We start from the raw sequence: 72,089 nt of genomic DNA on the forward strand, positions 1-72,089 counted from the left end.
GAATCTATTATAGTCATAGCATAATACTCTGTAGGGATTATGCAACTCATAGTTAGATCAACATTGATTTAAAATTAGGGGTGCGTAATTTCTAGTGAATCTGCTTGAAACGGAGAAGTTTAAAACCAAGTCGGGACTATTAACTTCACCACGAATAAGATTGAAAATAAAGACTGTTCCAAGCATCGTTCTACGGTTAGCTAAGAAGGGGAAGTTAATTAACATTAGTCTACTGGAATAGACGTAAGGCAAAAAGTAAGAAATTCTTTTGAACTGATTCAATGCGATCCGAGTAAACTTCGTATTGTGGACTTCAAACAGGTGATCCATACTCAAGAATCGGACGGACTATAGATATGAATAAGGTTTTGGTCATGTAAGGATCATCAAATTTCTTTGACCACTGTTTTATAAAACTGGGCACACCCATGGCCTTATTGACAATAGACGAAATATGGTCTGAAAATTTAAGTTTAGGGTCCAGAAGAACACCAAGATCATCAACATGTGATCTGTCCAAAGAGCACCCACTTAATGTGTAAGTCGCGTGCAATTAGTTGGCACGACAAAAGGTATAACTTTACACTAAGAGCCATTTAAGTTTAAGTTTGAAAGCTATCTAGATCGGATTGTAAGTCCAAATGGCGAGAAGTGTCCTTATACTGGAGACATAATTTTACATCATCAGCATACATAAGTACACGCGAATGCTTTATTAATAAGGGAGGGTCGTTAATGAATAAGGTAAAAAGGAGCGGACCTAGGAGACACCCTTGTGGGACACCGAATGTGACTCGGAGAATACAAGAAATATAATTTTTAAAGAGGACTCGTTGCGTCTTGCTATTCAAATAATTTAGGAGATCTTCTTGAAGCCCTGTACTACGAAGGAGGTTAACTCCAGAAGGTTAGTAGTTGGTCTGCGTTTCATAAACCCATGCTGATTGGTGATAATATAACATAATAATAATAATAAAGATGCAGCAAATGAGGAGTGATAACGTTTTCAAAAGGCTTAGGGATAACAGACAATTTGGAGATTCCTCTGTAATTGCTCGCATCCGATTTGCTACCTTTTTTATGGAGTGGGATCACAAAGGACTCCTTCCATATATGGGGGAACTGTGAAGATTCCAGAGATAAGTTAAATTTCAGTAGAGATTCCGTCGGGACCTGGCGAATAGACAGGCTTAACTCGCTGAAGATCATAAAACAGTGAGCTTTCGTTTAGAGTGGGATAGAATATTAAATTCGACTTTGATACGGCGTAAGAGTAAGGCCGTTCGGAATGAGGTAACGTAGAATATGTGGTTTAAAAAACTTTCCAAATAGATCGGCTCTTGCCTGATCCGCCGTTACCGTAGTATTTTTAAAAAATACCGGGGATGGGTAAGTTGTTATTTTGCGCATAGTGTTAACGAAATTATAAAACTGTTTGGAATCCTGTGCGAACTGGAACTTACAACGGTTTAAATAATTCTCATAACACTGAGCACTTATTCTTATTATTTATCATAAACTTATTTTGGCGCCCGATTCTGTAACGTTTCAGATCAATCCGGCAAGGCAAGACCAAAAATAAAAGTTTTTTCAAACCGTCAATAACATCAACGTACGTCTCTAAGATGTCCACAAGTACAAGTTCATCAACAAAAGTGTATGGATAATTATATTAAATGGTCCTATTGCAACGCGGAAACAAATGAATCGAGGAATTCCACCGGGTAATTGCAACTCTTGCGGATAGATTATCGCAGCCAGAATCAGAGTTAGCGGTCATGAAAAAGCAGTTTGATAAGGATGAGTCAAGGAAGATCATCATGCATACTGCCCAGGATGGCGTCCAGAGGCAGTATTTGAGAAGCCGAGATAAATTGTATAGACATGAAGTGTACCGCCGGAACCTCTAGAACAGCAATTTTTGCAAAGGTCTGAGTTTAAAACTGGCCTCGGTCTTTATACAATCGAGAGTTCGAAAGAAGCTAGGAGCGGCGTATTACAAGATCGAGGATCCCCAGGGAAAAGTTGTAGGTAGATATCACTCTAAAGACCTAAGAATTAGCAAGGCAATATCTTACTCCAAGTAAGATTTTCATAGGCGGGAATTGTAAGGTAGCTTGTCGTCGATCTCGGCCGGAAAGTAGGCAATTATTTCACCGTTCTTAAGGTCGAGAATAATGTTGATTAGGCCATCATGTACGACATTTCTCCAACTGGATTTTGGTAGTTCAGACTCGGGGTCCAGACCCGAAGCGGTAGCCACTGGGCATCAAATCAGATTCAGCCAGCGAGCAGTAAAGTGCGGGGAAGTTCAGTCCGTCAAAAATTCACTGATTTCCCAAAATACAAAAAAGGGGAAAAATAAGAATTCCATCAACACTCGCGCTGAGACTCAGCATCCGCAGTGAATCATCAGTGAATTATTTATATTTTTATAACCTTAGTGCCAACCCCTAGAGGGTAAGTTTTGTGCGTGTGCTGTGGCTCAGAAAATTTTTAAAGGCCGTAAAATTACAGGTGGCACCTAGAATAATATAATAATTGCAAAATTGCAAAGTGAGGCCAGTGAGACTAGTAAGGTGTACATTGCCCGACCAGGAGGTCTGCATGAGGGTCAAAGTTCATCCTTATTTCATCAGTCATCAGCAACGCCACCGTTAAGCGCCGAGATATTATTTTATTGAATATTTCCCATCATTACATTATCTACGTTTACATATTTTACTGCTTGTTAAGCAGATAAACAGACAAGCAGATCAGCAGAAAGTTTAGTCCGATCGGAAAATAAATTCCGTCCTAGTATGTTAGAATATTAGATTAAGTTATTTTTTAAGAGAAATATTTAGTCATATAGGGAATTCCCTTTTTTCCTTCCTTCTCCTTTTATCCCATATTTTCTTTCCTCTTCCCGCAATAAGCGAGAGCCTGCCTTAACTTGGCGTGAGAGAGAAAAAAATTAAGTAGAAAAAGAAAAAAAACCGCAGTAAAGGAGGAGAGCGGCTCAAAAGATCAGAACCGAAAAAGAAATAGCTCTCTTTTTTAACAGTTTAAATTTATATGTTTAAATTCTAGCAAAAGCACTTACATATTTAAAAAAAAATATAGACTGTTATTCGGTATTTTTAAATTTTGTATAAAGTCTGGACATAACATTTCTTAGATGTGTCAAGTCTTTATTAAATCAGGGAGGTTTGTTAGAGATGGAGGGATAGTATATCAAAACACAAAAGATGAAAAATGATTAAATGATTTATTAATCGCATCTGCCTTCATGAATATTTAACGTTCTACTGTGGACCATTTAGTGCCTGGTATATGAATGTCACCTAAAACAACCAGTTGGTTCCTATCGGACAGTCTATTTGAAACGGATTGGGTAGCAGATTTTTTATTTATTATAATAGATAGAGCAGTTTACAAAACTAAACTAACTTAAGTAATATAGCACTGGCTGCAGGGCCTATGGCTATGTTGGTTTACAATTTTTATTTATTAATTTATTTTTTAAATCTAATTAATGGCTAGTTTGTTAAATGATTACTGTGTTTGTTGTTGTACATTTGTTTTTTTTTTTTTTAATTTGGTGGTATAATTCTGTTTTTTTAGGAAACGTATGATTTCTTGTATGTTTTCTGGGTTGGGCTTGCTAAGAAGGTCTAGGGGGTTAGTGTTGCTAAATATGGCTTGCTTGGTTTGTATAAGGGATGGACATGAGTTCATTATGTGGCTTATTGAAAGATCTCCTTGGCAAAAAGGGCAAACTGTTATAGGATTTGGATTTAGGTAGTGTTGGTGGGTTATGTTTGTGTGTCCTAGTCGAAGTCGTATTATTTTTATTTGGTCGAGTCTGGTCCAATTTTGGCGAGTTTGTTTAAGGTAATCGCAGGTGTGTGTGTTATTTATGTTAAGTGATTGGTACCATTGATTGCAGTTTAAGATGTCTTTTTATATCTGTGTTGTTTATGTTTGGGGTGACAATTAGTGGCATATTGCTTGCTGATTTTGCAGCTTGATCGGCAAGTTCATTTCCTATTATTCCTGAATGGCCAGAAATCCACATTATTTTAATTTTAGGGGCATGTTGTGTTATTAGGAATCTGATTCGATTTGGGTAAAAGCTGTTGTTATTCGGGTTTTTGATTGAGTCTATTGCAGATAGGGAGTCGGAACAGATAACAAATTTACCTCTTCGGGTTTTATTTAGTTCTATTGCTTCTAGTATGGCAATTGTTTCGGAGGTGAGGACGGATGAGTATGGAGGCAGTATGCCCTGTTTCAAGATGTTTGTGTCAGTTGTTATGGCGAATGTTATAATGCAGTTAATTTTTGAACCGTCGGTGAATATGAAACTATGTGGCTTTAGTTTATTTTTTGTGTGTTCGAATAATTTTCTGTATGATTCTGGGGATGTTTCTTGTGGCCTCTGAGTGATGTGTCTATTAGGTTGGGGAGGTCCCATGATGGCTTGTATTTATGGAGTTTTATTGGTTTGTAGGGTAGGTTAAGTTTTAGGCTGAGTTTTATTGTGTGGTCTATTATTGATAGTGTTTTCTTTTTAGATTTTTTGTGCTTAACAAATTTGTGAATTGGCGTGTTTTTCGAAAAGATTAGGTTTTGGGATAGCTTGGCTATTTGAAGGTCTCGTTTCATTTCTAAAGAGGGAATATTTGACTCGTAGAGTAAATTATTTATTGGGGTAGAGCGATAGGCTCCGAGGGCTAGGCGGATTGCGGAGTTAAATGGTGTTTATACCCGTTACTCGTAGAGTAAAAGGGTATACTAGATTCGTTGAAAAGTATGTAACAGGCAGAAGGAAGCATTTCCGACCATATAAAGTATATATATTCTTGATCAGGATCAATAGCCGAGTCGATTTGGCCATGTCCGTCTGTCCGTCCGTCTGTCCGTCTGTCTGTCCGTATGAACGTCGAGATCTCAGGAACTACAAAAGCTAGAAAGTTGAGATTAGGCATACAGACTCCAGGGACATAGACGCAGCGCAAGTTTATCGATTCATGTTGCCACGCCCACTCTAACGCCCACAAACCGCCCAATACTGCCACGCCCACACTTTTGAAAAATGTTTTGATATTTTTTCATTTTTGTATTAGTCTTGTAAATTTCTATCTAATCGCCAAAAAACTTTTGGCCACGCCCACTCTAACGCCCACAAACCGCCAAAAACTGTCCTTCGCACTTACACTTGCTGAGTAACGGGTATCAGATAGTCGGGGAACTCGACTATAGCGTCCTCTCTTGTTTTAATTTGTTTAGAATACTTTTGGGAGCGTGGCCGTATAGAAACAGGCCATATTCTAATTTGGCGATGACCGTTGCTTTTGCTACATTAAGTAGTGTATACGTGTTGCAATTGAATTTGAGACTGGATAGACATTTTATTATGTTTAGCTTATTGTAGAGTTTGGGTAAGAGTGTGTGTGTTCCATTTATATTTGTTGTTTATAGTTATACCTAGAATTTTTAGGGAAGTAACGGTAGGAATTTGGATGTTGTTGCAGCTTACCTTGCAAGTACAGTGATGTTTTTTACATATGTGGAGGTGTTGGCATTTTGATAGGGATAGCGATGCCCCTGAGTAGGAGCCCCAATTCCCTATATCATTTAAAGGCTGATGTTTGTGTTTTTTTTGAAATTTATTATAAGGAAGAAGTCGTCGGCGTATGCGTTAAATTTTATTTCTTTGTATAGGGATATGATATTAGATAATTTATTAAAAGCTATGAGAAAGAGTATTACGGATATGGGTGAACCTTGGGGGATTCCATTGAATAGGGGTAGTGGGCTTGATGTATGCGGACCGACACGGACAATTATTTTTCTGTTAATCATAAAGTTTTTTATGTAGTTTATAATTTTTGGGCCTGTTTTCCATTCCTGCAGCTGGTGGATTATGGAGTGCACACCTACTCGATCGAAGGCTCTTGAAAAATCAAGAGTGACGAGGGAGGTGTGCATTTTTGACTTCGTTATGAGATAGTCTACATAGAGTAGACAGTCCGAAGTCGATTTGCCTTTTTTAAATCCAAATTGGTTTTCGTTAAGTAGGTCTCTATGTGTCACCAACCACCAGAGTCTTTTAGCTATTATTTTATCTAGTCTTTTTGCTATACAGCAGTTGAGAGAAATGGGTCGGTAAGACGTAGTTTTAGTTTTGTCGGTGTTAGGCTTGAGGATTGGGATGATTAGGCTTGTTTTGTAGGCTTGAGGTATGTGGCTATTAAATATTTCATTAAATAGTTTTGTTATTCTGTGTTTTGTTGTGGGGGAGCTATTTTTTATCATTTGATATAAAATTCTATTGAGTCCTGGAGCTGATCCTTTTAATGTTTGTAGCGCTGAGATGAGTTCGAGATATGTTATGTTTTTTTCAATGGTTTGGGCTATTGGAGAGGGGGTATAGCTCTGTAGGTTTTTTCTGTATTTATTGTTTCGGAACTCCTCTGAAAAGTTCCAGTCGCCGGAGAGTTCAGAAAAGTGTTGTGCGAATATGTTAGCAATTTCGTTGCTAGATAGTGTCGTTTCGTTGTTTTCTGGGCTGGATATGGCATGAATTTGTTTTATTGGGTTAAGTCCGCAGAAACGTCTTATATTGGTCCATATTTTGGATGAGGGGGTAGTGGGATGGATGGTTGAGGTGAAAGAGCTCGAAGCTTCTTTTTTTCTTTTTTTTAATTCGTACCTAAATTTTGCGTTTTTACGTCTATAGTCAATAATGTTTTCTAGGGTGATTGTACGGTTTAATTTTTTCCAAGCAACTTGCTTTTGCTTTCGCAGTTGGTCGAGGTTGGAACCCTGTAGGGATGTGCGTTTGGTGAGGTTTGTGGGATTGAGAGGTTTGCGCTATATAAAATAATTCTATTGATTTGGGCGGCTTCTTTGTTTACGTTTTGGGAGGTAGGGTATTTCTCGTTTATTTGTTGTGTATGTGCGCTGTACTGGTCCCAGTTGGCTTCTTTTAGTTTAAAAAAGGGTCTGTTGAATTTTTGTGTATTAGTCGTTGGGAATAGGGTCGTGATGATAGGAAAATGGTCGCTGCCATGAAGATCGTTTAGAATTTTCCAGTTTGCGTGAGGGGCTAGGATTGGAGAGCAGAGTGTGAGGTCGATATGTGAGTAAGTATTGTGTGTTGAAAAGTGTGTGGGAGATTTATCGTTTAGTAGAATAAGGTGTGTATTGTCGATGAATCTTTGAGTTATTTGTTTCTTGGAGGGAAATTATGTGTGGGGAGTATTTCTTAATGAGAATAAGGAGTTGGCTGTAGTTGTTTACATATCCTTTTAAGTTCCATTGGATTACAGTAAGGGACATTTGGGAGGAGATAAAAGCTTATAACTTAGTTTAAGGGTGGTGTTGACGTTTTAGTTTAAGCTCTGTGTAGGGCTTAAGATTCTATATGGATTCGCTATCGCTGTTGTTAGTGTGTTTCTTTTTGTTTAGAGTTTTGGCCTTTATTTTGGATGCTTTGAGGTTAGTAGATAGGTTATTAGACTTATCTTTTGAGAACATTTTTATTTTTAGGTCCTCTGTGTGTTGTGATGAGTATGGCGTAGATGTGGGGTGGTCAGTGGGGTGGTAAGTATCCATGTCTTCTGGTTTGTCGTAGCAGTGATGGTGGTGGTGTTGAAGCGGTTGGTTTGATAGAGGAGTTATTTTGGCTGGTCCAGTTGTTGTTGTCTTCGATGAAGAGATATGTGCTGTTGATGTGGGTGTGATGTACGAATTTTGCGATTGGATTGTGTGTGTATTTGCGTCGATATTAGGTGCTTGAGTGTTTGTTTTCATCTGTGTTGTGCCGTTTGTGAGTGTTTTGGCATAGGAGTCTCGCAATTGGAAGCCGTGTCGTTCAAAATAAATACGTTGAGCAGTTTTATGGTCTACTTTTTGTGTGGTTTTAATGGCTGTTAATTCCTGGTTTTTTATAAAAGTGGGGCATTGGCGATCAAGTGGGCTGTATTGATGGTTGATTTCTGGGTTGTTTCTGCAGTTTAAGCAGTTTTTTTCGTTTGTGCATGTTTCTCCGTCGTTTGTGTGTTTTATTTCTGAGCAATTGGTGCAGGTTTCTAGGCTTTTGCATATTGGTGATGGGTGGCCGAAGCGAAGGCATTTTTTGCATCGGAGTGGAAGTGGAATATAGTCTCGTACTCGGACTGTTTCGTAGCCGATTCGTAATATTTCAGGGAGTTTGTGTGATTCAAATGTTATAATGATCAGGCCGGTTTCAATTAAGGTGGTGTTGTTGCTATCAGAGTTAGAGTTGGGGTTTTGTCGTTTCCTTACTTTTTTACTTCAGTTACTTTTTGTGGTTTTAACTCTTGTAGAATTGTGTCTTCGTCGATATATCTAAGGTCGTTGCAATAGATAAGTTTAGTGTTTTATGTTCAGTTGCTGTTACTTCACATCTGCGATTGTTGTTAGTTTAAGGAGTTTTCTGGCTTGTAGTTCATTTTTATTAATAGGCTGCCGTCTCTTGTACGTTTGCATACCTCAACTTCTCCTCCACAGGCAAAGTCCACAGATTTTTTAATGATGAAAGGGTATATTATTTCAAACGAGTTGTAATCTTTCCTTTTAATGACAATACATTTTGGGTTTCCTAATTGGGATTGGTAAGATTTTGCGGTGAAATTATGAATGTCTGGTGGGTCTGTCATGATTGTTAGTTAAGGCCTTCAGTCCGAGCTATAGGTTTTGGGTTTTTTGTTGTTGTGTTTTTTTGTTTATCTTTGTGGTTTATATTTGTTTGTGCAAAGTTTTTCTGATAAGAGTTTAGGGCTTGCGCGAAGCGAGGCTTTAAACTATAGTGGCACGACTTATCTCTTCGGAGGTTGAAGTTGTACTGTTAGGTAGCAGATAAATGGTTTATATATTCAAGAAATTCAGAAGACGGCGGAATGTAAGAGCACGTAATATAAACATAGCAATCAGAAAATGCCTTACGAATACGAATTCTACGTTGCGGAACTCGTCTAAAAGTACATCCTCTGACCTAAGGGTAGACCTAACAGCAATTAGGACTCCACCTCCCCGCCTGGACGATCATACCTGTAGGTATACTGTGTACATACCTGGGAATACTTATCTACGTATCTCCGGTTCTAACCAAGTCTCTGTAAACACAATAATATGGGATGCAAAGGAAAGGCCATCAGAATTCAAATAAGTTAGCTTACTACATTGTGATAACAGATAGTAAAACTAGATATTAGTTTTTTGAAGAGGAAGAAGTAGAAGTAGAAGAGGAGGATGGGGCAGTGATCTGGCCACGTGTGGGAAGTTAAAATCCCACGGACCCTTTTTTCCTACTTTTAATCTTAGCTTCGAACTCATTCACCACCGTATTATCCGGCCAAAAATCAATAAAAAATATGGACAAAAATAGCACATTGGGGCTTTTATTTTTTCTTGTATATAAGACAATACATCATACGATGTTTGATCAGGGGAACTGCTGATTAATCCTTTCAAGCCACCTTTAGTTTGGCGCATACCAACAGTATTTTAGATTTGGGCGCATTCTATCCCATAGCCAAAAGGTAATTTTTTGACAGCTCTGCCTTTATTTATGACGGCATTTTTTTTTGAAGCAGACAACATTGGTTTCCATATTTAATTGGATTCTGACCACTGTACCAAAACACAAAATCAAAACTTGTAAACGAGTTGTGAAATGTACCGCAAAAGCGCAGTCTGCACGCTTAGAACTTTGGATTTTGTGTGGGAGAGCAAGAGAGCGGGTACAAAGTGCAGTTTAAGTATAAAAACCACACCAAACAGAACTACCGACAACGCACGAAAGAGAGAGTAAACAAAAGACAAAGACAGAAAGAGAACAGAATGAATTTATTCATTTAAATAATGCACAAATCACAAGAGATTCACTCGCGAAGCGAAAGGAACTTTAACTAGTACTGAGTACAAAATGATTATTAAATTATTCAAGAATTTATTAAAAACCACCGATGATTTTGGCAAAAACAAAAATTAATTCGGAGCGCAGAAAAAAACACCACCGTTCGCTTTGAAGCTAAAAGACAAAGATGCTCTGATTTATTTGGAAATGCAGTCTAATCAAGCAGAAGCTTGGCTTTTAAATATAAACCAATAGGCACAAAAAGTTTCTTAGATGAAGAAAGAGGGAGACTCGAAGGCCTTTATAATTCCAAGATTATAAATTTCCGCAACGCATTTATTGGCAGAGCTAATTGTAAACGCCAAGGAATCCATAGATTTCGATTGCGCTAGTCATTGCTGGTCAGACTCGTACTTTGTGTTGGCGTGGATTCGGCAACCTCCGACGGAGTTCAACGTATTCGTATCAACAGAATAGCTACACTTCAGGAGATAACGACTGACATGACATGACGTTCAGACAAAAATTGCTGGAACATTTCCTTTGGACTAACGGGACTCTATTCCTTTCGCAAAGCTTCTTAAATTGGACGTCCCGGTTGCATGCAGTAAAGGATTTGTCGTGCTGCGGCTCTAATTGGAAACGTTTGCATTGGCAATGCATTGAACTTCCAATTCCTTAACTCTTTCGATACGTTGCTATACGCGCTATGTTCATACATTCATCGTTTTATTTGAAGACCCAAATCTATGCCAATAAAAAGTCGTTTTTTAGTTTAGGCGAAAGAGTATGGATTTCTTAGCCAGGACGAGCTATTTTCACAGAAAAGCAAGGTGTTTTCATTTAGGCCTGTACTTAGTTCGATGGGAGCTTCAGAGCGCAAACTTGGACTACGATACAGGGCATCCGATACTTTTATCAAAATATCATCCAATCACCAAGGCACTTACTAGCTCACGAGAGCTTATTTTTACCGAACCGCACACGGAATCGATATCTTCCGCCTACGTAGTTGATGGGATCTATTGAAAATTCATCCCTCCTTGCGCCCTGCACTTCAGTGGTTTAGTCGCCTAAATTTCACTTTTACAGAGAATGCTGAAGGTCTTGAGGTGCTAACGCCGGCGCATTTCCTAAATGGTTTCCATTACACAAAGTTTCCTGAGCCTAACAACGATTAAGCCAATCGGATCATAAAATTTGGCTATTGTGGATAATTCAATCCGCTTGGTGGGTTAATTCCTTGACGGTATTTGAGAAAAATGAAATAGAAGCTGATCTGATGCTGAATCCCACGCTAATTTCAATGCTTTGGCGATATCCGATCCATTTTGAAATTCAATGAACTGCTCCTTGTCGCAGTCAGACTCTCCTTCCAGTGCTGCTGACTTATTCCAACACCATTTACGGATTCGAAATTGTCCTCACCTCCTCAACTGAGTCCCCTCGAGAGATTAAATCATCCACACAGAAATCTCTACGAACAATTTTTGCCCCAACTGGAAATAATTTCTCCTCATCAGAAGAGAGCTGATGCATGGCTCTTATAGCCAAGAGGGTAGATGGCTTGAATCTATTAGTCATAGTGTTTAATTTAAAAACACTCAACTTATCCGTGGAGATCTCTCGCCAAACAATACACTGCAAAAAGTCATACGGGTGCGAAACACTCACGAAACGGTTCATCTAGCAGATATCTCCACAACGGGCCACTTTAAAAAATCGAAAGCAAAGCAGTATATTCAAGATTTATTGCTGAACTGTTAACCCTGCAAGAAGTAAGTCGTTTAGAGAGCTACCAGAAGTCTTGTTATCAAATCCATCAAACACGATACAAAGCTCTGTGCTCATGCTCTTGTGCTTACGCAATTGTAAGACAAAAATAATTGTGTTACCGATGGTTCCTTTTTACAAGAGACATGTGGCCTAGATAGATATACCCCTGAGCTTTTACGGCTGTGTTTTTTCCAGCTTAGCTTCCAAACTAATAGAGATTCGAATCCTGAATTAAAACTATTAGAATTATTAACCATTCCCGTGTCGAGTGCAATTTTCATTGAATTGTTGCTTCCTGCAACAGAGATGGCTTTGACAAAGACTCAACGTCTTTAATTTCCCAAAACCGCTTTACTATTGCAACCTTGATGATGGCTGCTAAAATCGATTTATGATTTGGCATAGTCGACATCCCTCCAAATACTATCTTATCATGAATTCGTCGCAGAGAAACTATTGTGACGATCTGTCAGTGCTCGGATGGCCAAGGATGGCCAGAAGTCGTCTCAGATATTTATTTGATTCAGGTGGGGTTGCTGGAAGAGAATCCGACCCGGGTCCCAGAGGAAAAGACGAGAGAATGATACGTTAATTGGGTCTTTATTCGTGAATAAAACAAAGTGTTCACAGTCGCTTCAGATGGGCTGCAGTCCTTGTGGCGAGATCGGTGGCTGGTTGGCTCGGGCGCGCCTGGTCTCGTCCCTGAAGAGGTTGTATAGCTCTGCGATGGATACGGGTGGGTGCCGGACTCCCGAGATGGCCGCTTACTCGGTCGTGAGTTTCCCCACTGCCTGTGAACGAGAGATAGTTGGAAGAGACCGCTCCGGTCTGCCAGCTAACAGTTTAGAGGCCGGTTAGGTCTGCCAAAGGTGAGAACAGTTTTGAGACCGATTAGGTCTGCTAATGGTGAGAATAGTTTAGAGGCCGATCAGGTCTGCTATTGATGAGAACAGTTTAGAGGCCGATTAGGTCTGCTATTTGAGAGAACAGTTTAGAGGCCGATTAGGTGTGCTATTTAAGAGAAGAGTTGTAGAGGCCAATTAGGTCTACTAAGTATGAGAAGAGTTGTAGAGGGCGATAAGGTCTGCTAAGTATGAGAGGAGCTGTAGAGGCCAGTTAGGTCTGCTAAGTATGAGACGAGTTGTAGAGGCCAGTTAGGTCTGCTAAGTATGAGACGAGTTGTAGAGGCCGATTAGGTCCGCTAAGTATGAGAAGAGTTGTAGAAGCTGATTAGGTCTGCTAAGTATGAGACGAGTTGTAGAGGTCGATTAGGTCTGCTAAGTATGAGAACAGTTTTAGAGGCCGATTAGGTCTGCTACGGATAGGAACAGTTTAGAGGCCAATTAGGTCTGCTAAGGATGAGGAGCTTAGAGGCCGATGAGGTCTGCTAAGGATAGGAACAGTTTAGAGGCCGATGAGGTCTGCTAGGGATGAGGAGTTTATAGGCCCATGAGGTCCGCTAAGGATGAGAAGAGTTTAGAGGCCGATAAGGTCTGCTATGTATGAGAAGAGGTTAGGGGCCGATAAGGTCTGCTATATATGAGAAGACCTTAGAGGCCGATAAGGTCTGCTAATGGTACACGCGGGTCGGTGAACCGAGCCGGAGAATGACACGTAATATGCAAAGACTACTATGGTTAGTTAGTTACCACCTCCTTGCCCACCTCCTGTGGCTTTGTCGATTCCTTACCGCTGATCCTGCTCCTGGTAGCTCCTCCTCCTGTAGGTCTTGTTGCCGATCGCCGGCCGAACTGAATGACTTCTAGAGGGCTGGGGTGCGCCTTCTATAGCGGTTTTGCAGTGGATAGTGTGCCCGCATATCCCAACCGATTTAATGATGTATTTGTGTGGCCGATCTATGTCGGACCAGTGTGACCCTTCGCGTGTGACCTTGGCGCGCGCGCGCATTGTGTTTGAATTCGAATGCAAGTTGTGCGTTTTACTTCATTGATTGATTCGATGTTTATATGTTTTAACTAAATATATTTACTTCATGTTTTTCCGTTCAAATATAAAATAGGTTTTAACTTAATGTGTTTACTTCATGTTTTTCTCTTATGCTACATGGGGCTGATAATGCGTGATACTGAAGTGATGAAGTAAATGGCAATGGCTGTGAACTCAAGTTTAGGTCACATGCCGGAGTTGAAAATAAAGTGGATGGTGCGGATGGGTTATGATTCATATGCAATAATGAGTAGTGCTTCATGCGACAATTTCTACAGTGAGTTGTCTTGCATTGCTGCAAACTTTGACCCTTGCGCAAACAGTTAAGGCAAAGATGCAACTTCTCAGTATCGAAGATTCGGAATAAAATGTAAAAATCGAGAGCATGACTTGATCCCATTTTTTTTATTATCTTGCACCCTTCCTCCAAAACCAACTCCATAGTATCCCAGCTAGACAGTTCATTGATTGATAAATCCTCTACCCATTTTCTCCCTTCTAGACACCTTCTAAGCAAAATATTACCTGAACGTGTGCCTGAAAGTGTTAAACTTTATTATCAAATCGATTAAACAGCAATTTTATAGCCTTTTATAATTGGCATTCGAGGGTTTGAGCGAGCGTAAAGATTTCTAGTGCTACGCCTCCTACACTCGACCGTATATATTCTAATTTTCCAAGATCACAGCTCATTATCATTTGGCCAATCAGAATATAATCCATAAAAATGTGCAATTTCCAGATTTGGCAACGAGGCTACGTAGTGCGAAAAATGCATTGTTAGTAGTGTCTATAGATGTTGAATTGGCAGCGGTTGAAGCCCGCAATTGCGACTTGCGATGAACAGCTATTCCTCGGCTAACTTTTCACACAGGAGAAGCAGTTCGTAACAAATTTTTGTTGGGCGGTTTGCGGTCGTTTGAGTGGACGTGCGATTGAGCTACGTGTGTCTGATGCGTTGAAAATGAAGACACAGGGTTACTGTAGAGCGTGCCAGCCGGAGAAAGGATCTGGTGCAATGTTTTAATTGTCAAGACTTTGGACACACCCGAAATTACTGTCCTAAAAATCCAGTCTGTGGCAAGTGTTCACAGGATCACCATACCAACTCCAACTTATGCCTGGTAGGTCTACCAGAGAAGTACATATTTTAAAAATTTCTTTTCTTACGCTGACATGGCACGTCAAAATACGAGATTGAAGAACAATCCTAATGACTTCTTCAAATATAAAATTCGGATTATGGAACGCACGGGGACTTCTCAGAAACAACGTTGAGCTTAAAGTTTTCCTTGGTACCAACTCACTGGATATAATGCTGGTTACAGAGACCCACTGCAATTCTTGTCAGAATTTGTACTTTCCAGGATATGACATTTACCATGTTAATCATCCTAGCGGTAACTGCACAGGTTGAGCAGCTAGTAAAATCTGGTATCAAACATAGTCCAAAGGCCCCCACGGTGTCCTGAAAGATGCAAATAGCGAGTATAATTGTGCAAACTAACAGCGGTAATGTAGTAATCGCCTCGACCTATCTCCCCCCAATGAATCCTGGGCCAGGGCTGACTTCGACCAACTGATTAGTTCGTTTGGCAACAAATTTATATTAGGAGGCGACTTCAATGCCAAACACCAATGGTGGGGTGGTACCAGATCGTGCTCACGTGGCAGGCAACTTCAGGAAGCTATTGCCAACAGTTCAAGCCAGATCCTAGCCACAGGCGAACCAACCTTTTACTCATAAAATTCCCAGCTCAATTCGTCTGCGCTAGATTTCTTCATCGTCAATGCTATTCCAGACAATAAGCTCTCTCTAGACAAGTGCTACGACCTGTCCTCTGATCATTTGCCTATAATTGCTGTCCTTCATCATGAACCACAACTATATACACGCAGACAACAATTACTTCCACCTGGCTCCTCTGTTGAAATCTTTAAAGCTGAATTGGAAAGGAGGATCAGTTTAAGCATGTACCTAAATAGCGCTGAGGAAATCGAAGATGCAATCTCAAGATTTATGAGCAAAGTACAAATAACTGCTGCCTACGGCAGCCCTAATCCCTTTCAACACCCTGGTCAACATCAAAGGGGGCAATTGCCTCCAAATGCTGCTGCACTCTTGTGTCTGAAAAGAAGAGTACGAAGGGAATACGCTAGAACTGATGTTGCGCGGGTAAATTCAATATATAAAAGGTTAACAAACCGTCTCCAAAAAGTTCTCAACAGGTCACAGATCGGTGCTGTTCATAGTTCTCATTTTCAACACAATTCTGAGAGTGGGGTACTTTCCCAAGCTGTGGAAATCGGGTCTTATTACAATGATTCCCAAACCAAAGAAGCAGCCCACTGAAGTTAACTCGTTCAGGCCGATCAGCTTACTTCCAGCATTAGGAAAAATGCTCGAAAGAGTTATCTTAAAGCGGATTCTCAATCTGGATAGTGTGGCAATATCGATTCCTCAGTGACAGTTTGGAAGAAAAGGAATACGCTGTGTCGGTTTTCATGGATATTCAGCAAGCCTTCGACAGGGTGTGGCACACCCTTGCACACACCTTGCTTAATCCGCAACTACATCAACTTGTGACCAGCTTTCTAGAGGATAGGACGTTCTGTGCAACTATAAACGGAATCAAATCTTCGAAAAGGCCAATTTCTGCAGGAGTTCCCTAAGGCAGCGTCCTCGGCCGTACATTGTACTCTCTGTACACTGCTGATATGCCAACTCCAAGATCGATCCGAACTGTAGACACAGATGACGTTGCAGCATACACTAATGATACCGCGGTTTAGTCAGAAACCCCTCCTTGGTCATTGCCGCAGAAGCCTCACAGGAGTACGTTTGTTCCTTTGAAAAATGTGCGCAGGATTGGAACATAGGAATAAATAGTAGCAAACGCGCAAATGTTACGTTTGTTGGGTCCGTGCTGGAACATAAGCCGTATTATAACTATCTTGGGGTTATCCTGGACAGGAAACTTAACTTTGGACGTAATGCTACATTGGTAAAGCAAACTATGTTGTCTGTTGGGTTGTAGGGGGCTGCTGTCCCGGAATTTTCCAAATATGCTGAAATAGAAACACTCGAAGAAAAGCAAACACTAGACTTTTCGTAATTGCGCAGGCGCGCCCTGGCGTGTGTTTAATCGTTCGTAATAGTTTTTACACTGGTGCTTATTCGAATTAGTTAGGCTCTCCCAAGCGCAGCGGAGACTCCTTGGAGACTCTGTGATGAAGAGCGGGAGAGCGTAAGAGGGAGCGTAGAGCGGGTGACAGTCCCCCGTAACTTGGACATTCCGCCCCCCTTGCAATCACTGGGGTTGCAACATAGCCATCCTACGGCAGGCTGCAGGCACTCAATTCTGCCGAGCCGCCACTTATTAGAGGGTAAGTTGTCGTCCTTGATGACGACCATGTCATCGATGCGGAGATTTTTGGACGGGGCCTGCCATTTAGTGCGCTGTTGGGGAGTTCTTTGAGGAACTCTTCTTTCCATCGCACACGGAACTGCTGATGGAGAGCTTTCAAATGCTGCCACCGATTAAGAATGGATTTCGTTTCTCCCTTTACTTCGGGTTCCACCGTGGACATAAGGGGTCCCCCGACAAGGAAATGACCTGGCGTCAGAGCCAGCAAATCTGGCGGATCCTCAGACGTAGGAGGGAGCGGCCTGGAGTTAAGGCACGCTTCTATTTTTGCCAAGAACGTGGAGAGCTCTTCGAACGTGTATTTTCGTGTGGCAGTGCATTTGTAAAATAGCGTCTTAAAACTTTTTACGCCTGCTTCCCAAGGGCTCCCATATGGGGTGCCCCCGGAGGAATAAATTGCCATTGCATCTCTTGATGACTATAGGCATTCGTCACCGACTCTTTTACGGCTTGAAGGAAATCGCGGGAAAGCAGGGTGGCAGCGCCAACAAAGGTTTTGCCATTGTTTGACTGGACTTGACGTGGTCACCTTCTTCTGGATACGAAACGAGCGAAAGCGGCAGGAAACTTTTCGGTCGTTATGTCAGATGTAGGCTCTAAATGGATGGCCTTGGTGGAGAAACAAACAAAAACTAACACATACCCCTTTGTAATAAGACATGCTCTTCCCGTATAGTTCTTTATATCGAACGGACCTGCGTAATCCAAGCCAGTATACGTGAATGGTCGGGAGAACGATGCTCTTTCTTTGGACAGGACACCAATTGGTTTTGCAACCGCTTTTTGTGGATCACACATACTTTGCACGAATTTACTACTGCTTTCATCAGGTTCTAAATTCTCGGAATCCAGTATTTCGACCGGATGAGGCGCACCATTAACTGGTTACCACCATGGAGAGTTATGCGATGAGTGAAATTCGCAAGGAGGCGAGAAAGCAGGCAGTTATACGGAAGAATCACTGGATGCCGTTCATTGTATTGAAGGCTTTCGGAAGCCGCAACACGGCCGCAGGCCCTGATCAGTCCTTGCGGATCTAGAAACGGGTTCATGCGTAGAATGGCACTTGAACTTGGCACTGGACGCTTTTCACTTAGGCAGTGATATTCCACAGCAAATTCACATCAGATGGAGCTGTATGCTTCCTGCACCGCTGAATAAAGCGATGAACATAAACAAGGACCCGTAGAGCTTTCTCAAGCTTGGAGAAACGTGCCAACAACTCTTCAGAAGGAGCCACGCTTTTCCAGGTCGGTCACCGGAGCGTTGTCGACCTAAGCTGCCCATTGGTTGCGTGAATTTTGCAACCAAGTCGGTCCGTGCCACCATAACTGGCTATCGGCTAGATCTTGGAGGGAAACTCCTCTACTTGCCAGGTCTGCGGGGTTATGCTCAGATTGAACATGAGACCAATTCTCTGTTTTTGTGGCCTAAGCGATCTTCGTCACCCTATTGGCTACAAATGTGGTCCACTAGCACGCTGGCTTGCTTAACCATGCAATCACTATCGTGGAGTCCGTCCAACAGTAAAGTTCGGAGTTAATCGTAGGCATCTGCGGAATGATGGCTGCAGCCATTTCGGAAAGCAATAACGCTCCGCACAGCTCCAGTCTTGGGGGCGAAACCGTTTTGCTGCCCCCTTCTACGCGGACATATATGGCCGCCCCATAAGCCTTTTGCGATGCAACGCAAAAGCCATGATGCTCGACCTTGAAATCCGGATGAAACGATAGCCAGCGTGGAATGCGTATCTGCTCTAAAACCGAATAACTGTGGAGAAAATTAAGCCATCGCTGAAAAAGCTCATTTGGAATGTTTTCGTCCCACCCAAGCTCTTGCAGCCAAATCTCCTGCATGAAAATTTTAGCTCGAATGATAAACGGCGCTAACCAGCCTGCAGGGTCGAACAATGTGGGACAGGACTTGGCGTTTTGTAAAGGACGTTTCAATAGACAACTCTGGCGGGACGAAGAAGAATTCGTCGGAGGTTGCCTTCCAGCGAATACCGAGGGTTTTGGCAGAGCTTTCTGCATCGATCTCGAGAAAATTTAGTATTTAATAGATGGTTGCTCTGAATGGCCGCTAAAACTTCCTTTTGGAAGGTCCATTTCCTCAATGGAAATCCGGCGGAATTCAGAGCGTCTCGGAGCTCTTGCACCATGAGCTGAGCTTCTTTCGTGGAGTCCGCTCCGGCTAGAACATCATCCACATACATGAAATTTCGAATGATATTGCTAGCTTTTGGATGGCTGAGTTCTACGTCAGCTGCTAGCTGCTGCAGTACTCGGATGGCCAGGAAAGGCGCGCAATTGACTCCAAAGGTAACTGTTTTCAATTCGAAATCTCTGATTTCCCCTCTATTGTTACGGAAAAGTATTCGCAGGAATGGAGTGTGTTTCGGATCTACCCAGATCTGCCGATACATTTTTTTGATATCGGCGCTAAACACGTATCGGAAATAGCGCCACTCTAGAATTTAAATGGTCAAGTCGGACTGTAAGACAGGGCCAGCATGAAGGATATCATTTAAACTGGTACCATTCGATGAAGGGGTGGAGGCATTGAATACTACACGGAGTTTAGTAGTTACGCTTTCCGGTTTTAAGACGGCGTGATGTGGCATATAATAGGCGTTGCAATCATGGGTAGGAAGAACTTGTCGCATGTGCTTTAAGTCGAGATATTCTTGGATCACCGAATCGTATCTCGCTTTTAAGGCCTCATCTCTTTTTAGACGCTGCTCATTTCTTAAAAACTGAGCCAACGCGAAAGACCTAGAATGCCCTAGCCCTGAACCGATATGTTCTGGGTCGCGAAAAGGCAGAGAGTATTTGCCGCACTCGTTTCTCGTGGTCGTTTGAAGGAAAGTCTTCTCGCACATGGAATCGGATTCTTTTACCAACTTTGTTGGTATATTCTCCACCTCCCAAAATTTTGTGAGTAGTTTGTCCAGTGAATTATCGTACGCGTGGGAGATCTGCGTCGAAAAGGAGGATATTCTGCTTTGGGCTGAGGCTGACACTGGCCCAGTTAGTACCCAGCCGAAAATGGTCTCTTGCCCCAAGAGAGAGCCACAGATGTTGGTTTTTGCTCCACTCAGAAGCACCGAAGGCAGAATGTCGGCTCCGATAAGGACATCTATTTGTGCGCTCTTGTAGAATTTTGGATCCGCCAGTGGAAAATCGGGAAGATCCCGAAAAAAATTTTACGGAATTGGGTACAAAGGCAGATTTCCGGCTAGTTGAGGTAGGATATAGGCCGTCGTCTCCAACTGCAACGCGGGCCTAGTCGGAGATCGAATGGTGAAACTGCAGAGCTTCTTGGACTGAGCGGCTACTGTTTGGTTTAAGCCTGAGACTTGGGCTAGAACTACCTGGAATGGCAATCTAATTAGATTGAACAGTTGATCGGTTATGAATTTTGCCTCTGATCCGCAGTCGATCAGGGCGCGTGCCTTAAAGTTAGTGCCAAGATGGGAAATATAGATTACGGCAGTGCCAAGAAGGATAGCTCTTGAGCCCTTGGCGTAATAATTTTGAACACCGGCTTGCCCATTTGGAACGAAATTGGCCTGATTAGCGGAAATTGGCCTCGCAGGATTTGAAGGGCTTGAATTGCTGGAAAAGGGGTTGTTTCGGTGCAACAACGTGTGATGCCGGCCACGGCAAGTAAAACAATTGTGCGTGCTTTTGCACTCACGAAGCTGATGTCCCTTTGCAAAGCAGTTTAAGCATAACTGCTTCTTATGGAGTGACTGCTCCCATAAGGAGAGAGTTATCTTCGGGAGCTTGGATGAACACAGATATACCAGCAGGCAGTCCCAGTTCTCAGTGTTGATGCCTGACAGTTCTAAGGCAGTCAAGCAACCTTGAACAGTACTTTGCAGTACCTTCAAGGCCGCCCCAGATTCCTGTGGTATCGACTGCACATAAAACAGTATTTTCAATTGACTGTTTACCAACAATCGTTTCTTTTCGAAGCGCTCTATTAGGTTTTTCCACGCAGAGCGGAAACCCTCGTTGGTGAGAGGCGAAATCGAAACGATGGCATGCGCGTCGCCACTTGTTTTGGCATTTAAATGGAATAGCTTTTCAACCGAAGGCAGCCGTGGATTATTGACATAAATGGCTGTGAAAAGATCCCAGAAAGTCGGCCAGCGAAGATAGTCGCCTGCGAAAACTTCTGTATCGCATGGAGGCAACCGACAGCCAGAGGAAATGTAGGCCTGGGGCGCAGCGTTCGCGGCTGGAATGGACTGAGACGTGCCCTGCTCGATTTTATCAACGAGCTGCGCAACACACCTTTCATAGACTGAATAGCAATAACTGTATTAAGCCCTGAGAATAGGCCTGCTGACACAAGGCACTCTGAGCAGAGGTCGAATTCCTTTTCAACCTTGTCCCTTGGGGTTCGGACTTGGTCGCGACGGACGCTGAGCATCGTGACGGTTGGAGCTGCGAATTTCGGAATGTTAATCTGAGCCTCAAATTCGCTTAAGCGGTCAGAAACCGAAATGAATTTGGCTAGCGCTAGATCGGAAGCAGCCATATTTTTAGCTGTGCACTGTACTGTGGCTTTGGATGGAGTAGCACAGTCGTCGGAAATCTGCGCACTCGTTTTTACCGAAATGCTTGGGATTCTTGAACTCTTGGGCCCTTGTGGTGAAAAAATAGACCTGGGTTTGTCAGCGGACAATTTCTTCTTATCGTCCCCGATGGGCATAATAGAAGAAATGCGAAATGGAAGGGAAGCGGTTTTGGAGCCCGGTCACACTTTTGAAAATGTAGACAGATTCCTTAGACTGCACTTAATAAATTTAAGCTTGCCGCCGTGAACGGTATAAAGCAGCGGAAAAAGACCGTATAGGATGTAATAGGTGAGAAAGTGGTGTAAAATTTACGAAGTGGAAACGCCGTAGTTTCGACTAATTGGACAGGTGACTCGGAGTGAACAGCGAATTGTATAAATTACCTGTGATTTATGGTAATTAGGTCCACCTGATTTACGGTTGGAACACTTGGAATTTGGAACACGGTGAAATAAAATGTTTATTAGAACGTACAAAATTGTATTTTTTGTTTACAACTGGAAACGGAGAAAATGGAATGGTGGAATTGGAATCTTTTCTCCGCATTGTAAGTACTTCTAAAAAAAAACACAAATTAATTTCCAAGCAATACAGGAAAAAATATTTGTCGGGTGAACGACTTATATTTGGCGGTCGTATTATTTATTTATGGATGAAAAAAAAATTATTGTCTTGTAGTTTTTTAAAATTTTTTTTTTTTAAATTTAAAAAAATAATTTAATAAATATTGAAAAATTTATTTGTTATAAAAAAGAGAAAAACCGCTTTTAATTTATTGCTCGGAAATTAATTTGGAAATTTACGGAAAAAATTGATGGAAAACAAAACGCCTTTTCCGCGTCGGCACTTAGAATAAATTTTATTTGTGGTTTGGATTTTCCGACGGGAAACAATTTACACTGTGGTATATGTTTAAAAGGAATGCAGATAATATGCGCAATGTATGTCGGTAATATATGTGGATATAATATATGTTGATGTAATATATGTAATATATATGGATGTAGTATATGTTGATGTAATATATGGAACTGGCGGGTAAATGTTTAATTAATATTTTATTTGGAATAGCCAGAGGGTATGTGTTGTTTGTTTCGTTATTGTATTTCTCGATAGCAAAGCAAATTGTATTAAGTGGACTGCTGAGTTAAAGCAAAAAAGTGTTGCGAAAAGAATTTGGCTTGCGTTGGACACAGTGAAACGAGAACAGAATTTGTGCCACTTTTGGCAGAGCTTTGGACTTAGAAATTTTCACTGAACTTGGCACAAATTATTTTTACTTTTTCACATTTGGAATTTTGCACTTTTCGGACTGGATGAATATTTAAATATATTCGGAAATTTAAACAAAGAAATTTTCACGAATGAGTGTGCAAGTAGAACGGTGGGTAATATGGCGGCGCCCGTGGGAATGAAGAAGTACTTTTTATTAATTGCCTTTTGTCGGAGAAATCCGTTAGATTTGACAATAAATCTTACAGCAAATTAAACGAAATTGGATTTTCGAACCTTTTGCTGCAGACCGGCAATTAAAAGGAATGAAAGTTTCGTACTTATCTTGTAATTTGTTCGCTGGTGGACAAACTTGAAAATCCAGGCGATCAAGCTCGAAGGACCAAAAATGTTGGGTTTTCTGCTGTCCTGGAATTTTCCAAATATGCTGAAATAGAAACATTCGAAGAAAAGCGAGCACTAGACTTTTCGTAATTGCGCGGTCGCGACCGGGCGTGTGGGTTAATCGTTCGTAATAATTTTTACACTGGGACTTATTCTAATTAGCTAGGCTCTCCCAAGCGCAGCGGAGACTCCTTGGAGACTCTGTGGTGAAGAGCGGGAGAGCGTAAGAGGGAGCGGAGAGCGGGTGACAGTCCAAGCCCCGTAACTTGGACATTGTCAAAAGCTGCAAAAATATCTTGGTTCATGTCTCCTAGGAACAAGCTCTTCTTAAAAAACAAGGTGGCCATATATAAAACAGTCCTCAGCCCGATTTGGAGATATGGTCTACAAGTTTATGGAATTGCTGCTGAATTACACATAAACAAAATCCGTACAGCTCAGAGTAAAGTACTGAGAACAATGTGCAATGCTCCCTGGTACATGCGTACTAGGTATAGAAAGAATTCTGGCAATAGAGAAGGTTGGTGCCGTTATTCAAACACAAGCTCAGAAGTATGAAGACAGGCTGAACCGGCATAAAAATATAAAACGTGTATCATCGAATGTAATTAAAAATTGTTATCTTTATGTCTTATACAATAGTATTACTATGTTCTATTCATTAAACATATAATTGTTCAGGCTGCCGGAAGGTAGCATTACAATACATGTAAACAAACTTTTTAATAAAAAAACCACCGATTAAGAATGGATTTCGTTTCTCCCTTTACTTCGGGTTCCACCGTGGACATAAGGAATCCCCCGACAAGGAAATGACCTGGCGTCAGAGCCAGCAAATCTGGCGGATCCTCAGACGTAGGAGGGAGCGGCCTGGAGTTAAGGCACGCTTCTATTTTTGCCAAGAACGTGGAGAGCTCTTCGAACGTGTATTTTCGTGTGGCAGTGCATTTGTAAAATAGCGTCTTAAAACTTTTTACGCCTGCTTCCCAAGGGCTCCCATATGGGGTGCCCCCGGAGGAATAAATTGCCATTGCATCTCTTGATGACTATAGGCATTCGTCACCGACTCTTTTACGGCTTGAAGGAAATCGCGGGAAAGCAGGGTGGCAGCGCCAACAAAGGTTTTGCCATTGTCTGACTGGACTTGACGTGGTCACCTTCTTCTGGATACGAAACGAGCGAAAGCGGCAGGAAACTTTTCGGTCGTTATGTCAGATGTAGGCTCTAAATGGATGGCCTTGGTGGAGAAACAAACAAAAACTAACACATACCCCTTTGTAATAAGACATGCTCTTCCCGTATAGTTCTTTATATCGAACGGACCTGCGTAATCCAAGCCAGTATACGTGAATGGTCGGGAGAACGATGCTCTTTCTTTGGACAGGACACCAATTGGTTTTGCAACCGCTTTTTGTGGATCACACATACTTTGCACGAATTTACTACTGCTTTCATCAGGTTCTAAATTCTCGGAATCCAGTATTTCGACCGGATGAGGCGCACCATTAACTGGTTACCACCATGGAGAGTTATGCGATGAGTGAAATTCGCAAGGAGGCGAGAAAGCAGGCAGTTATACGGAAGAATCACTGGATGCCGTTCATTGTATTGAAGGCTTTCGGAAGCCGCAACACGGCCGCAGGCCCTGATCAGTCCTTGCGGATCTAGAAACGGGTTCATGCGTAGAATGGCACTTGAACTTGGCACTGGACGCTTTTCACTTAGGCAGTGATATTCCACAGCAAATTCACATCAGATGGAGCTGTATGCTTCCTGCACCGCTGAATAAAGCGATGAACATAAACAAGGACCCGTAGAGCTTTCTCAAGCTTGGAGAAACGTGCCAACAACTCTTCAGAAGGAGCCACGCTTTTCCAGGTCGGTCACCGGAGCGTTGTCGACCTAAGCTGCCCATTGGTTGCGTGAATTTTGCAACCAAGTCGGTCCGTGCCACCATAACTGGCTATCGGCTAGATCTTGGAGGGAAACTCCTCTACTTGCCAGGTCTGCGGGATTATGCTCAGATTGAACATGAGACCAATTCTCTGTTTTTGTGGCCTAAGCGATCTTCGTCACCCTATTGGCTACAAATGTGGTCCACTAGCACGCTGGCTTGCTTAACCATGCAAGCACTATCGTGGAGTCCGTCCAACAGTAAAGTTCGGAGTTAATCGTAGGCATCTGCGGAATGATGGCTGCAGCCATTTCGGAAAGCAATAACGCTCCGCACAGCTCCAGTCTTGGGGGCGAAACCGTTTTGCTGCCCCCTTCTACGCGGACATATATGGCCGCCCCATAAGCCTTTTGCGATGCAACGCAAAAGCAATGATGCTCGACCTTGAAATCCGGATGAAACGATAGCCAGCGTGGAATGCGTATCTGCTCTAAAACCGAATAACTGTGGAGAAAATTAAGCCATCGCTGAAAAAGCTCATTTGGAATGTTTTCGTCCCACCCAAGCTCTTGCAGCCAAATCTCCTGCATGAAAATTTTAGCTCGAATGATAAACGGCGCTAACCAGCCTGCAGGGTCGAACAATTTGGGACAGGACTTGGCGTTTTGTAAAGGACGTTTCAATAGACAACTCTGGCGGGACGAAGAAGAATTCGTCGGAGGTTGCCTTCCAGCGAATACCGAGGGTTTTGGCAGAGCTGTCTGCATCGATCTCGAGAAAATTTAGTATTTAATAGATGGTTGCTCTGAATGGCCGCTAAAACTTCCTTTTGGAAGGTCCATTTCCTCAATGGAAATCCGGCGGAATTCAGAGCGTCTCGGAGCTCTTGCACCATGAGCTGAGCTTCTTTCGTGGAGTCCGCTCCGGCTAGAACATCATCCACATACATGAAATTTCGAATGATATTGCTAGCTTTTGGATGGCTGAGTTCTACGTCAGCTGCTAGCTGCTGCAGTACTCGGATGGCCAGGAAAGGCGCGCAATTGACTCCAAAGGTAACTGTTTTCAATTCGAAATCTCTGATTTCCCCTCTATTGTTACGGAAAAGTATTCGCAGGAATGGAGTGTGTTTCGGATCTACCCAGATCTGCCGATACATTTTTTTGATATCGGCGCTAAACACGTATCGGAAATAGCGCCACTCTAGAATTTAAATGGTCAAGTCGGACTGTAAGACAGGGCCAGCATGAAGGATATCATTTAAACTGGTACCATTCGATGAAGGGGTGGAGGCATTGAATACTACACGGAGTTTAGTAGTTACGCTTTCCGGTTTTAAGACGGCGTGATGTGGCATATAATAGGCGTTGCAATCATGGGAAGGAAGAACTTGTCGCATGTGCTTTAAGTCGAGATATTCTTGGATCACCGAATCGTATCTCGCTTTTAAGGCCTCATCTCTTTTTAGACGCTGCTCATTTCTTAAAAGCTGAGCCAACGCGAAAGACCTAGAATGCCCTAGCCCTGAACCGATATGTTCTGGGTCGCGAAAAGGCAGAGAGTATTTGCCGCACTCGTTTCTCGTGGTCGTTTGAAGGAAATTCTTCTCGCACATGGAATCGGATTCTTTTACCAACTTTGTTGGTATATTCTCCACCTCCCAAAATTTTGTGAGTAGTTTGTCCAGTGAATTATCGTACGCGTGGGAGATCTGCGTCGAAAAGGAGGATATTCTGCTTTGGGCTGAGGCTGACACTGGCCCAGTTAGTAGCCAGCCGAAAATGGTCTCTTGCCCCAAGAGAGAGCCACAGATGTTGGTTTTTGCTCCACTCTGAAGCACCGAAGGCAGAATGTCGGCTCCGATAAGGACATCTATTTGTGCGCTCTTGTAGAATTTTGGATCCGCCAGTGGAAAATCGGGAAGATCCCGAAAAAAATTTTACGGAATTGGGTACAAAGGCAGATTTCCGGCTAGTTGAGGTAGGATATAGGCCGTCGTCTCCAACTGCAACGCGGGCCTAGTCGGAGATCGAATGGTGAAACTGCAGAGCTTCTTGGACTGAGCGGCTACTGTTTGGTTTAAGCCTGAGACTTGGGCTAGAACCACCTGGAATGGCAATCTAATTAGATTGAACAGTTGATCGGTTATGAATTTTGCCTCTGATCCGCAGTCGATCAGGGCGCGTGCCTTAAAGTTAGTGCCAAGATGGGAAATATAGATTACGGCAGTGCCAAGAAGGATAGCTCTTGAGCCCTTGGCGTAATAATTTTGAACACCGGCTTGCCCATTTGGAACGAAATTGGCCTGATTAGCGGAAATTGGCCTCGCAGGATTTGAAGGGCTTGAATTGCTGGAAAAGGGGTTGTTTCGGTGCAACAACGTGTGATGCCGGCCACGGCAAGTAAAACAATTGTGCGTGCTTTTGCACTCACGAAGCTGATGTCCCTTTGCAAAGCAGTTTAAGCATAACTGCTTCTTATGGAGTGACTGCTCCCATAAGGAGAGAGTTATCTTCGGGAGCTTGGATGAACACAGATATACCAGCAGGCAGTCCCAGTTCTCAGTGTTGATGCCTGACAGTTCTAAGGCAGTCAAGCAACCTTGAACAGTACTTTGCAGTACCTTCAAGGCCGCCCCAGATTCCTGTGGTATCGACTGCACATAAAACAGTATTTTCAATTGACTGTTTACCAACAATCGTTTCTTTTCGAAGCGCTCTATTAGGTTTTTCCACGCAGAGCGGAAACCCTCGTTGGTGAGAGGCGAAATCGAAACGATGGCATGCGCGTCGCCACTTGTTTTGGCATTTAAATGGAATAGCTTTTCAACCGAAGGCAGCCGTGGATTATTGATATAAATGGCTGTGAAAAGATCCCAGAAAGTCGGCCAGCGAAGATAGTCGCCTGCGAAAACTTCTGTATCGCATGGAGGCAACCGACAGCCAGAGGAAATGTAGGCCTGGGGCGCAGCGTTCGCGGCTGGAATGGACTGAGACGTGCCCTGCTCGATTTTATCAACGAGCTGCGCAACACACCTTTCATAGACTGAATAGCAATAACTGTATTTAGCCCTGAGAATAGGCCTGCTGACACAAGGCACTCTGAGCAGAGGTCGAATTCCTTTTCAACCTTGTCCCTTGGGGTTCGGACTTGGTCGCGACGGACGCTGAGCATCGTGACGGTTGGAGCTGCGAATTTCGGAATGTTAATCTGAGCCTCAAATTCGCTTAAGCGGTCAGAAACCGAAATGAATTTGGCTAGCGCTAGATCGGAAGCAGCCATATTTTTAGCTGTGCACTGTACTGTGACTTTGGATGGAGTAGCACAGTCGTCGGAAATTTTGTTTGTTCGTTATTGTATTTCTCGATAGCAAAGCAAATTGTATTAAGTGGACTGCTGAGTTAAAGCAAAAAAGTGTTGCGAAAAGAATTTGGCTTGCGTTGGACACAGTGAAACGAGAACAGAATTTGTGCCACTTTTGGCAGAGCTTTGGACTTAGAAATTTTCACTGAACTTGGCACAAATTATTTTTACTTTTTCACATTTGGAATTTTGCACTTTTCGGACTAGATGAATATTTAAATATATTCGGAAATTTAAACAAAGAAATTTTCACGAATGAGTGTGCAAGTAGAACGGTGGGTAATATGGCGGCGCCCGTGGGAATGAATAAGTACTTTTTATTAATTGCCTTTTGTCGGAGAAATCCGTTAGATTTGACAATAAATCTTACAGCAAATTAAACGAAATTGGATTTTCGAACCTTTTGCTGCAGACCGGCAATTAAAAGGAATGGAAGTTTCGTACTTATCTTGTAATTTGTTCGCTGGTGGACAAACTTGAAAATCCAGGCGATCAAGCTCGAAGGACCAAAAATGTTGGGTTTTCTGCTGTCCTGGAATTTTCCAAATATGCTGAAATAGAAACATTCGAAGAAAAGCGAGCACTAGACTTTTCGTAATTGCGCGGTCGCGACCGGGCGTGTGGGTTAATCGTTCGTAATAATTTTTACACTGGGACTTATTCTAATTAGCTAGGCTCTCCCAAGCGCAGCGGAGACTCCTTGGAGACTCTGTGGTGAAGAGCGGGAGAGCGTAAGAGGGAGCGGAGAGCGGGTGACAGTCCAAGCCCCGTAACTTGGACATTGTCAAAAGCTGCAAAAATATCTTGCTCGAATATAGCTCTTCTTAAAAAACAAGGTGGCCATATATAAAACAGTCCTCAGCCCGATTTGGAGATATGGTCTACAAGTTTATGGAATTGCTGCTGAATTACACATAAACAAAATCCGTACAGCTCAGAGTAAAGTACTGAGAACAATGTGCAATGCTCCCTGGTACATGCGTACTAGGTATAGAAAGAATTCTGGCAATAGAGAAGGTTGGTGCCGTTATTCAAACACAAGCTCAGAAGTATGAAGACAGGCTGAACCGGCATAAAAATATAAAACGTGTATCATCGAATGTAATTAAAAATTGTTATCTTTATGTCTTATACAATAGTATTACTATGTTCTATTCATTAAACATATAATTGTTCAGGCTGCCGGAAGGTAGCATTACAATACATGTAAACAAACTTTTTAATAAAAAAAAGGCATTTTATTTTATTTATATTTTTTTTTAAATGTAATTTAATATATTTATGATATATGATTTGGGCCATATGACCGCCACGGATGGCTCGGATTTAGTTTAGCGGTGTTAATCACAAAATTTGAGAATCCAATTCACAGGTCCAAAACGTGAAATTAGGTGGTCACCAAACGTGCTTCCAATAGTTTTGTGTGACATGTTGCGCCGTCTTGTTTGAACCACAGCTCCTGGACTTCATAGTTATTAAATTCATTAATGAAAAAGTTAGTAATCATGGCTGTATACCATTTACCATTGACTGCAACGTTCTGGCCTATATGTATGTATATATAATAAATATAATTGATAAATATTAACAACTTACCTCAATGTTATTATTAATTTTTGGCCAGGTGTTTAACAAAATTTGGCCAATTCTTCGTCAAACGGCTACTAATTTTATTTAATATATACTCAAAAGTCGAAATACGCGGATGCGCATAGTTAAATAACTTATCTGGGTGGCTTCGTATCACTATTGTTCAGACGAACATGAATATATAAAAGGATTTACATAAGAAATGTATGTATAGCTAGTGAAACGCTGTAGCAATGCCTTATCTAAAAATAAACAACGCCTGAGCGTTAGGATATAGATATCTGGGATAAACAACGAACTCCTGCGTGGGTTTCATCCCTTAAATAAAGAGGCAAGCGATCACGTAGCATTTCCTTGAAGATAAGGTATATCTTGCAATGGAAAATTCCTGCACTTGATACAGGTTTCCACATCTGGGAAACCGATTGCCACTGCGTTGGTCTAGTTAGAGATAAGATTAGAATATGTAAGTTTCATGTTAGCTACCTAAGCTAGGACTTAGAAAATAAAGATTCAGTTTGAAATTATCAACTCACAAGTAAAGTCTTCGTATTTGGAACCTTTACAACTATCATTATTATTTAATTCTCCTTTTACATTTCTCGCAAAGCTCTCACAATTCCGTCTTCTCGCTTTGCTCTAGCTTCTCGCGCGCACTCTGCCGTCAGCCTAAGTTGCAACCAAACAGAATCTTCTATACAGAAAGTGCAAGCTGGGGTACCTTAGGGCAGTGTATTGGGTCCGACATTGTACTCCATGTACACTGCTGATATGCCGATGTTTGATTCAAAGTAGAAATATAATTTCCACCAAAACAAGCTCCTTTTTTTTTAACGCGCGAGTCCCACGGCCACACCTCCCACCCAACCGAGCGAGGGGCGCTGCCGAATGGCGGGAAGATAGACGCGATATAGATAACAGTAAAGAAAGAGGAAATATATATATAATTAAATAATCGCAATACTCATATGTAAAAAAAAATATAATCTGGTATCTGGTATCTGTTGGGTACATCACGAGTAGTTTAGGGTGTGTGCTTGTGTTTGGGTGTACATGTTGTATGTCCATTATTGTGTAGGCATGTGCCTAAGTCTTAGGAACTTATGGATATGTCACTCCCCCAATCATTGGCTTTGGCCTGTCCTCAGGTCGTTAAATTTGGATATATCGAAATATTGTTTTCTGGTTGAATGTTTTCATTGACATTAGTTTCTATGTGCGGATGTTCTTCTTTTTGTTTACAATATTTCTTAGGTATATTTTTAAAATTACAAAGTCAAACTAATTATCATGATGACAAAAGTTGTAATGCATATAATTTGAAAAGAGCTATAGTGTTTTACATGGAATTTTATCATTTCTCTTGTTTGCAAGTGATCTATTGGTTCTAAGCGTGTAACATTGTTGGTGATATAAATCGCTTGTGTAAAATTTGCCACATTATTCGAAATTAGGAGTTTATTTATTTGATGATGTTGTTTCCTGATATTAATATTTTGTTGTTTGTACAATCTTGGTTGACAACTGTTTCAGGAATATTCCATGTTAAAAGTATATTTGGTTCTATATAATTTATTTGGAAATTTCTATGGGTTTTTGTATTTGCACTGAGTTTGCTCTTGTTTAATATGTCTGTTGGGTCACGCAGCCGCCAAAACTGTGCAGTAGACTAATTTCCTACTCTTTAATATTGTAAGCCGAAGTAGTCAGTGGTAGCAGTTGCGATGCCCATAGTGCAAACCGCTGTTCTCGCACGCATTTATCTGTACGACGCTCATTCCTTGTTCTCTTCGTTATCTCTTTGTTATCTACTTTAAGCTTGGGCGCTGCATTTCGGCTGTCTGTCCCGCCAATTGTCACTTCTTCGTTTTTCGGCAAAGACTCAACTTGTGCATTCGATATAGCTCTTTGTCAGCCCTAGCTGCCGTAAACAAATCGCAAAAGAAACTGTATCGGAAAATAAACAAACTTTCTTCGATTTATTATTATTAGCAACAGCTATTGAAAAAGCTCAATAGCTAAACAATGTCCAACAATGTCGAATAATAATTTATCTGTACCTTTACGGAATACTTGGTTATTGAATATATAGAATTTATCGAATATATGCTCGGTTAGAATATAGTTATGTTTATCTGGGTACGGAACTATTTAAAATATCGGAACTTTAGTGACCTCGCTAGGAACGTGGGCTATAGTCAAAATTTCGTTCGTGTCTGTCATAAGCCAAGTTAATGTTTTTATCTTAAGCAGTATCACTCCAAGCTTCGAGAAGAAAAGACGTGCGACTAATTCACAGCGGACCAATACGCCTTATCAGTTAAAAACCAACAACAACACTAACCATATAAAAATTTTTTTTTGGACAAACAAACGACATAAAAAGAGAAACAAAAAGAGACAAAGCAAAAAGGGCTAGTGGCCAATAAACAACAACAACAATGCCTCCCGATATAAATAGATTATTTAAATCATCCGACACTGGACCCAAATTCATAATCATAAAAAAAACAGACAATGAAACATTTAAAACGTAAGCCCATTCTTAAGGGAAAAAGTTATTGACTACGCATGCAACGGTTAAGTGGAAACAGCCAAGGTCACAAAATAAGGATCGATGCTAATCAAATCTAAAGACACCCTACAAGCACAAAAACTTCTAAAAATGTCCAACTTTCACAACTTCGCCGTAGAAGTAAGTGAGCTGAAGACCCTCAACTTCTCCAAAGGAGTTATATACTCCAATGATCTCCGTAACATCGACGACGAAACAATTGTAAATGAACTAAAACCACAAAACGTGACAGAAATACGGAAAATTAAAAAAATTGAAAACAACGAACCTAAAGAAACTGGCTTCATCATTATCACATTTGCATCACTAATGCTTCCAGAGACACTGATGATTGAATACGAGAGAGTGAATGTATGCCCATATATTCCTCTTCCACTCAGATGCCGAAACTGCCTAAGATTTGGACATTCAACAAATGCTTGCTCATCAAACAAAATATGCATCAACTACTCCGCAGAACAACACACAACAACAGACGAAATATGCACCAAAACTAAATTTTGCGTAAACTGCAAATACGATATTCCAGACAACAAGCACAGCCCATTAGAAAAAACATGCCCAGCATTTATAAAATAAAAGGAACTAACATCTATAAAAACCCTCGAAAAAGTCGACCACAAAAGGGCCCTAATGATTTACTACTCACGACTAACCCACCAACTTACACTATACTCAGCCAAACCAACTGAAAAAACAATAAAAGAAACCACGCCAATCACTAAACTACCCATCACCTTACCCAACTCACTTCAGAACGGAAAAAAAACTGCCTCCACCTCTTCAGCCGCTAAGCCCCCATCTAGAAACACAACAACATATGATGACCTCGACACACTCATGGACACCAGCCCGATCACAGCATCTACATCAACACTGAACTCCTCCATACAAGAAGACCTAAAACTAAGAATCTTCACCAACAAACCAAATACTCTCGCCAAACCCCTTAAATCTAAAGAAAAAACTGAAAAAAAAACAAAAAAAAAATAATAGGAACAAAAACCCACTTCTTAACAGCGACAGCGACAGTATCTAACAAAACAAAAATAAAATGAATACAAAAAGATAATGTAATTATACATTAAACAGGTAAATTGTCACTATTTCCTAAATTAATTAAAATCCCAATTTAAAAAAAATGCTTAAAGTAATATAGTGAGACATGAACGGTTACATTAACAACTACAACCAATTGCAAATTATTATAAAAAAACACAACCCTAAGAAAATATCCATACAAGAAACACACTTACACTTTACTCAAAACATACCTATTCCAATAAACTACACTATCTATCACGAAAACACCGCCACAAACAGTTTTGGAGGAGTTGCTCTCCTCGTCCATAACTTATAACAACATCAAAATGTACAAATCAGCGCCTTTGACTTCGGCACAATAGCAGTAACAATTCATTCAAAATTCAAGTTCACCATAGTTCATCTTACGTCCCACCCAATAAACCTTTTCAATACAAAACCTCAGAAATATATACGACAACTTACAACCACCCCTACTAATAACTGGAGATTTTAATAGCTGGCACAGAAGCTGGGGCTCACAAACCAACAACCAAAGAGGAAACACATTATTTAAATTTATCAACCAAAACTTACTCGTAACTCCTAACAACGGCTCAGAAACCCATACATAATACATTCACACACATAGACCTTTCCATTGCATCACCCCCTATTAACCCGAACTCAAAATGGTATACGGACAGCTCGCTTTCAGGCAGCGATCATTACCCAATTCACATAGACCTATTCGAAAAACATAACATGAACAACCCAATCGAAAGACCAAGATTTAACCTTAATAAAGCAAACTGGCCCCTATTCCAGGAAATTGCGGATAAGCTGTCTACTAAAAAGCCCCCAAGCTCCAATGTTAATAAAGAACTCGCTATTTTTACAAGAATAATAATTCAATCCGGCAATGAATCCATCCCCCAATCACACCAGTCTAGAAATTACACACCGAAATTAGCCCAAGTTTACCCATCGAAAAAATATGGACTAAAATAAACCATTTCTGCGGCCTGAAAACTAGGCACCACATCCACTGCCTTACCGATCCCAATGACACAACACAAAGCATTATGGACAAACATGAAATAGCCAAAAACCTCTGCACCCACTGGTCTAAAGCATCGCTTGACTTCCAGACAACATTCATACAAAAGGAAATCAAACCCAATCCCCCACACATCCAATCCCTACAGCGCTTAGCATCGAACATGACATATCTCTTACAGAACTCCTTGCTGCACTTAACCTACTCAAAGGAAAAACTCCAGGCCGAGACCGTATAAACTATCCTATGCTTAAACACCTATCCACAAACCTACATAAAAGACTGCTAAAACTTTTCAACAACATCCTTAGCTCATATATACCTCAGCAACTTAAGAACAACGGACAAAACCAACATTAACTCCTACCGACCCATTTCACTCAATCCATGCATATCCATAGTCATTGATAAAATAATAGGAAAACGGCTATGGTGGCTAGCTTCAAATAGCAAGCTTCTAGATAACCGGCAAATGGGATTCAGAAAGGGAAAATCGGTTCTGATTCTCTAGCTATGCTAGATTATCAGATAACTGCATCTCTATCAAAGAAAAGCCACGCGTCGATCATCTCACTAGATTTCGCCAAAGTGTTTGACTGAGTAGGCATCCACAGCATCATTGACGAACTCATAGCCTGGAAAATAGGCCCAAGGATCTCCAACTACATAACAAACTTCCTCACCAATAGAAAAATAACAAATCCTACTCAAACCCTCAACCACTACACAATGGAATACCGCAAGGATCCCCCTTATCTGTGATATTATTCGCAATAGCATTCAACCAATTAAACAAAATACTAGCTACGCACAAACAAATGGATTTCACTGCTTACGCCGACGACTTCACAACAATTTACAATCTTGGAAAAAAACAAAACAACCTCAAACTAGACGCACTTCTCAACGACATAAATCAATGGTGCAACTACTCGGGTGCATCCCTCTCTACCAACAAATGCAAACATCTGCACGTTTGTAGGAAAAGAACCTGCAACTTCACACTGCAAACCAACGATACCCCCATACAAAATGTAACGTCCCTCAAAATACTAGGAATAACAATAGCCAGAAACTACAGAAGGAACAAACACATAGAAAATCTTACTTTAGAACCAGCTAAAAGACTAGACGTCATTAAATGTCTAGCCAACAAAAAATTCTGCACAATAATATATGTGGTCAAATCAATTATTATGTCCAAAATAGACTGCGGCGTACACATTTATGGAAATGCTCCAAAATCAACCCTGAGCAAACTAAGAACGATTTACCACTCAGCAATAAGAATCGCCTTCAATGCCTTTCGCACCACCCCAATAAAAAAGCTTTTGCAAGATGCTAACATACTGCCAATAGAACATAGAACAACATATGCAACACAAAAAAACATTAAAATCATAATCAACTCCAAGCTCTCACCAATTTAAAAAATTGACAACAAAATTAAAAATCCCAAAAGAATACCAAAAGTCCCGTCTTCACTACACAACACAATAGAACAATAAAAAAAAATAAATATTTATGTATCACCCGAAACAAACATGAATTAAAAAACCCCACACTGGCTGTGCAGTAATACAAGCACTAACACCGCACTACACACCTCATTCAAAGCAACCAACAAAAGTTCAAGGAATTAAAAAACACACCAGCAGGCAGACACTTTCTTTACACAGATGGATCCAAGTCAGCTAGCGGAGTCTCATATAGCGTAACAACGGAAACAGAAATTATTTACCACCACTCCCACAATACTCCTCCATATATACAGCAATTCTGACAGCATGCAACCACGCCAGCAAACAAGGAGGAAAATTTGCAATCTGCACAGATTCCCTTTCAGCCCTAAAAGCCAAAACTTCTACACCACCTCCATCAGAAATATCCTAAACAAATACAAGAGAAATAAAATCTTAATTCATACATAATTTCTTTTTGATTACCCAAAAAACTTCAACACATCAGACATCTTGGAACACATTAAACTAAACACTGAAACCTTTAAAACTTCAATATTTAACAACTCCTCAATCCACTACAAAAATATTAGCCACGACATCACCCCGACGAAAAATCCCACGATCAGACTCAATAAAATTCACAAGAATAAGACTAGGACACACCAACCTAACCCACAGCCACATACTCATTAAAATCCACCACCAATCTGCACAACCTGCAACACCAACATAACATTACAACATATATTACTCGACTGCCCTGACCTTCAGCATAACAGATCGAACCTCTTGAAACAAACAATTAGAGAAATCACCTCATTTGAACACATTCACCAAACAATACAATTCTTAAAAAAATCAAAACTTTACCATACAATATAAGGAAAAAAAAAAAAAAAAAAAACAAGAGAGAACGCTATAGTCGAGTTCCCCGACTATCTGATACCCGTTACTCAGCTAGTGGAAGAAGAGTCTTCAACACTGACAGTTTTTGGCGGTTTGTGGGCGTTAGAGTAGGCGTGGTAAAACGTTTTTTGGCAAATCGATAGAAATTTACAAGACTAATACAGAAACGAAAAAATATCTAAACATTTCTCAAAAGTGTGGGCGTGGCAGCTTCGGGCGGTTTGTGGGAGTTAGAGTGGGCGTGGCAACATAAATCGACAAACTTGCGCTGCGTCTTTGTCTCTGGAGTCTGTATGCTCAATCTCAACTTTCTAAAAAACTATTACATAGAAATTAACCGTAAAATAAGAACCTCACTTGTACATATAATATAACCAAACCCAAAAAAATGTATATAACATAGCTTAAGGCCCTCAGCTGCTATAGCTAATCCAAAATTCCGATTAATATTACATATGCGTTAATTTCTCAATCATAATAATAATAAAAAATATTTTAAGCATTTTCTCCGAATTTACGTGCTTTATATAATCGAGTTTTATTTATTTTGGGTTAAATATTCCAAATTGGGTAATTGCATACCTAACTCGATATCTTCCATGTATTCTGTAAACTGCTGTAGGTTGAATATCAGTATCGCAATTTGTTAGTTCTGTTCGTTTTCCACCTTGAGCCTATTACTTATGTCTATACCGCTGTTGATTATGTCGATAACCATGCTTAAATCATGTCATCTTCATCTAATGTTCCAAATAACTAACTCTAACTCTACTACGTTCAAAAGACCTCTTTTGCTTCTGTTAATAATTCTTAATCCATTTATTTCCCGTTTTAGTTTATCGACTAAATATTGTATCTGTGGTATATATATAGTCGTTTGCTTCAGTTACTAGATTTTCGAACATAAGTATTGTCTTTGTAATATTTTTACTCAAATAGTGGTATTCACTGCTGGTTGGAATTTCCATCGTTCCAGTTTGAAATATAAGATAATAATTCTTCGCACTTATTGGGTTTACTTCGATATTGCTGCATTTGACCATGGTGATAAGTGGTAACATGCAACTAAGCATTATTAGAAATATTTTGCGTACTTTGCGCTTCTCTGCCTGTTCTGGAATTATCGTATTTGCTCTTATTAATCTTTTTTTGTTTCTTGAATTTTGATTTATAATGAACGATTTTCCTGCCGCGGTTTGTTTCCTCAAAATGTTTACTGTCCACTTGTTCAATCCTTCCTGTCATTTTAAATGGAATGGTGATTTTACACTTTACGAGTGGAGAGTGTCTATATTTTATATCAACTTCAAAATCATACCTATTCTTATTGAGATATTCGATCTTATCGATTTTGTTTTGTTGTACATTAAAGTCTGGGCTGCCTGCTTATAGAAAAATGTCTGCCGGAGATCGTATGCACATAAAAGCTGAATCCTTGTCCGCTTTAATTTCCTGTGGCTCTTCCATATCATTGAATATTTTAGTAATGGCTGTTTTCGCTTCTAGCTAATCTCTACTTTTTACTTCAACTAGTTAGGCAAATTTGGAATAAATATCAATACAAGATAGGAATTTCTGGTTTCCCGTGAGATAAAAATCTATCACGTATTTTTAAAATTTAATTTATTGTTAAATATTTCTATGCAAGAGGACATAGCTTTCTTTGCCTGGAAGATATTTTATTTTATAATTGAATTCATCAAGTTTTTTTTCCACCTTTGTAATTTCATGTTCGGCTTTTTGATATTATTGAGCCATACCAATGGCTTGTGATCACTCATTATTTCAAATGGCCTGCCGAATAGATATGACCTGAAATATTTTGCTATGCTAACAATTCTTTTTCAATAGTAGCATAGTTGATTTCGTGTTCGTTCACCGTTCTGCTGGCATTACAAACGGGCTTATGGTTCTGTGATAGCACTGCACTACTTGCGTAAGTTGTCAGAGAAAAGGGCTTTAAAAAATCGGGATAAATTAATATCGGATTTGAAGTTATCAAAATCTGTAGTCTTTTAAATGATTCGATGTAGTCTTTACATTTGATATCTTATACAGCACCTTTCTTTAGTTTATTTTCCTCCAATGAAGTAGAGTAAATCGAGTAATATCGTCTTAATATACTAACCAACCTTTATAGATCAAATCTTCCAAAAGATTATTCCTACATCTCTGAAAAGGACCTGGAGCATTTTTTAGGCCAAAAGTCATACGTGTATATTCGTAATGCCCATGCTTAGTTGAAAAAGCAGTTTTTGCAATAGAATTTTCGTCCACCTGAATTTGGTTTTCACCCTTAGCTATATCAATGGTTGTAAAATATTGCCATCTACCCAATTTATCCAATATCCCATCCATTCGAGGAATGGAAAATTTGTCATTAACAGTTATCTCGTTTAGATTCCTATAATCAACTACCAACCTAAATTTTTGTTTCCCAGAGGCATCTGCCTTCTTGGGGACTACCCAAATAGGAGAACAATAAGGGGACTTCGATTTGCAAACGATCCCTTGTCCTATCATTTCTTTGATTTGTTTGTTGACTTCTTGGTCAACACTTTGGGGGTACTTATAGGGTTTACGGTATACTGGATCCTCATGCTTAGTCTGGATGACATGTGTAATAGTAATTCTGAATTTTCGCCTTCCTTGTTCTGAATGTCTCTATATAAGTATACAACCTTCTTTAAACATTCAATTTCCTCTACATTTAGATGCTCGAGTCTATACTCTGTGAGGAGTCTTAAAACTCCCCACAAATCCGGATGCCGGAGATCGGAAAAGCAACAGCGAAGACGGCCGGAATGCGAGAAGAGGCAAGGTCGGTCAGGTCAAACGGTAAACAATGGACCTTGGACCCCGGCAAAGCGGAGAGACCGTGAACTAACGGTACTGCGCTGGGCTTTGGACTCGAACCGGCCAAGGGCACAAAGGTCGAACGGTAACGTTGCGGACTTTGGACAAGCACAAAGAGGATGAGCCGTAAAGAAACGGAACACGAGTTGAACCTTGGAACCGGGCGAGCCGTGCGCAAAAGGGAAATAGCGGGATCCCCGCGGCCTATAAAAAGGCGACGCAGGCGCGGCTCGAGGCAGTCGGTCAAACCAACACGAGCAAGCGGAGAGTGCGAGCGCGAGTCGCGCAGTCAGGACCCAGGCGTGCGGCCGGACAGTCGGAGCAGACGCAGAAGGTGCGGACACGGTCGATCAGGAGAGTACGCGGAGTGCCGTACGGGCAGACAGTCAGTGAAGGAAGTGCCGTACAGACAGACAGTCGATGAGAAGTGCGCGGAGAGCCATACGGCCACACAGTCGATCGGGAAAAGTACGCGGAATACACGGGCATTCAATCAGAGCATACGCGGAGGGCCACACGGGCAGACAGCCCATCCGGAACAGTGCGTGGAAGAGCCATACGGCCACACAGTCGATCGGGAAAAGTCCGCGGAATACACGGACATTCAATCAGAGCATACGCGGAGGGCCACACGGGCAGACAGCCGATCCGGAACAGTGCGTGGAGAGCTACACAGTGACGCGAGCAAGTAAAAGTAGGTTGGTTCTTTGGCAAGGGCAACGAGTGCCTGGCTTACGCAAGAAGGGACGGTGGAGTCAGTGGTCGCAAAGGTGGTTCGGGGAGAAGCTCTAGCTGATCTTACGGACGATACACCCTGCCCCATAACATCCTGAGCCCCGGCCAAGCCCACAGGTTGGTCCTTTGGCAAGGGCGACGAGTGCCTGGCTTACGCAAGAAGGGACGGAGGAGTCAGTGCTCGCCAAGGTGGTTCGGGGAGAAGCTCTAGCTGATCTTCCGGACGATACACCCTGCCCTATAACATCCTAAGTCCAGTCGAGCCGGGACGGATACGCCGTCAAGAGCGACGCAGGACCCGCTAAGAAGAACGAAGAAGGAGCGACGAAGCGCGTCCGAAGGCGAGGGTCACAGGATTCTTTCATCTGTCTTTGAATAAAGGTGGTTTAAATCCGAAACTCTGGCATTTAGATGCGGTCTCGCCCTTCTTTTCTCCAAAAAAAAACTTAAAGGTTCTTGAACCTAGAGTTACGGTCTCGTTATCATAATCTATCTTAGGTTCGTATCCTCTAGATACTTTTGACCTAACAGGAAATCATAATTGTCGGAAAATACTGAAGTGGGCTAGATTATTATGATTTTCTTTAATTTTAATGCCCCTTTAATGTTATACACTGTTAGATCTTCTTCATTTTTTTCTAAATTTCCAAAATTTTCCCTTTTGATATTGATTGAAGAGCCTGTGTCGATCATTTCCTTGTAAATTTTTTTTATGATAACATATTCACACATGGTGACTGGTACGTCAAGTGACACTTGAGTGTCCAAGGCAGTTTTATGAAAATTTACATTCATTTTGCTTTGGCCACTTTGACTCTCGCGTTGCCTTTTTACCGGCATCTGACCGTTAGTGTTATTTGAAGTTGAAGGTTGGCAATTAAGGGAATTGTTAACAGGATTGTTTTGTTGGGCTTGTGTTAACTCCCTTCTAAACGTGTAATAATTTCCCCTTTGACTAACCGGTATGGGACGAGTGGACTGACTTTGATTTGTTGTACGTTGATTCGAATTTTGAGGTTGCGTATTATTATTCTGATTCGTTCCAGGATAATAATTGCCGTAATTGTAATTCCTATTATTGTAATATCTTTGATTATTGCTTTGACTATGATTTCCCCTGTTCCTGCGTCTGTTCCCTTCTGATCAATTAGAACGCTGATTTTCTGAACTGGCGTCATAGAGGCCTAGCTCTATTGAAGCTTGTTTTAAATATATAAATAGTATCAAAATCTTTGCGAGCCAATGACATATAAATTCTATCCGGCAATTTTCGATAGATTTAACAGTTCTGTTTAACATTTCAGTGTAATTTGATTTATCTACAGGGTCGCTTTCTAATTCTAACTTGTCAAACATAATCCAATATTGTGATTCGAGCTTCTCGATGAACTTACAGATGCTTTCGGGGTATGATGTATCCTCCAGTTGTCTTATAAGTTTTATGTAGGGCCTGTGATCCTTGAATGCCATCGCCAGGACCGTCTTTGTACCCAGCCATGTGTTTACTCTTTCTTGGGTCACGACCTCCAATGCTGCATCCACTAGTAACCGTTTTACTGCTCCGTAGATAGCATGTGCTTGTCTGGCATCTTGGGTAGAGTATAAGTTAAATAGCTGCTCAACCTGGTTTACAAGCACAGACAGCTTGCCAGGTGTGCCATTGTAGAAGTTCAGTTCTTTAATTTTATTTAATAATTGATTTAGGTGGGTTTCCGATAATATAAGTATATAAGTTGTATAAGTTTCTGGATACACGGTGTTTATTTTAAATTTTGTTTTAAGTTACGGAATAATAAATTTTAATTAATTTTGTTTCCGACCGCACGGGTTTTTCTTTTAAATTGCTTTGCAGATGTTACCGACCACAAGGGATTTTTCTTTTAGATTCTTTTGCGGATCTCAAAATAATTTTAGAATTCGCCGATCCTGGATAGCTAGTTGTATAGCCTTTAATGGATCATTACCGTACTAAAATAACTCTTTATTTAACAGATCCTACCGACTGCGTATAGATATTTTGAGCCTGGAAATCGGCGTGACAATTACATCAAAGGCTCTTACTATGTTTAACGATCTATATCTATATTACCTATTGAAGTTTCTGAATGCAAACCTGATCTGGCTAATGTTGACACCGACGTGCATGGATCTGATAGAGACCAATTGTTATCAATATTGCAAGAGTATGCGGGTTCATTTATTAGTGGCATACCACAAAGGCGTGTGACTATGGGACAGCTAGAAATTCGCTTGATCGACCAAAATAAGACAGTTCAAAGGCGCCCGTATAGGTTGAGTATAGAGGAAAAAGAAGTTGTATAGAGATGGCAAGAGGGGTTTCACCAGATCCCAATTCAACCAAATTCAATTGAGCGCACGGCGTTCGTTACAGAAGGCCAATTTGAATATTTGACTATGCCAAGCAGGATTTTCTATTAATGTTGCAATTTGCTAATTTCTTAAGTCTTGTGTAGAGTATTTGGGTTTTGAAGTTAGAGAAGGTACGATTCGACCAAACCATAGAAAAATTCAAGCCCTTGTTAATTTGCCACTCTCGCGGTGTGTCACTCAATTGAGACAACTTAGTAGACTTGTCTCGTATTTTCGTCAATTTGTACCAATGCTTTCACAACTGCTGAAACCTCTTTACGCCCTAACATCAAAAAGCAAATCATTTGTTTGGGAATTGAATCATGAGCAAATACGGCAACAAGTAATATCGATTTTGACTAGTGAACCTGTTCTCACTATATTCGACCTACAATTTGCTATCGAGCTTCACACTGATGCTAGTGCCGATGACTATGGCGCTATTTTGTTGAACCGAATTGAAAGGAAGCCTCGAGCTATCGAATATTTTAACAAGACGACATCATCAGCAGAATCGCATTACCATTTATACAAAACTTCCCGAAAGTGTTAGGAATTCTGTAGGTATAGTTAAAAAGCATATCAATCTGGCAGAAATATCTGATGACTGGTTGTTGGCTGAACAGCAAAGAGACGAAGAAACTACTTATATTGTTTCTAAATTACGTAATTACGAATTGTCCGGAGATTTTGAGAAAAGCTACGAACTACGGTCTGGAACTCTGTATAGGAAAATCCAATAAAACGGAAAGTGTTATTGTCTGCCTATAATCCCAAAGCCATTTAGGTGGTCCGCTGTTAACAATGTCCACGAGTCAATCATCCACCATGGATGGGAGAAAACTCTTGAGAAGATGTAAGAGTTTTATTGGTTTGATAAAATGTCCAAATACATATGTTCACACATTCGTGGAAAATTGCATTACTTGCAGGTTGTCAAAGCCTCCGTCTGGCAAAGATTGACATTCCGTGGCGTGCAGTTCATGTCGACATTACGGGAAAGCTTAGCGGCAAAAATTATCAAAAGGAATATATAATTGTGCTAATAGACGCATTTACCAAATTTGTCTATTTATCCAATACCGTAAAGCTGGACACTATAAATTGCATTAAGGCAGTAAGGTCTGTAATATCTTTATTTGGTGTTCCTTCTCGATTGATCGCTGATCAAGGTCGTAGTTTTGCTAGTACAGCGTTTCGTGATTTCTGCTTAGCACAGAAACTAGAGTTGCATTTAATCGCTACAGTTGCTAGTCGTGCAAATGGCCAAGTAGAGCGAGTCATGAGTACTCTCAAGTCCATGCTAGCTGCGGTTGAAAATGGCCAGCGATCTTGGCAGGATTTTTTATGTGAAATTTAACTGGCTCTTAATAGCACGCCCAATAGAGAGACTAAAGTTAGCCCATTAGAAATACTTATTGGCAAAGAAGCGAGGCCATTTGGTCTTACACCTATCGTAGATAATGAAAATACTGTCGATATTGAAAAAGTTAGGGAAATAGCTAAATTCAACATGGAAAAAAATGACAAAATTAATTAATAATTCGACAATAATAAAGCTACTGTTGTGAGACACAAGGTTGGTGACCATGTTCTACTTAAAAATTAAGAGCGACACCAGACCAAACTAGATCCCAAGTTTAAAGGTCCATTTTTGGTGGCCATAGTACTACCAGGATATAGATATAAGCTTAAAGCATTGAACAATAATCGAACTTATGAATATTCTCATGAATTTTTGCAACAAAAGCCTGAGAAGACGCTATGGATCAAGCCAGTGAGGGCTGGGATCTTAAAATTGATTAAGATTTTCTAAACCTTCGGATCGGTTCGGGAAACGAACCGATGGGTTCGTTGCCCGGGTTATGTGGTTCGCCATTTGGTTGCAGATTAGTTCGAATTCCGGATCCGATTGCTGGTGATGGTTAGTTGGTCGGCTTATAGATTGCGACACAACTGTCTGGAAGAAATAAATGTATTGGATTAAGAATGTAAACGCTTTCAGAAAAAGCAATATGATTATGGTATGTCCTGATAAAATAATACTAATAAAAATGTTAATGAATTAAGGAAAGAAAACGTGTTATGAATTGTAATCACACGAGGACGTCCGCAAAGTCAGGAAGGCCGTGTCGCAGATTTATTATACCCGTTACTCGTAGAGTAAAAGGGTATACTAGATTCGTTGAAAAGTATGTAACAGGCAGAAGGAAGCGTTTCCGACCATATAAAGTATATATATTCTTGATCAGGATCAATAGCCGAGTCGATCTGGCCATGTCCGTCTGTCCGTCTGTCCGTCCGTCTGTCCGTCAGTATGAACGTCGAGATCTCAGGAACTACAAAAGCTAGAAAGTTGAGATTAAGCATACAGACTCCAGGGATATAGAAGCAGCGCAAGTTTGTCGATTCATGTTGCCACGCCCACTCTAACGCCCACAAACCGCCCAAAACTGCCACGCCCACACTTTTGAAAAATATTTTGAAATTTTTTCATTTTTGTATTAGTCTTGTAATTTTCGATGTTGTAATAATCGATTTACCAAAAAACTTTTTGCCACGCCCACTCTAACGCCCTCAAACCGCCCACACTTTTAAAAAATGTTTTGATATTTTTTCATTTTTATATTGGTCTTGTAAATTTCTATCGATCTGCCAAAAAACTTTCTGCCACGCCCACTATAACGCCTACAAACCGCCAAAAACTGTGTTTAAGACTCTCCTTCTCTCTTCCACTAGCTGAGTAACGGGTATCAGATAGTCGGGGAACTCGACTATAGCGTTCTCTCTTGTTTTTAATTTCAAATATAACGACATTTTCTGTTACTTTGTACTTGCTTATTTCGTGTTGCATATTCTTTGAATACGCATTCTCTACTTCTTGAAAGAGTGGCAGATAACTGTAAAAGTTTTGTCGAACGTAGTCTGGCCGCGGTTGGGAGCGTGAGAGAGAAATATATATTCACGTTAAGAATGGGACTAACGAGGAATTGAGAAAAATGCCATTCTGTGTGTTGGTATTGATGTGTGTGGAGAAAACGTTGTGCCGACTCGGTAGAAAGTGACGTAGATCATAATACTGATCCGATTCCGACATATATGAATATATTACCAGTAAACATTGATGGTATTGATTACCATATTATTTTTGACACCGGATCTCCATGCACTTTGTTTCCTGAAAATCACACCAACAAACAGCAACTAAACAAAATAAAGCCTTGGGACACAAAATATACAAGCTACACGGGCGAGAAAATACCTATCATTGCTTATTGCAAATTACGATGGGACAAGTAAAATGTTAAAAATAATTGTAACCAAAGCTAAAAGCCAACCATTTTTAGGAATAGATTTTTTAAGACAATTTAATTTTAAATTGCAACAAATTAATAACATACAAATAAATACGGGTGACATTTGTGAAGAAATTAAAAATGAATTTAGAGACTTATTCAACTTTGAATTAGGAACATTCAATTTGTGTAAAGTAACACTACCTATTGATTAAAAGCCAAAGCCTTTATTTTTAAAGCCATTCCATTGACCTGGAAGCCGAAAGTTGAATCACAGCTTAGAGAATTATAGGGGCATTCCTCTTGTTGTAATATTTAAATCCTATGGCAACTTTAGAATTTGAGGAGACTATAGAGTTACTATTAACAAGTGGTTAGTTGATTATAAATATTCTTTACCACGAATTAAAGAAATGTTTGCAGCTTTTAGTGGTGGTGAATTATTCACAAAACTAGATCTTTCAAATATAATCCACTTATGTTAGATGCGAATTCTCAACACTTGTGTACTTGGAGTACACATATAGGAACTATAAAAATAAAAAAGACTGCCATTTGGAGTTAAACCAGCAGCAGCTATTTTTCAGAAGTGTATTGAAGGATTCTTTCATGGGATTCCAAATGTTGCAGTTTATCAAGATGATATAACAGCTACAGACAAAAATGTCACAGAGCATGTTAATATTTTAAAATGCGTATTAAACAAACTTCAAACAGTTGGTCTCAAGCTCAATATTAATAAATGTAAATTCTTACAAGAAAAAGTATCATATTTACAAACAATTGACAAATATGGTTTACACAAAAATTCGAATCGATATCAGAGTATTATAAATTGTCTGATTCCTAATAATGTTACGAGCCCAAACCACTATTAATTCGAACAGCATGATTTTTTTGCATTGCGGAATTTTTCAAAAGTATATTGTATAGTATAGTATATTGGTATTCCTAATCTGTAATACTGTTGAAAATATTGTATGTTGAATTAATGAATTTATAGGGAAAGAATAGAATCATAAAAAAACAAATCATGTGAATCGTCAGTTGAATATGATTGCATTATTTGGGGATATAGAGAATATACCGATCAAGAATTATTATCTGTTAGTTGTTATGCATTCATTTACAAATGGGTAGAAGACATTAAGACAAAATAAAAACTTTTCGCATTTACAATCAAAGCACTTGTCAGCGACAATGATAGACAATTAACATCAGAACATTTTAGAAATTTTGTAGACAAAAATGGTATTTATCAAATATTTACTGGGATATTTCCGTCCCGCATCAATTGGTCAAGCAGAAAATTCTAAACACTGTACTACAGGAGAAAGTCCGTCCAAAATTTTTCTTTGGAAGTCATTGAAATCATAATTTAGTTTACACAAACAACCTAGAAATAAAAAACCACTTAGAAATCATTCAAAGTCAAAGTAAAAACATTGAAGGGTAACAGGAAGGTAAACTTTGAAGTAGAGATGGTAAAGTAGAAAAGACCATTGTACTTAAATGATATGCATAAATATAGGAGGAGGAGCACACAAACGCTCGTCTTAAATGAAATATAGATAATTGTAATAAAAGCTTAAGTGATGGCGTATTTGGTATTATTATTGTTACAAACATATATGTATGTCCCGGATCGAACATTGTAATCGATAGATAGTATTTTTATTTATCTTTCCATTGTGAAGTTTGGATTATTGTATGTTTGGATTATTAGCCAAAATGTGTGCGGACAATCAGTGTTGTCGCCATCCCAAGTTTTCAACAAGCCGGAAAAACTTATCATTTTCCATTATCGCGCGAAAGTTTGGAGGACGCACTGCGGTGAGCTAGGAATAAGTTAATCCCAACTGTTATAACCCCTAATCCTCACAGAATAAAACGAGCCTACTGCCACAGATTAAGTCTGCCTTTTTTTTTGGCAGCCGCCAGCGTCGAACGGCGGTAAAACAGGGTCGCAGCCAGCGACGAGGAGACGCACAGGAGCGCCATTTGCGGAGACCGCAGCCAGCAGTCACGAGGCGCAAGAAGCGCCAAGCATCGGCGGACGCAGACAGCGGCCACAAGGAGACGCCATTTTTGGGCGCGCACAGACGCCGCCAAAATAGATCTGGGGAAGATCCAGCATTCGCCCAGGAAGAGTGCCCGGCTCAACGGAGGCGCTGGCACCCCTACACCCTATCCTAGTGGATCGGGAACCCGGACGCGTACCACGACAGCAGCCATTGGCACCCCGACCAATACCAGCACTACAGTAGCTACCCAGATTGGAAGTACTGCCGGCACAGCTGCAAACTCAGCGCCGGCGATGAACCAGTCCCTTACGTTGGATCTCATGGCGAGTATCGCAGCGTTGGAGAAGGAGCCACCAATTGCGCGCCAATCCCATCGTGGAGCGTCGGGGCAGCCGCCATCTTGGAGCGGACCGCCACTACTCACTAATGGAGAGGCGTTACATAACGGGGTCGGGTCGATTCCCTATAACAGTGCCGGTGCAAGTAGCGCGTCCTGCACGCTGTCTTCATTTTGGAGTGGACCGCCATTGCTAACGACTAGCAACAATTTTGTGGCGCCACTGTGTGCAACAAGCACTGCGCAGTCAGCCTATGGATTCCTGCCACCAGACTTGAGCGTCCACAACGTGTCAACAGCCACTTGTCGGATCCTACGCCTCAATGACGCCGAATGGAATGCACGGAGCATATGGACCAAGAAAGCTTCCGGACTTGCCTGCATTTGGAGGGCAGCTTAAGGAGTTGTTGATCTTCAGTTGTATGTTCGTGGAGACGACCCGAGCGTACAACTGCACGGACCTGCAGAACAACCAGAGGTTGTTGAAGGCGCTAAAGGATGAAGCTCGCGAGACAGTGAAGGCGCTGGATTCGAGTTGTGCCAGTTTTCATCCAGCTCGACCACCGTGGAGACGGCTTTGGGACCTGTACGAGTCAAGAGCGTCGGATGTGGTGAGGCTGAGCAGAAGATCCTCGGAATGCGTTGGCATGACTTCAGGTTACCGTGGAGTATCATCGAGTGGGAGAGGGAATATTTGAGCATGGTGATGTCGACGTTTGATCCCCTGGGATTCCTGTGCTGCCTCATTTTTACAGCGAAGATGCTGCTGCGAGAGATCTGAAGACAGAAGATCCAGTGGCACAAACCACTACCGGAGGAGATAAGCAAGGCCTTTGCGACTTGACGTAAAGAGATGAACGCCGTCGGACATTTTCGATGTCCTCGCCACTACTGGTGGATGCTAGTCAGGCAGCATTTGCAGCGGTGGCCTATGGGAGGGTGACCTATGAGGACGACGGAGTTCTGGTGAGCTTCGTGTGCGCAAAAACGAAGTGTGTGCCCATGGGGCGCCCAGGGCTGGACCTACAGGCAGCAGTTCTTGGAACCAGGCTCATGAACACGATCAAGGAGGAGCACAGTGTGGTCATCTCGGACCTAGTGCTATGGACGGACTCGAAGACGGTGCTGAGATGGATCGGCAGCAGGCACCGCCGTTATAAGCAGTTTGTCTGCAACCGAGTGGCGGAGATTCTGGATATGTCAAAGATTTCGCAGTGGAGATGGGTTCCTACAGCCGACAATGCTGCGGATGATGCGACGCGGTCTCAGAGAGGAGTCGACCTTAGCCAGGATTCAAGGTGGCTAAGAGGTCCTGCGTTTTTGAGGCAGACAGCAGCCAGCTGGCCGGAGCCTGAGCAAGGAACTAAACGGATTCCAGATGTCCCGGATGAAGAAGAGATGCCCAGTGAATTTGCGTTAGTTGCGGCAAACGATTTCGTACTCCCGTTTCAGAAATTCTCGAGCTTCAATCGCCTGGTGAGGACTACAGCCTGGGTCTTACGGTTTGCGCGCCGGTGCCGCAAACAGAAAAGCGATCTCGAGGAATACGGCCATACTGCAGCAGAATGTGAGGCCGCGGAGAACCTGTTGGTCAGACAGGCACAACTGGAGTGTTTCCCCGACGAGATAAGGTCTTCAGAAGCTGGAAAGGACGTCGCTAGCTCGAGCGACATTTTAGGGTTGGTGCCCTACTTGGACGAGCACGGGATTCTGCGAGCCTACAGCAGAATCGATGCCGCACTGTGCATGCCGTACAGTGCGAGGAGGCCCATCATACTGTCACACAGGCACAGTCTGACGGAGCTGATTGTGCGACACTTCCACGCCAGGATGATGCACCAAAACGTCGATGTTACAATTGCGGAGATCCGGACGAGATTCTGGGTCACGAAGATGAGGCGTGTGATGAGGAGTGTCATCGCATCGTGCAACGAGTGCAAGTTGCAGCGAGCTTGGCCGATGCCGCCAATAATGGGACCCCAATCAGAGGAGAGATTGGATGCGGGTGGATGGTCAGGGAAGCCAGACGCTTTGGTGACGTGTTTAGAGATCGAGATTCAGGGTAAGTTCTCGAGCAGAGAACGCGTCTGAGGGCGGAGTATGGGAGCGCATGGTGCAGTGCGTTAAACGAGTACTGCGTCATACCCTGAAGGAAGTTGCGCCGAGAGACCACGTACTGGAGAGTTTCCTGATTAAGGCGGAAAATATTGTCAACTCGTGTCCGCTTACCCACTTGCCTGTGGATGCGGACGGGGAGGCGACGTTGACACCTAATGACCTACTCAAGGGAGTGGCCAATCTGCCGGATACGCCTGGATTGGATTCGTCGGACATTTTCGATGTCCTGGAAGAAGTGTTCTACGAAAAAGCCTGCTACGAGACCGTTTTTGGAGGAGGTGGGTCCTGAAATATCTACCTACGCTGGTGCGCCGCGAGAAGTGGTGCCGAAGAATCGAAGATCGTCTGCGATCCTGCCTTGGCCCGACGAGAGTGGTGGAGGAGGTCTACAGCGGAGCTGATGGAGTCATCAGACGCGCTAAGGTGCGCGTGAACGACAACGGCCAATCGAAGACAATGATGCGACCCGTCTCTAAGCTTGCAGTTTTGGATTAGAGTAAAGCGGTTCTTCACGGGGTCCGGGATGTCCCGGATCGAACATTGTAATCGATAGTTTGATTTTTATTTATCTTTGCATTGTGAACTAGTCCGAATATGTTAGGATTATTAGCCAAAATGTGTGCGGGCACACTGATTGTCGCCATCGCAAGTTTTCAATAAGCCGGGGAAACTTATCATTTTTCATTATCGCGCGAAAGTTTGGAGGACACACTGCGGTGAGGTAGGAATAAGTTAGTTCCAACTGTTATAACCCTTAATCCTCACAGAATAAAACGAGCCTACTGCCTCGGATTAATTCTGCCCTTTCTTTCGGGATCCACGGTGGAGTAGCCGTTTAAAGGCAACTTCGTTCGCGCGACGATAATATATTTAAACATAGTTCAACATCGTTTAATCGATATTGTCAATCATCGATAAACGAACAGATACAGAACTAGATCATAGGAACAACTTGCATGTTTTAACATAGGAATGATATGTAAAGCGAATTAAGAACAGTCATGAATAAACAACCGTGCAAGACACTACAATATATATTTATACATAAACATATGTACATTCGCCCAGCCGCAGTGAAGTATTTCTTTTTTTTAAAGTGCATACATAAGCACTTTGCCAATATCGGGGCCCTACTTCACACTATGACCCCCTGGTGAACGATTTACAATACACAAATTATATTAAATTTATATAAATAAAATTTATCCACACAAACTTAACATCTTTAAAAAAAAAAAAAAATAATACAACTAATAAAAATATAGATACGAAGAAATAAACTAAAAATCCAAATTAAAAACCATACCCTTCGTTTCAAAAAATAAATACTTAATTGTTCAGACATAATTATACATTCAAGCAAAAATATTGTCTTTTTTTTCGCTCTTCGTACATACATATTTTTTTTAAGGTTCCCGCTATTTTTCGGTGAGCGGCAAATTTCTACAAACATACGTCCGGTATTCTGCGCTGGGCGGCAATTCCATATACTAGCCAGACTAGCCCAACTGCAAGTTCTCTCGTCTCTATTATTTGGCTATTTTCGGCCCTTTTTAACGGGTTTCTTCCCGAATTGATCTTAAATTTTTTGTCTAAAGATAAAATCCAACCAACCTAAATAATTTGCGATTATTATTTAAAATTTTCCTCCGGAGTTATCAGCTTTTATAACAAGGTTTTTTGGTTTTTTTTTTTTTTGTTTTATTTGTGTTTCGCAGTAGTATGTCATGATTTTTCGTGTATTTCTAAATTCGAATTCAAATAATTACGCTATTATTAGCTAGATTGGGCTATTTTTTCCACCTTTTTACTCTTTACCTTTTTTTTAAAGCGATTTCTTTTAAATTTTCCAATTCCGGTTTTTACTCGAATTCCGACGGTTCTTTTGTCCATCCAGAGACAGGTTGTTTGGTATTTCTTTTTCTACTCCACTTTTTTTGAGGCGTGAATGTCTTCTTGCCTTCTTTTTTCTTCCTTTTACACTGAGTATGCCCATAGAGGGACACAAAAAAAAGACATGTGCGGTAGGAAAAGAACCCAAACTAAACCCACACTCTGCTACCCGCTCGCGCTAAGCCAGCACCGAAGTCCGCTGGTTCAAAAGGCAGGGCCGCGATATCCACGACGATATAACGACGAATCATGTCATGCGTCAAGCGAGTATTTACTAGCGAGTTCTAACTTGACCGACTCGACGAGAGCGCACGTTAAGAGATGAGTTCGGTAAAAAATTATGCTCGGCTGAGATTCATATGCTTCTGCGGCAAAGGCAAAAACCACCAACCATAGACAAGCATTGAGTACTTGTACAGCATGACGGAAATCAGCAAGGATCAGGAACAGGATCGAGCCTGCACTATAACAAAATACGTGAATTTCGACGGGGACGACGAAGAAATAAAAACAGCAGCAGCGACGAGTATATGAGTACATATTTTTTAACAAATCGATGAAATAACAAAGGGCAGCAGCAGCGACGGCTGTACCCGACATAAGAGCAATCGACGACGTGATCCGTGACGCAATACGGAGTGACGAGAAGAGACGGGAGTCGCACTAACGGATGCTAGGCAAATTCTCAACGTTGCAGTAACCATGGCTGGGACAATTTACAAAGATTTATCTATGCAAAACAACTTTTGACTTATATTAAAAGCATAAACCGAATTAGAGGGTGGGTCGAGCTCTAAGTCGACCGACTCGACGAGAGCGCACGTTAAGAGATGAGTTCGGTATAAAATTATGCTGCGAGAGATCTGAAGACAGAAGATCCAGTGGCACAAACCACTACCGGAGGAGCTAAGCAAGGCCTTTGCGACTTGACGTAAAGAGATGAACGCCGTCGGACATTTTCGATGTCCTCGCCACTACTGGTGGATGCTAGTCAGGCAGCATTTGCAGCGGTGGCCTATGGGAGGGTGACCTATGAGGACGACGGAGTTCTGGTGAGCTTCGTGTGCGCAAAAACGAAGTGTGTGCCCATGGGGCGCCCAGGGCTGGACCTACAGGCAGCAGTTCTTGGAACCAGGCTCATGAACACGATCAAGGAGGAGCACAGTGTGGTCATCTCGGACCTAGTGCTATGGACGGACTCGAAGACGGTGCTGAGATGGATCGGCAGCAGGCACCGCCGTTATAAGCAGTTTGTCTGCAACCGAGTGGCGGAGATTCTGGATATGTCAAAGATTTCGCAGTGGAGATGGGTTCCTACAGCCGACAATGCTGCGGATGATGCGACGCGGTCTCAGAGAGGAGTCGACCTTAGCCAGGATTCAAGGTGGCTAAGAGGTCCTGCGTTTTTGAGGCAGACAGCAGCCAGCTGGCCGGAGCCTGAGCAAGGAACTAAACGGATTCCAGATGTCCCGGATGAAGAAGAGATGCCCAGTGAATTTGCGTTAGTTGCGGCAAACGATTTCGTACTCCCGTTTCAGAAATTCTCGAGCTTCAATCGCCTGGTGAGGACTACAGCCTGGGTCTTACGGTTTGCGCGCCGGTGCCGCAAACAGAAAAGCGATCTCGAGGAATACGGCCATACTGCAGCAGAATGTGAGGCCGCGGAGAACCTGTTGGTCAGACAGGCACAACTGGAGTGTTTCCCCGACGAGATAAGGTCTTCAGAAGCTGGAAAGGACGTCGCTAGCTCGAGCGACATTTTAGGGTTGGTGCCCTACTTGGACGAGCACGGGATTCTGCGAGCCTACAGCAGAATCGATGCCGCACTGTGCATGCCGTACAGTGCGAGGAGGCCCATCATACTGTCACACAGGCACAGTCTGACGGAGCTGATTGTGCGACACTTCCACGCCAGGATGATGCACCAAAACGTCGATGTTACAATTGCGGAGATCCGGACGAGATTCTGGGTCACGAAGATGAGGCGTGTGATGAGGAGTGTCATCGCATCGTGCAACGAGTGCAAGTTGCAGCGAGCTTGGCCGATGCCGCCAATAATGGGACCCCAATCAGAGGAGAGATTGGATGCGGGTGGATGGTCAGGGAAGCCAGACGCTTTGGTGACGTGTTTAGAGATCGAGATTCAGGGTAAGTTCTCGAGCAGAGAACGCGTCTGAGGGCGGAGTATGGGAGCGCATGGTGCAGTGCGTTAAACGAGTACTGCGTCATACCCTGAAGGAAGTTGCGCCGAGAGACCACGTACTGGAGAGTTTCCTGATTAAGGCGGAAAATATTGTCAACTCGTGTCCGCTTACCCACTTGCCTGTGGATGCGGACGGGGAGGCGACGTTGACACCTAATGACCTACTCAAGGGAGTGGCCAATCTGCCGGATACGCCTGGATTGGATTCGTCGGACATTTTCGATGTCCTGGAAGAAGTGTTCTACGAAAAAGCCTGCTACGAGACCGTTTTTGGAGGAGGTGGGTCCTGAAATATCTACCTACGCTGGTGCGCCGCGAGAAGTGGTGCCGAAGAATCGAAGATCGTCTGCGATCCTGCCTTGGCCCGACGAGAGTGGTGGAGGAGGTCTACAGCGGAGCTGATGGAGTCATCAGACGCGCTAAGGTGCGCGTGAACGACAACGGCCAATCGAAGACAATGATGCGACCCGTCTCTAAGCTTGCAGTTTTGGATTAGAGTAAAGCGGTTCTTCACGGGGTCCGGGATGTCCCGGATCGAACATTGTAATCGATAGTTTGATTTTTATTTATCTTTGCATTGTGAATTAGTCCGAATATGTTAGGATTATTAGCCAAAATGTGTGCGGGCACACTGATTGTCGCCATCGCAAGTTTTCAATAAGCCGGGGAAACTTATCATTTTTCATTATCGCGCGAAAGTTTGGAGGACACACTGCGGTGAGGTAGGAATAAGTTAGTTCCAACTGTTATAACCCTTAATCCTCACAGAATAAAACGAGCCTACTGCCTCGGATTAATTCTGCCCTTTCTTTCGGGATCCACGGTGGAGTAGCCGTTTAAAGGCAACTTCGTTCGCGCGACGATAATATATTTAAACATAGTTCAACATCGTTTAATCGATATTGTCAATCATCGATAAACGAACAGATACAGAACTAGATCATAGGAACAACTTGCATGTTTTAACATAGGAATGATATGTAAAGCGAATTAAAAACAGTCATGAATAAACAACCGTGCAAGACACTACAATATATATTTATACATAAACATATGTACATTCGCCCAGCCGCAGTGAAGTATTTCCTTTTTTTAAAGTGCATACATAAGCACTTTGCCAATATCGGGGCCCTACTTCACACTATGACCCCCTGGTGAACGATTTACAATACACAAATTATATTAAATTTATATAAATAAAATTTATCCACACAAACTTAACATCTTTAAAAACAAAAAAAAATAATACAACTAATAAAAATATAGATACGAAGAAATAAACTAAAAATCCAAATTAAAAACCATACCCTTCGTTTCAAAAAATAAATACTTAATTGTTCAGACATAATTATACATTCAAGCAAAAATATTGTCTTTTTTTTCGCTCTTCGTACATACATATTTTTTTTAAGGTTCCCGCTATTTTTCGGTGAGCGGCAAATTTCTACAAACATACGTCCGGTATTCTGCGCTGGGCGGCAATTCCATATACTAGCCAGACTAGCCCAACTGCAAGTTCTCTCGTCTCTATTATTTGGCTATTTTCGGCCCTTTTTAACGGGTTTCTTCCCGAATTGATCTTAAATTTTTTGTCTAAAGATAAAATCCAACCAACCTAAATAATTTGCGATTATTATTTAAAATTTTCCTCCGGAGTTATCAGCTTTTATAACAAGGTTTTTTGGTTTTTTTTTTTTTTTGTTTTATTTGTGTTTCGCAGTAGTATGTCATGATTTTTCGTGTATTTCTAAATTCGAATTCAAATAATTACGCTATTATTAGCTAGATTGGGCTATTTTTTCCACCTTTTTACTCTTTACCTTTTTTTTAAAGCGATTTCTTTAAAATTTTCCAATTCCGGTTTTTACTCGAATTCCGACGGTTCTTTTGTCCATCCAGAGACAGGTTGTTTGGTATTTCTTTTTCTACTCCACTTTTTTTGAGGCGTGAATGTCTTCTTGCCTTCTTTTTTCTTCCTTTTACACTGAGTATGCCCATAGAGGGACACAAAAAAAAGACATGTGCGGTAGGAAAAGAACCCAAACTAAACCCACACTCTGCTACCCGCTCGCGCTAAGCCAGCACCGAAGTCCGCTGGTTCAAAAGGCAGGGCCGCGATATCCACGACGATATAACGACGAATCATGTCATGCGTCAAGCGAGTATTTACTAGCGAGTTCTAACTTGACCGACTCGACGAGAGCGCACGTTAAGAGATGAGTTCGGTAAAAAATTATGCTCGGCTGAGATTCATATGCTTCTGCGGCAAAGGCAAAAACCACCAACCATAGACAAGCATTGAGTACTTGTACAGCATGACGGAAATCAGCAAGGATCAGGAACAGGATCGAGCCTGCACTATAACAAAATACGTGAATTTCGACGGGGACGACGAAGAAATAAAAACAGCAGCAGCGACGAGTATATGAGTACATATTTTTTAACAAATCGATGAAATAACAAAGGGCAGCAGCAGCGACGGCTGTACCCGACATAAGAGCAATCGACGACGTGATCCGTGACGCAATACGGAGTGACGAGAAGAGACGGGAATCGCACTAACGGATGCTAGGCAAATTCTCAACGTTGCAGTAACCATGGCTGGGACAATTTACAAAGATTTATCTATGCAAAACAACTTTTGACTTATATTAAAAGCATAAACCGAATTAGAGGGTGGGTCGAGCTCTAAGTCGACCGACTCGACGAGAGCGCACGTTAAGAGATGAGTTCGGTATAAAATTATGCTCGGCTGAGATTCATAAGCTTCTGCGGCAAAGGCAAAAACAACCAACCAGAGACAAGCATTGAGTACTTGTACAGCATGATGGAGATCAGCAAATCGATGTCTTAATAAGGAGAACTTAGTTTCGTATATTGTAGAGGGCATACCGGATGGCAGGATAATTAAAGGACGAAACTTTTATTTACGAAAAGATAAATGTGAGGTGGCAGTGAAACAAGGACAGAGTAATGGCCAAAGAAAATGCTTTAAGTGCAACAGTGAAGGCCACATTGCCAAAGATTGTAAGGGCGACATAGTTTGCTATCACTGCAACCAGAAAGGGAGAACTGCGCGGAAAATAAAAATAATATTGTCGTCAAGAATGAGAAAGCGAATGTCTTAAAAGTCAATGCTGAAAAAGGGTCAATATATAAAATGGTAGTAGCAAAGGGTTTGACATTTGTAGTGATGATCGATTTGGAAAGCGAATTGTGCTTAATGAGGGAGGATATTTTCAGGAGCTTTGAAGATTTAAAGCCTGTAATTAAAAATCGGAGAGGCATTGGCAAAGGTGAGCTAAGTATGCCCATAGAGGGACTAAACTAAACCCACACTCTGCTACCTGCTCGCAGAGCCGCGATATCCACTCCGAAACGACGAATCATGTCATGCGTCAAGCGAGTATTTACTAGCGAAAAACCAAGAAAATCCCTCTGCAGTTGGGACAGAATTCCTAAGGGTAACTCGATCTAGCACCACAAAGATGGAATCCTCAGAACAGTCATCGGCCGCTGGCGCAGCGTTGCACAAATTCATTGCCGTCAGCGATCGCAAAAGGCTCTTTAAAGCCACGATTAACACTCCTGATCAAGATTCTCCGTTCATACATACTTTGCAAATCCGTCTGCAACAAGTGCGAGCCTTATGGGACCAAGTGGAAAGAGAGTGCGAAACATGCTAAGACCTCATTGCTCTAGAAGGATCCCTCGACACAGGCTAAATACCCCTTTTCCAGGCTAAATATGACTGCTGCTACTCAGTCATGCGCAGCACAAATTGGCGAAACTATTGACAGAGCAACGTCTCAAGTCGCAGTTGCCTCTTGTCTCCTTTCGAGAAGTCACCGAGGCATAAGCCACCGTATTCAAATCCCCTCATACGAATGAGGGGTTCGCTTCGGCGTGGGAAGCGCTTCTATCTTCCTCATCATGCGGTAGTTAAGCCTGAAAGCTTCACTACAAAGGTTTGCGTTGTATTTAACGCTTCAAGTCCGTCGGCATATGGAATCAGCTTAAATGATATCTTTCATGCGGACAATACAAAAATGTATCGTCAGATCTGGGTCGATCCAAAGCATATCCCCTTTTAAAGAATTCTTTTCCGATATAAGGAAGGAGATTTCTAAAACTTTGAATTGCAAACAACAGTTGACCCCGAAAACTGCGCCTCGTTCATAGCCATTCCAGTACTGCAACAGCTGGCAGAGGACGTCCAAGTGTCATTTCCAAAAGCCAGCCGCATCATTAAGTTCTGGCAGGGGCGAATTTCGTGAACGAAGCTCAAAGATTCATTCGAGAGTTGAATGCAGCCCTAAGTTCCTCAGGGATTTCGTTAAGAAAGTGTACATCAAATCACATCACCTCCTTCATTGCGAGTTCCTCGACATCTATGCCGAAAGCACGGCCGAGACGCTTGGTATTCGGTGAAGTGCAAAGTCCGAGGTGTTCTATTTCGTCCCTCCTGAAATAGTTTTTATACAAAGCGAGAAGTTTTGTCCGAAATCGCTAGGCTGTTCGACCTCCACAACTATCAGCCTGAGGTAAACATGAAGCACCACATTCTATGACGCGTCATGATGGGGCAAAAGATCTTGACTCGTCTGCTAGCAGCGAAAACACGTGTGGCTCCGGTGATCCTCTTCTAGCTTCAAAGCGAACGGTCGTGTTTTTTTTCTGCGCTCCGATTTTTTTTTTTTTGCTAAATCCAGCGGTGGAATTTAACAAATTCTTTAATAATTCAATATCGTAATCCGTACTAATTAAAGTTAGTAAATTAATTCAATCTGTTCTCTTTCTGTCTTTACGTTTTGTTTACTCTCTCTTTCGTGCGTTGTCCGTTGTGCTGTTTGGTGTTGTTTTTGTACTTAACTGCACGGTGCACCCGCTCTCTCGCTATCCCACACAAAATCCTAAAGTGCACACTGCGCTCTTGCGGTACATTTTCTGATTTTGTCTTTTGGTACAGTGGTCAAAACCCAATTAAACATGGAAACCAATGTTGTCTGCTTCCATAACAAATGCCGTCAGGTAATAAAGCCTGAGCAGTCAAAAATGACCAGTTGGCTATGTGATAGAATGGTGCACACTTAGTGCGCTGGTTTTAACGACCGAACAAGTGATGACCTAGCTAAAGGCCCTAATCTAAAATACTGTTGTGATACTTGCCTAGGAGTTGCGAATGAAATGCAGCTTTTTATGCGCCATACTAAAGGTGGCTTGAAAGGACTGATCAGCAGTTTTGGCGTGGCTAGAGATAGTTTTCGTCGAGCTGACGATCTTCTTTCTGCGCTTGATTCACAATTTAATAGCCTCAAACTATTAGAAGAATCTCCAAAGCGCAAGAAAGCCGCTGGTGGTAGGCTGCCTAAGGGGAATGCCCCGCAACCTTCGGCAAGTGATCAACAAGACTCCACAGCTGATCAGTTGTCGATCGCAGCAAACCCTCAAATGTTGCTTAGATAGGCAGCTAAAAAAGATCGGTGCAATCCGATCAATCGGTTGTGGAGGGAGTCCAGCCTGGGATTGCTACAGATTCCGTTTTGTCCGCACTGGTTTCTCAACCGGTGATTCCACCCGTCCCGAATTGTTTACCACCACAAAGTCCGGACTACCGGCTCAAGTTGGCACTTCAGAAATACAGCCTGCAGTGCTTAAATTCCTCTCGGTGGTTACACTAAAGAAACTAATTTTTGTTTCTCGGCTTTCAAACATCATCTGATGTACTGTCTTATATACAAGACAAAACAAAAGCCGACAACATAAAAGTGGAAAAATTTAACTTTTCTTATGCTAGGGACATCTCATCTTTCAAGATAACTGTCCCAAATGAGCTATTCTCAACCATATGTTCTGGTGATTTTTGGCGGGAAAGTATGATTGTGAAAGAGTTTAAAGCTAAGAAAAAAAAAGGGCCATTGGGAATTAAACTTCCCACAAGTGGCCAGATCACTGCCCCATCCTCCTCTACTACTTCTACTTCTGTATCTTCAAAAAACTAAAGTCTAGTCTCACTATCTGTTATCAAAATGTAAGAGGCTTGTGTAGTAAGCTAACTAATTTGTATTCTAATAGTCTTTTCTTTGCATCCCATGTTATTGTGTTTACAGAGACTTGGTTAAAACCGGAGATACTTAACTCCGAAGTTCTCCCAGGTATGTACACAGTATACAGGCATGATCGTCCCTCCAGGCGGGGAGGTGGAGTCCTAATTGCTGTTAGGTCTACCCTCACGTCAGAGGAGGTACTTTTTGACGAGTTCCGTAACATAGAATTCTTATGCGTAAAGCTGTCATTTTCTGATAGCTATGTTTATATTGCGTGCTCGAACATTCCGCCGTCTTCTGAATTTCCTGAATATATTAACCATTTGTCCGCTATCCAATCCGTTTTAAAAAGACTGGCCGATAGGGACCAACTAGTTGTTCTAGGTGACTTTAATATACCAGGCACTAAGTGGTCCACTGAAAAACAGTCGAATATTCTCCTGCCTATAGCACAGCATGACTTTATTGACGGCTTGCTTGACATATCGTTGTCGCAAGTTAATTATATTCGAAATTCTCTTAGTCGTTTATTGGATCTATATTTTGTTAAAAGTCCTGAAAGTGTGTTTCTGACTAGAGTAGCACCTCTTAGTCAACCAGAAGATCCATACCATCCATATTTCGAGGTGAAAATCGACACAGGTACCGTAATAAAAGAGAGGAGGCTAAATCTTTTTATATCTGGCTTTAATTGGTCCGATCTATATTCTTGCAGCATAATGGCCGATGCCATAGATATTTTTTATACTGCAATTAAATTATTTTTCAGCTCTTGTGTTCCGATGTACTATCCGTCTACCTCTAAAAAACCTCCTTGGTTTAATAAAGAGCTGACACATCTAAGAAATGTTAAGTCCAGACTTTATATAAAATTTAAAAATTCCGGTTCTCAATCTATATTTTCCAAATATGTAAGTGCTCGGTTAAATTTTACCGATTTTAGCTTAACGCTCAGTGTTATAAGAATTATTTAAACCGTTGTAAGTTTCAGTTCGCACAGGATCCCAAACAGTTTTATAATTTCGTTAACACTAAGCGCAAAACAACCAGTTACCCTTCCTCGCTATTTTTTGAAAATACTTCGGTAACATCGGATCAGGCAATAGCCGATCTATTTGCCAAGTTTTTTCAAACCACATATTCTACGTTACCTCATTCTGAACGACCTTACTCTTACGCGGTATCAAAGTCAAATTTAATATTCTGTCCCACTTTAAACGAAAGCTCACTGTTTTATGATCTTCAGCGAGTTAAGCCTGTCTATTCCCCAGGTCCCGACGGAATTCCTGGCTGTGTCCTTAGATTCTGTGCGGAAGCCTTGTGCAAGCCTCTACTAAAACTGTTTAACTTATCTCTGGAATCTACACAGTTCCCCCAAATATGGAAGGAGTCCTTTGTGATCCCTCTCCATAAAAATGGTAGCAAATCGGACGCAAGCAATTACAGAGGAATCTCCAAATTGTCTGCTATCCCTAAGCTAAGCGTTATCGCTCCTCATTTGCAGCACCTTTGTAGGTCAGTTATATCACCATGTCAGCATGGGTTCAAGAAACGCAGATCAACAACTACTAACCTTCTGGAGCTAACCTGCTTCGTAGTACAGGGCTTCAAAAATAATCTTCAAACAGATGTCATTTATACGGATTTTAGTAAAGCATTCGACTCTGTTAATCATTCACTTTTAATAAACAAAACTTGATTTATTAGGTTTCCCTGTTGATCTCCTAAATTGGATTCTAAGTTATCTGAATGGCAGGACGCAACGGGTCCTCTTTAAAAATTCTCTTTCTTGTATTCTCCGAGTCACATCCGGCGTCCCACAAGGGACCCACCTAGGTCCGCTTCTTTTTACCTTATTTATTAATGACCTTCCCTTAATAATAAATCATTCGCGTGTACTAATGTACGCTGATGATGTAAAATTATGCTTGCAATATAAGGACATTTCTCGCCATTTGGACTTACAATCCGATCTAGATTGCTTTCAAACCTGGTGCCTGGTAAATGGCTCTAAGTGTAAAGTTATGACCTCTTATCGTGCCAACTCAATGCACGCAACTTAGTGGGTGCTTTAAGTGGGTGCTAATGATGATCTTGGTGTTCTTCTGGACCCTAAACTTAGATTTTCAGACCATATTTCGTCTATTGTCAATAAGTCCAGAGATGTGCTTGGTTTTATAAAACGGTGGTCAAAGGAATTTGATGATCCTTACATGACCAAAACCGTATTAATTTCTCTAGTCCGTCTGATCCTCGAGTATGGATTACCTGTTTGGAGTCCACAATATGAAGTTTACTCGGACCGCATCGAATCGGTTCAAAAGAACTTCTTACTTTTTGCCTTACGGCGCCTTAATTGGGATGCAAACCTTAGATTTCAAGTAGATTAATGTTAATTAACTTACCCTCCTTAGCTAACCGTAGAACGATGCTTGGAACAGTCTTTATTTTTAACCTTATTCGTGGTGAAGTGGATAGTCCCGACTTGGTTAGTCGGCTAAACTTCACTGTTCCGAGCAGATTTACTAGAAATTTTGTACCTTTAATTTTAAATCATTGTAGATCTAATTATGAGTTGCATGATCCCTACAGAGTATTATGTTCTGACTATAATAGATTGTATCCTATTATTTCTAATTCTGACTCTCTTCCGTTTTTAAAGCGATCAATACTAACATACTTAACGAATTCTTAGATCTTACTACTATATACATATATTTCCTCGTCCTTTACTGTCTTCTATATCGCGTCTATCTTCCTGCGATTCGGGCCGTACGATACACGGCAGCGCCCCTCGATCGGTTGGGCGGGAGGTGTGGCCGTGGGACTCGCGCGAAAAAAAAAAAATCCACTTTCAGTGTCCAGTTCGTTTCTTAATATGTTTCCATTCATGGACGAACACGGCCTTTTAAGGGCATGCGGCCGCCGCACTGCCTCCAGGGGCCTACAATATGTTGAACGCCATCAGATAATGCTCCTCTACGACTGTAGACTGTCTCGCCTTCTCATCCAATTTGCTCACTAGATTAGTCCCTAGGGCGGTATTCAATTGATCGTATTCCGATCGAAGTATTGGATTCCTAAAATCAAGAATTCGGTGAAGGCTGCGGTGAATCCGTTAAGATTTGACCGTTTACAAGAGGATTTTCCAACAGATAGAGTCTCCTTCTCGAGGGCCTTCACTTACTCGGGCATTGACCCTGCCGGCCCTTTTGAAATTAAAAACAAGAGAGAACGCTATAGTCGAGTTCCCCGACTATAAGATAAACGTTACTCAGCTAGTGGAAGTGTGATGAAGAAATTTCAACACTGACAGTTTTTTTTAGTTTTTCAAGTGGGCGTGGCAAAACGATTTTTGGCACATCGAGAGATAGTTACAAGATTAACAAAAATGTAATAAAATATCAAAACTTCTTTCCAAAGTGTGGACGTGGCAGTATTGGGCGGTTTGTGAGCGTTAGAGTGGGTGTGGCAACATGGGTCAACTTAAGGCTTAATCTCAACTCTCTAGCTTTTATAGTTTCTGAGATCTCGACGTTTATACGAACGGACGGAAAGACCCAGATCGATTCGGCTATTGTTCCTGATCTACAATATATATACTTTATATGGTCGAAACCAATCACTTCTTCCTGTTACATACTTTTCAACGAATCTAGTATACCCTATTACTCTACGCGTAACGGGTATAATTACACGGGGAGAGCGTGTCTTATAAAGAAGGGATATGTTTGTGTGTTTTCCTCAAAGGCGATCCATTTAGAACCCACCGTTGTTCTCACAACCGAGAAATTTCTAGAGGCCTTTGTTCGTTTCGTGGCGAGACGTGGTTATCCTCAGCGGGTCCATTTGGATTATGACAGCAATTTTACATTCCAGGGACTTCCTACAAGCCATCAAGGAGTCTGTGACGGATGCAAAGCCATTAGTGATTCGTGTAGCGGTTCATCCCACCCGGGGCTCCACATATGGGGTGTCTGTGAAAAGCGGGAGTGAAAAGTTTCAAAAACCTTTTTTATAAAGTTACGTCCGCCCGCAAGTACACGATTGAGAAGCTGGAGACGCTTCGCGCGGCTTGCCTCAATTCCAGACTCCTTTCTCCAATGTCCTCAGATTTACTGGCTCCACACTAGGCCATTTCCTTATTGGAGGGCTATTGCTTTTCATGGCTGAGCCCGATATAAAGGGTAAAGCCAAGTCGATATTAAATCGATGGCAACATCTCAAGGCTCAGCATCAGCAGATTAGTGCGCGGTGGAGAGAGGAGTATCTTAAGAATCTCCACAAATAATCTGCAATAAATGCCAATTTCCGATCAGGAAAGTTGACGATATGGTAGTCGTCAAGGAGGACAATCTTTCATCAACTGAATGTCGGCTTGGCAGAATCGTTTCTGCCTTCCCTAGAGCCGATGACCGCATTCGAGTCGATGAGAGCGCCCTGTCCACAAGGTCTTTCTCCTACCTGCGGAGAACAAAAAGTCCTCCACTACAAAGGATTAGGGCTTATCACCCATTCAGGAGTCCAAGGTATAGTCTGCACATACTAAGCCCCATATCCGGTCCCGAACATACCGCTTCCAGCTGGATGTCGTCCTAAAGATCGAACCCAGCCTCAGGATCCAGACAACCATTCGAGCGCTGAGCGACGGCTCAAGGGCCAATTTCGACTGTCCGAATCTTCACGCCGCGAATTTCTGACCTGGGCGAATTTCTGACCGGCAGTGGGAGCGGCTTTCGCTCCGCTTTTTTCTCGCTATCGGCAACCGGCAAATTCACCACTCCGCGGTCCTGCGGTTTCATTGTATTAGGGTTAAGTTAGTATTAATCCGACCACCGAAATAAAATAAAGTAAAGTGCGTTAACGACCCGACGTCATCTTCTTTTTTCGGAATTGGAAAAACTCTGCCAACAGCGACCAGCGGCCCCACATAGTCGACCTTATCCGCCCATTCCAGTTCAGAACAAAAAACCAGAGAGATCGCTATAGTCGAGTTCAACGACAATCTGAAAAAATGTTACTCAGCTAGTGGAAGTACAAAAGAGACTCTTCAACACTAACAGTGGAATTGTGGGCGTTAGAAATTTCAATTTACAAGCCTAAAAAAAAAGGTGAAAAAATATCAACACATTTTTCAAAAGTGTGGGCGGGGCAGTTTTGCGCGGTCAGTGGCCGTTAGAATATGCGTGGCAAAAAGTTTTTTGGCAAAACGATAGAAATTTATAAGACTAGTACTAAAATAACAAAATATCAGAACATTTTTCAAAAGTTTGGGCGTGGCAGTTTTGGGTTTGTGGTCTTGGCAAAAAAAATTTTTGCAAATCGAAAAATAAATAACTAGTAATCTTAATGTTAGTTTGGAAACAATAAGAAGACGTCTCAGAGATGAGAACCTCACATTTCAAGAAGTCCACGAAAAGTGCCGTTACCAACAAAAAACAAGAGAGAACGCTATAGTCGAGTTCCCCGACTATCTGATACCCGTTACTCAGCTAGTGTAAGTGCGAAGGACAGTTTTTGGCGGTTTGTGGGCGTGGCAAAAAGTTTTTTGGCGAATAGATAGAAATTTACAAGACTAATACAAAAATGATAAAATTTAAAAACATTTTTTAAAAATGTGGGCGTGGCAGTTTTGGGCGGTTTGAGGGCGTTAGAGTGGGCGTGGCAACATGAATCGACAAACTTGCGCTGCGTCTATGTCTCTGGAGTCTGTGTGCTTAGTCTCAACTTTCTAGCTTTTGTAGTTCCTGAGATCTCGACGTTCATACGGACAGACAGACGGACAGACGGGCGGACAGACGGACATGGCCAAATCGACTCGGCTATTGATCCTGATCAATAATATATATACTTTATATGGTCGGAAACGCTTCCTTCTGCCTGTTACATACTTTTCAACGAATCTAGTATACCCTTTTACTCTACGAGTAACGGGTATAAACATGCAGCCATACGTTTGAAGTTGTTAGACGACCACCCTTACCTGCTTGTTCCCCGAAATATTTATTAGGTACGGTTAATCACGGTGGTTCATCGATTATGATATGGGCAAGTTTTTCGTATTATCGAGTTGGACAAGTGAAATGGGTCAAAAACGAAGACATGCCACTGGTTTGGCCTTTCCAACAGGACAATGATCGCAAACATACAAGTAAACTCGCCAAAGAGTGGTTTGCAGCCGGTTTTGCTGAACACTTAAGAGACAGCCTCCAGCCGTAAAGCCTGTGTGCCCCGGATGACTTAGACGAGACGATACAGTTCTTGGATGTAGCGTGTCCCATGGACTTACCAATACCTAAAATTGTTGTGTATGAAATTCAACAAGAAATCATCAGTTTGAAGATATCGCAGATAAACGAAAATGTTTATAAGAGTAAGGCATTCTTAAACAAAAACAAGAGAGAACGCTATAGTCGTTTACTTTAGTAATTAAATATTTTATCTAATTAATAAAAAAAATTGTAATTTAATTGGCTCGTATTTGCATCGTAAATTGCTTGGTGTGTGAATTTAAAGTTTAAAGAAGTGAACGGTAACCACAAGCCTTAGATATATGACAATCCTATTGTATGGAATGTTGAAAATGATCAACAATGGCCCGGAGTATGCTTGTCAAATATGTAATTTGTTACATTTGGGGTTGGAGTAACTTAATATAGTTAGGCAGCCTAGATGTATTGGGAGTGTACACACTGTTTCTTATTCCACCACAACCGCCAAGAGTCGTAGTTTTTTCATTTAACAGTCATAATTTAAAACCTTGTAAACATTACCCAAATAAATAAACTGAATTTGTACTATCCCTACAACTTATTGGGGGCTCGTCCAGGAAGTTCAAGAAAAAAAACTAATAATAGTTCGCTAATACTAACTGTATATGAAAATTTAGATACATCGGCGGAAAAATCATAAAGGACACAGTCAGTAAACTTTTGATGAATCGGATTTTCGAAGTGGATTTTGAAGACGTGTCGAGAGCTGGCGAAAGAGACGACGAAATTCACAGCAGCGACAAGGAGAGGACAACGACAACAACAAACCAAATAACGGAGAAACAGTAAACGAGTAGAGGAGTTCATACGACGCAAAAACAAGATTGGCATCGACGACATGAGAAGGATCGAGCCTGCACTATAACAAAATACGTGAATTTCGACGCGGACGACGAAGAAATAAAAACAGCAGCAGCGACGAGTATATGAGTACATATTTATTAACAAATCGACGAAATAACAAAGAGCAGCAGCAGCGACGGCTGTACCCGACGTAAGAGCAATCGACGACGTGATCCGTGACGCAATACGGAGTGACGAGAAGAGACGAGAGTCGCACTAACGGATGCTAGGCTGGGACAATTTACAAAGATTTATCTATGCTAAACAACTTTTGACTTATATTAAAAGCATAAACCGAATTAGAGGGTAGGTCGAGTTTTAACTCGACCGACTCGACGAGAGCGCACGTTAAGAGATGAGTTCGGTATACAATTATGCTCGGCTGAGATTCATAAGCTTCTGCGGCAAAGGCAAAAACAACCAACCAGAGACAAGCATTGAGTACTTGTACAGCATGATCAGCAAATCGATGTCTTAATAAGGAGAACTTAGTTTCGTATATTGTAGAGGGCATACCGGATTGCAGGATAATTAAAGGACGAAACTTTCATTTACGAAAAGATAAATGTGAGGTGGCAGTGAAACAAGGAGGAGATGTGGTTGCAGGACCTAGGCTGGGACAATAATCTTTCCACCGAAATGATTCAGAGGTGGCAATCGTTTTTAGATGAGTATTCCGACCTCCACAACTATCAGCCTGAGGTAATCATGAAGCACCACATTCTATGACGCGTCATGATGGGGCAAAAGATCTTGACTCGTCTGCTAGCAGCGAAAACACGTGTGGCTCTGGTGAAATCCGTTCTCTTTCCCGGCTAGAGCTCTGTGGTGCCGTGCTGTTAACTGAAATGGTGACAGCAATCCTTCCGCATATGCCAACCGCCAGTTCAAATATCCGCTTCTGGACAGATTCCACGATTGTTTTAGCCTGGTTACGAAAGCCTGCTTGCAACTGGACCACGTTTGTGGCCAACAGAGTCGCCAAGATCACGTAGGCGACGTTTCTTTGAGCGCTGCCGCAAATTCTCTATCCCGTCAAAATCACGGCCCACTAGGGAAGAAATCCGAGAGCCAGAAAGAACTCTGATCTCCATTGCGCAGCACCGAGCATACGGCCAAGGGCAAAAGCATCTGGCAGATAAAAGGCCACTTCCAGTGTCCAGTTCGTTTCTGAATCTGTTTCCATTCATGGACGAACACGGCCTTTTAAGGGCATGCGGCCGCCGCACTGCCTCCAGGGGCCTACAATATGTTGAACGCCATCAGATAATGCTCCGCTACGACTGTAGACTGTCTCGCCTTCTCATCCAATTTGCTCACCAGATTAGTCCCTAGGGCAGTATTCAATTGATCGTATTCCGATCGAAGTATTGGATTCCTAAAATCAAGAATTTGGTGAAGGCTGCGGTGAATCCGTTAAGATTTGACCGTTTACAAGAAGATTTTCCATTAGATAGAGTCTCCTTCTCGAGGGCCTTCACTTACTCGGGCATTGACCCTGCCGGCCCCTTTGAAATTAAATACAAGAGAGAACGCTATAGTCGAGTTCCCCGGCTATAAGATAGCCGTTACTCAGCTAGTGGAAGTGCGATGAAGAAATTTCAACACTGACAGTTTTTTTTAGTTTTTCACGTGGGCGTGGCAAAAAGATTTTTGGCAAATCGAGAGAAAGTTCCAAGAAAATGTAAAAAAATATCAAAACTTCTTTCCAAAGTGTGGGCGTGGCAGTTTTGGGCGGTTTGTGAGCGTTAGAGTGGGTGTGGCAACATGGGTCAACTCAAGGCTTAATCTCAACTCTCTAGCTTTTATAGTTTCTGAGATCTCGACGTTTATACGAACGGACAGACGAACGGACGGAAAGACCCAGATCGATTTAGCTATTGTTCCTGATCTATAATATATATACTTTATATGGTCGAAACCAATCACTTCTTCCTGTTACATACTTTTCAACGAATCTAGTATACCCTTTTACTCTACGCGTAACGGGTATAATTACACGGGGAGAGCGTGTCTTATAAAGAAGGGATATGTTTGTGTGTTTTCCTCAAAGGCGATCCATTTAGAACCCACCGTTGTTCTCACAACCGAGAAATTTCTAGAGGCCTTTGTTCGTTTCGTGGCGAGACGTGGTTATCCTCAGCGGGTCCATTTGGATTATGACAGCAATTTTACATTCCAGGGACTTCCTACAAGCCATCAAAGAGTCTGTGACGGATGCAAAGCCATTAGTGATTCGTGTAGCGGTTCATCCCACCCGGGGCTCCACATATGGGGTGTCTGTGAAAAGCGGGAGTGAAAAGTTTCAAAAACCTTTTTTATAAAGTTGAAGTACTCGAAGTCCGCAAGTACACGATTGAGGAGCTGGAGACGCTTCTCGCGGCTTGCCTCAATTCCAGACTCCTCTCTCCGATGTCCGAAGATGCCTCAGATTTACTGGCTCCACACTAGGCCATTTCCTTATTGGAGGGCCTTTGCTTTTCATGGCTGAGCCCGATATAAAGGGTAAAGCCAAGACGATATTAAGTTGATGGCAACATCTCAAGGCTCAGCATCAGCAGATTAGTGCACGGTGGAGAGAGGAGTATCTTAAGAATCTCCACAAATAATCTGCAATAAATGTCAATTTCCGATCTGTAATGTTGACGATATGGTAGTCGTCAAGAAGGACAATCTTTCATCAACCGAATGTCGGCTCGGCAGAATCGTTTCTGCCTTCCCTAGAGCCGATGACCGCATTCGAGTCGATGAGAGCGCCCTGTCCACAAGGTCTTTCTCCTACCTGCGGAGAACAAAAAGTCCTCCAGTACAAAGGATTAGGGCTTATTCCCCATTCCGGGGTCCAAGGTATAGTCTGCACATACTAAGCCCCGTTTTGCTTATTTTCTTAACAGACAAAATTTCCTAAAATGGCTTTTTGTCCTCGTGTCATCCTACCGCTTTCATGTCCATCCGTGAATCCATCCTCTTTGGAAGTGCAAGAGGTTCCACAAACTGAGCGCTGAAAAGCGCCTTCGAGTAGTACTTATTAATAAGTCCGGAGGTCTCATTCGCGACCCGTCGGTGGCAACGTGGCCGCAGCAGAAGGCCCCACACAGTCGACCTTATCCGCCCATTCCAGTTCAGAACAAAAAAACCAGAGAGATAGCTATAGTCGAGTTCAACGACAATCTTAAAAAAAGTTACTCAGCTAGTGGAAGTACAAAAGAAACTCTTCAACACTAACAGTGGAATTGAGGGCGTTAGAAAAGGTGAAAAAATATCAACACATTTTTCAAAAGTGTGGGCGGGGCAGTTTTGGGCGGTCAGTGGCCGTTAGAATATGCGTGGCAAAAACTTTTTTGGCAAAACGATAGAAATTTACAAGACTAGTACTAAAATAACAAAATATCAGAACATTTTTCAAAAGTTTGGGCGTGGCAGTTTTGGGTTTGTGGTCGTGGCGAACAAAATTTTTGCAAATCGAAAAATAAAAAACTAGTAATCTTAATGTTAGTTTGGAAACAATAAGAAGACGTCTCAGAGATGAGAACCAGAGAACTGCAGCAAGCCACCGGCACCCTAAGTGTACCCGCTAAACACCGGGAGTCTCCACACCCGGGTGTTTGGAGACACCCTAAATTTAGCAATGACAAACACCCGGGTGTTTTGCCACCAGGGTGTTTTTTGTACTTGCACAAAAACACCCGGGTGTCTGCTGTGCAAAGAAGTTTAGGGTGGGTGACGCGCAAGCAAGGATCGGCCGCAGGTACTTTTCTGTATGCATAAAAATTGTATGGGTGGAAGCGAGACACGGTCCAAAAAATTTAGGGTGAATGGAAACACCCAAGAAAAAGGTCGTGCACATGTTTTTGCATTTTGATGTATCTAATGTCTTAACAAAAACAAACTTATGTATTATTAAATAATATATTATGTATATTATTTATACTTAATTAACACAATTCTATTTCTATTGTTTTTTTTATCATTTTAAAAAGAAAAATTATACATA

General features: G+C 41.8%; 4 protein-coding genes and 2 pseudogenes across 4 annotated transcripts; 2 read left to right on the top strand and 4 right to left on the bottom strand.

Annotated features, from left to right (window-relative positions):
- Positions 1-18,932: 18,932 nt before the first annotated feature.
- LOC122319647 lies at positions 18,933-20,804 on the bottom strand. Its single transcript, XM_043207247.1, has one exon. The coding sequence runs from the start codon at positions 19,445-19,447 to the stop codon at positions 18,968-18,970; it is 480 nt and encodes a 159-aa protein (XP_043063182.1). The 5' UTR covers positions 19,448-20,804; the 3' UTR covers positions 18,933-18,967.
- Positions 20,805-20,966: 162 nt separating this feature from the next.
- On the bottom strand, positions 20,967-22,173 carry LOC122319646. The gene has a single exon (XM_043207246.1). The coding sequence runs from the start codon at positions 21,742-21,744 to the stop codon at positions 21,097-21,099; it is 648 nt and encodes a 215-aa protein (XP_043063181.1). The 5' UTR covers positions 21,745-22,173; the 3' UTR covers positions 20,967-21,096.
- Positions 22,174-24,073: 1,900 nt separating this feature from the next.
- Positions 24,074-25,917, bottom strand: LOC122319649 (annotated as a pseudogene).
- A 1,127-nt stretch (positions 25,918-27,044) lies between these two features.
- Positions 27,045-28,457, bottom strand: LOC122319650 (annotated as a pseudogene).
- A 21,048-nt stretch (positions 28,458-49,505) lies between these two features.
- LOC120322250 lies at positions 49,506-51,880 on the top strand. Its single transcript, XM_039377305.2, has 2 exons — positions 49,506-51,553; positions 51,605-51,880. Exon 1 carries the CDS (start codon positions 49,596-49,598, stop codon positions 50,808-50,810), a length of 1,215 nt encoding a protein of 404 aa, XP_039233239.1. The 5' UTR covers positions 49,506-49,595; the 3' UTR covers positions 50,811-51,553; positions 51,605-51,880.
- A 683-nt stretch (positions 51,881-52,563) lies between these two features.
- Positions 52,564-55,977, top strand: LOC120322248. The gene is made up of 2 exons (XM_039377304.2): positions 52,564-55,650; positions 55,702-55,977. The coding sequence occupies exon 1, from the start codon at positions 53,693-53,695 to the stop codon at positions 54,905-54,907; it is 1,215 nt and encodes a 404-aa protein (XP_039233238.1). The 5' UTR covers positions 52,564-53,692; the 3' UTR covers positions 54,908-55,650; positions 55,702-55,977.
- Positions 55,978-72,089: the final 16,112 nt, after the last annotated feature.

This window comes from Drosophila yakuba, unplaced genomic scaffold (genome assembly GCF_016746365.2).
Source record: "Drosophila yakuba strain Tai18E2 unplaced genomic scaffold, Prin_Dyak_Tai18E2_2.1 Segkk2_quiver_pilon_scaf, whole genome shotgun sequence".
In the NCBI taxonomy this organism is placed as follows: domain Eukaryota; kingdom Metazoa; phylum Arthropoda; class Insecta; order Diptera; family Drosophilidae; genus Drosophila; species Drosophila yakuba.

Excerpts from the sequence above, each read along its gene's own strand:
- LOC122319647 (XM_043207247.1), bottom strand. The coding sequence starts at position 19,447 with ATGTATCGGCAGATCTGGGTAGATCCGAAACACACTCCATTCCTGCGA.
- LOC122319646 (XM_043207246.1), bottom strand. The coding sequence starts at position 21,744 with ATGCCCATCGGGGACGATAAGAAGAAATTGTCCGCTGACAAACCCAGG.
- LOC120322248 (XM_039377304.2), top strand. The coding sequence starts at position 53,693 with ATGTCCTCGCCACTACTGGTGGATGCTAGTCAGGCAGCATTTGCAGCG.
- LOC120322250 (XM_039377305.2), top strand. The coding sequence starts at position 49,596 with ATGTCCTCGCCACTACTGGTGGATGCTAGTCAGGCAGCATTTGCAGCG.